Below are 72,089 nucleotides of genomic sequence, written 5' to 3' on the forward strand. Positions count from 1 at the left end.
GAGGATTTTATTCATCGGGCCCAAAGGGCTAGGCCGGCCTGATTGAGGAGATTAATGGGAGTCCGATCTCCAGACTGAGTGGTCTGGACTTGATGCATATGATGAGGCTTGAGGGCCTCTAGATGATGGGCTGGTGTCGTGGGCCTGGCCCCAGACCGAGGTGAGGAAATCCAGCGGTCATCAATTGCCCCTTTACCCTCTCGTCAGTTATTGTCCGGCTGATGAGGGGGTAAATTCCGAGAGTAATAATGACCGCGCAGCCTAAAGGACAAGTCTACTCAGAACATCTCTTCGTCTCATCACTGTTTCAAATTTCAAATTCTCTCTGTCTTCTCGAAACCTTTGCTCTCTTCTATCTTCTGCGCGATCGTCCTTCTGCTTCAGCCACTTTCAAGGTACGCTCTTCTCTTTGTCCTTCCATGGATAGCCCAAAACTTCCCGACGTTCTTAGAGTAGAGTCTACTGTCACTCCGTCTGCCCTAAAAAATTTCTTCTCTAGGGAATATTTAGATACCCCTCTCTTTCGTATTCGGGCCCCCTACCCGAACGAAAGGATCGTTCTTCCTGATCCTCCTCCCTCGGACCTAATCGATCCCTAAAAGGATCTTAGCCTGGTCTTTTTTGCTAAACAGAGGGAGTTTGGCTTAACCTTCCCCTTTTCTCCCTTCTTTACTGAGGTCTTCCGGTACTTCAGGATAACTCCTCGAATGCTAGTTTCCAATTCCATTCTGTTCATGTCCTCCTTTGAATCTGTATGTCTGAGCTGGGGGTTCACACCCACGTTGCATTTGTTTATTTCTTTCTTCCGATTAGTCAGAGCAATCCAGGGTTTTTATTATTTTTCCCCTCGGGGGGCTTTCAATCTTTTCGGGTCATAAAGACTCAATAAAGGGCTAGATGGAGGGCTTTGCAATAGTGGAGCTCAAGAAGGAGTTCGGGCTCATCTGGGACCTAGAACTCTCCTGGGAGGATGTTTCACTGAACTGCAATGACCTGCCCCAGCTGAGCCTTACTGAGCAGGTCGGGTATATTCGACTGACTTCTGTTGAAAAGAAGTATGATGTCGAGAAGTGTATGTTTGTGTCTAACCTTCGTGATATTAGAGACGCGGGTACTTTACTCCACTTAGCTGTGTTAGTTTTTGCTTACACGATCTTTGCTGAGAATTTTTCTGATTAGCTTTGATTTTTAATTTTGCAGCCTCCGAGGTGAAGATGGATCAGATTAAGCCTCCCAAGAATCTCATACTGTCCCGGGAGAGCATGGACGCTGCTCTGGATGCTCTCTTGGTTGGGCAATCTGTGAAGGAGGCTACTCAAAGAGTAGTCGAGACTATTTCTTCCAGGTCGGTTACTCGACCTCCTCCTCCCCCAGCATCTTCTCAGGCTCCCAGACCGAGTTCCCGATGTAGCAAGTCGTCTCGGCCCTCTAGTCGCAGCAGATCGAGCTCGGCTCACCAGTCTCCTCGAGCCCCCCGGCCTCGATGCTCTTCTACTGAGAGGACGGAAGAGGCTCTAAGAGTTATTTCTGAAGTGGCTGAGGAAACCGGGTTGGCGAGGACGGACCCTATCCTTCCTGCTGTGGATGCTTCTGCTGTGGGACTTGAGGTCTCCATTACTAAAGAGGAAGCTCCAGGAAAAAGAAAAGAGGTTATTCTTATAGACGAAGATGTTCAGGAGGCCCCCATCGGATATGCCCCTGCTCCTGATGAGGTTGGATCCGGCCTTGCTAGTGATGGAGGTGTCACAGAGAAGGCCGGGGACAAGCGTCCTACCCTCTCCGAAGTGCCGGTCCCAGCTCCTGCTCGGAAGAAATCCAGGGCTTCCAAGGGATCAGCTCCAGCTCTCCCTCCTCTTGAGAAGAAGAAGGATGTTCCTGTGATACCCCTGTTGTCTGCTCCTGACAATGACATTTTGAATGCAGAGGACATCACCCATCAATCTCCCGCAAGTGTTGTCGCTGAAATTATCAAGGAGCGAATGTTTGGTGGCATCACAGAGGCTTCAGACCCACGCTTGCTTGATCTCACTGGTCTTCTAGCTAGTTCTACCAGGGAGCAGGCAGCGTTCCGATCTCGACCTCGGAGGGAGCTGGGAGATACGATCAGGGAGATGCTCCTGATGGTAAGTCGTCCGTTCTGGTTTCTGCTCGTATTCTAATTTTCTTTGTTTCTTTGTTATGACAGCTTTTTCTTTTTGCGCTAGGTGATGGGCCTCTTCATGGAGGTGGACGCTCGTGACCACTCTTTCCGGGAGTCTATGGATCGCCGGGTTGAGGAGGCCCGTTTAGAGGAAAATCTGTCTGCCACCAGTGACGCCCGAGGTAATCTGGCCGCAGCCCATGAGCATGCCAAGTCCCTAGAGGCGGAGTTATCTCACGCCCGGAGGGTTCTAAAAGAGTCTGACGAGAGGGCAACTGCAGCAGAGGTCTGTTGTGAGGAAGTTCTGAAGCAGCTGTCCTCCATAGTGGATGCTCTGCGTGAGAGGGACGAGGCCGTGAGCCAGAAGGAGGAGGTCCAGCGCCAGCATGAGTAATTGAAGGTAAAATTTGATGCCGTGCTGGCTCAAAAGAGTGAAGCCGTAGCTCGGGTTGTGGTCCTGAAGCAGGAGCTGAGCAAGCAAGCTGATAGTGTTAAGGGCTTGACTTTGGCGGCAGAGGAGTCCAAACTTCAGAATCAGCAACTCTGCCAACAAGTCAAATCCCTGGAGACGAGGTGCTCAGCTCTGCTTGAAGAGGTCAAATTGGCTGAGGATAGGGTCCAGCTAGAGGTCGAGAAGTGTCTAAGGGAGTATAAGGAGTCCCCTGAGCTGAAGAAGGAGATCCAGCAGGCCTGTGAAGCTCACCTCCAGGATTATAAAAGTTCTTCTGAATTTAAAGCCAAGATAGCTGAGGCCTATGAGAAGCGACTTGCGGAATTCCAAGGCTCTGATGAAATGAAAACTGCCGTATGGAATAAGGGCTTCCGCATATTCGTCTTTGGGTACAATCGGGGCCTAAGGACAGCCAGATACGCCCCCTCTACCCCATTGGTTGAACTCCGAGCTGCAGAGGAAGACTCTGATGGCGAGGAGGTGCTTTATGGGGAGGATGACAAACCTTTGCCCAAAGGAGCTCCTCGTACTATAGCTGGGCCTTCTGAGGCAGGCGCTAAGCTGGGAGATGGAGATGCTGGGTCCCGGGGGCTGGAGGTCGTGCCTTTTGTGGGCATTGGGGGGTCTGAGCCAGAAGATGCTGGGCCTCCCATAGACAGTAATGTAAATAATGTAAATGTAGATAGTACAGAAGGTAATGTAGATGTTAATTCCCCTAGACATGTAAGTCCTTTAAGGACTGTTTTTCCTTCAGTAGAGTAGACTGTAAAGTAGGTTGTAATTACTTTTCCTTTTAATGAAATTTAATTTTTGTGTTGGTATTTTGAGTTATTTTGATTGTTATTTATTTCTCTGGCTTTATTCATATTTGAGTTGTTCTTACCTCCTCACCGGGCTACTTATTCTATCTAAACAGTCTAATTTATTTAATTTTAAAGATTGGCGAATAAAACATTTAGGAGGTGTTTAATAAATCTTGTAAGGAATTGACTACATTGTCTTTCATTTCTTGCCTCTCAGTTAATCAGGGCTGAAAACTTAGCAAGAGACTTAGTCTCTGACTTATTTATCTATTTTACTAAGGCATTCTTATCTGTAAGCTCTTTCAGTTACTATGAGCTCGGGCACACATCCTTTGCTTAATAACAATAAGTCAGATCATGTACCTTTAAAGGTGATGAGCAGGGCTGGCCTTTTTACTTTTTTAGTTCTGATTTGACAGGAACTGAAGCTAGGGTCTCATCTGCTCATGCCATTGGATTTCTCCTCGGATTTCTCCTCGGGTTGCCCCTTTACCTCCTCAGCATTTATTACATGAGTGGTGAGGGGGTAAATCTCTAGACTTCATTTGTAATTGCGCTTCTGCATTTTTGATGATTTTACCTTTCTTCCTGGTTATGAGCTCGGATATCTGGTCCCGCTTGAAGTAACCCTTTGTCATTAGGTGCGATCTGGGCTGTGTGCTCCACTGGGATGGGGAGTTCAGCTTTTTGTTGTTTTTCTCTCCCAGGGTCATGAGTGTTGGTTTACTGTGAGTTAATCCGAGCTGTGGGCAAGGTCTCTTGCTTTTGTCGTGAGTCCGTCTATTCAGCGGATTAAGGATCTCGGATTGTTGTTCTTTGCTTAGGCTTTTGCGCTACAGCTTTTGCGCTATCTGTGTGACGGGCTCAGGAGTTCGGAATTGCACCTTCCTCACTGTGAAGTCAATACTTAATTTCTTGCTTTCTTGATGAGCCTTGTATGGGTTATGTCTCAGTCTGACTATCCATTTGTTTGGCTTCAACTTTCCTTTTATAAACTTGTAGCCTCGTCTTAATTTGGTCTGCCTATTAGATTTACCGGTACCAAGCTCATTTTCTTAGATCGGCATGGTGCTTTGTTGCTTTGGCACCGCGAGCCTTGTATTGGCCGTTAGTAGATCGTTTTGCTACATGATACGGGCGTTGGGGCGCCTTAGTGTAATTTCATTATATGCTGTCCATTTTGCGAGATCTAGGTCTTATTAGCCTGAACCCGAACTCATTTAAGAGGTCGGATTCGAACTCTTTTATTCTAGCACCCTCTTGAGGTCAGTATGGCATTTTGGCGCTTTTGGCTATTGTGTGAGATCAAAGTCTCTTTACTTTATGACTCGAGCTCCTTTGGGGAGGTCGGAGTTTAGATTTTCATTTAGGGTCTCATGCCCCAGTCTTTTATGTGAGGTCGGAACTGTGTTCTTATGAGTTATTTTTTCGTGTTATCATTGTATACCGCTGTTTGATGTGAGCATACGACGCCGGAGAATTCTTTGGGTATCTCGGCCTTTGTTGCTCCGGGAGATCTTTGAGATCTTCGCCGGCCGTTTTTACTCCAGGAGATCTGACGGGATCCTGGCCGTTTTTGCTCTAGGAGATCTGACGGGATCCTGGCCGTTTTTGCTCCAGGAGATCTGACAAGATCCTGGCCGTTTTTGCTCCAGGAGATCTGAAGAGATCCTGGCCGTTTTTGCTCCAGAAGATCTTATGAGATCCTGGCCGTTTTTGCTCTAGGAGATCTTACGAGATCCTGGCCGTTTTTGCTCCAGGAGATCTTACGAGATCCTGGCCGTTTTTGCTCTAGGAGATCTTACGAGATTCTGGCCCTTTTTGCTCCGGGAAGATCTTGGGAGATCCCACCGGCCGTTTTTGCTCCAGGAGATCTGACGGGATCCTGGTCTTCTACCTCCAGGAGGTCTCTCTGTCTCAAGGAGGTCTTCTATTCTTTTCTTTTCCTGAGAGAGTTAATACTCACAATAATAGAGATAATCATTGCGTTATTATAAGACGGTGTTATTTCATGTTTTCACAGTACAAGAATTTCTTTTCACAAATATTCTAAGGAAAGTACCTCTTCAGATTGTTCAACCTTTTGTTCCTCTAATGATCATGTTGATGGTTCTACTGGACCCGTCATTCACTGGCCTTGCTCCCATCCTCTTGAGTGTCTGCCCTGCTGGGTTCGGCTGAGACCTTTGCTCTTCCGGTTTCTTTATAAAGTTCTTGAGGTGTCCCCTCTTTATCAGCCTCTCGATCTCAGCAATCAACTGAAAGCAGTTATTGGTGTCGTGGCCGTGCGTGCGATGGTACTGACAATATTTATCAGGGTCTCGCTGGTTTGCTTCCGTTTTCATCGGCCTAGGCCATTGGAGGAACTCCTTATCCTGGATGGCCATGAGCACTTCGGCTTTAGAGGCATTAAGAGGGGTTGGTTTCTCTGGAACCCACGGAGGGAGTGACCTCTGTTCTGAGACCCGAGGGGGGAGAGGTATTTGGTCCCTTCGCTCTCAGGGTTGTCTGGAAGGCTCAGGCTTTTTGCCGTGCCTTTTCTCGTGCTTCTCCGACCTCCCTTCCTCCGGTGCTTTCTCCTTATCTGTCGCTCCTCTGGCGAACCTGCTTGTCACTAAGGCGTCATCCTGCCTTATATATTTTTCAACTCGTTTCATCAGCTCGGCCAGTGAGGTCGGAGGCTTCCTGCTCAATGAGCCAAAGAACTCAGCAGAGGTCGTCCCCTTCTGCATGGCTTCCACCGCCCTTCCCTCGTCGAGCTCAGGAATTTGCAGGGCCTCCGTGTTGAAATGAGCGATGTACTCCCTGAGCGGTTCGTCTCTCTTCTACATGATCGTCTCCAGGTAACTCGTCTTCCTATCTGCGGGCACCCCGGCGATAAACCGACTGATGAAGCGGGTGGCCAGATCTCCAAAGCTGCTGATACTTCCGGCCTCAAGGCTATTGAACCACGCCTGTGCTGGCCCCGAGAGCGTCGTAGGGAATACCTTGCACATCAAGGCATCTGACAAAGTCTGCAGTTCCATGAAAGTCTTGTAGTTCAAGACATGCTCCCGGGGGTTTCCCGCTCCGTCGTATGCAGCCATAGGTGGCATCATAAATTTCTTCGGGACGGTCTCCTGCTGTACCCACGTTGAGAAGGGCGAGGAGGTGGGCAGGAGAGTCTGGTTCTGATCCCTCGTTCCCAGCTCGGCCAAGAGCTGTTCTCTCATCCTTTGCAGCTTTTGGTCTACACTCTCATCTTCCTGCCTGGGTTCCTTCTCCAGACGGTATTCCTCCTTTTCCGCTTCGCTTCTCGTCCACTTGGTTGTTTCGACAGAATAACTGTCGGCCCCATCGTTCTCAATCATCTCTCTCATTCTCCTTCCATGAACCCTGGCCTTCGGTTCTTCCTCTTCCCCAGCTCTTCTCTCCCTTTCTCCGGTTTTCGCGGCTAACTGTTTGGGGATGGTTGAGAATAGGTTGAGGTTCATTGGTCTGAGGCTCTTCTACCACTGGCAATATGTTTGCTGGGGTGCTAAGGCCCCGTTGCTGCATCATTTGCCCTAGCCAGTGGGCGGCATTTTGTAGTTGGAGGGCGATGGTTTGGAGGTCCTGGTTGGACAAGGTAGCGGCGGAAGCATTCCCTGCCAAGCTTGGTGAGGGGTTGAAAGGAATGGGTGGTTGATTGTTTGGTGTTGTAGGACTGGAAAAAGAGAACTGTTGTCTCTCCTGAGCGGAGCTCAGGTCATTAGGGGTATTGACAAGATTGTTTTTGTTGTGGTTAGCCATCGTGGATCTCAGTGGGTATTGTAAGAGTGGAACTCCGGTGATGAAAAGATCTGCTTCGTTCCCACAGACGGCGCCAATTGATGATCTGAAATCCAAAAAATAGGGTTTTACAATGGGTTCTGTAAAACTGGAGAGAAAACTTAGACCTAGAGGAGAGTATTTCTCCTTTTATATGTTTTCTTTTGTCTGCTAGTGACGTGTAACAGAATGTATGTCATTGGGCCACCTGTCCCTGTCACGTTGATATGGACGTACGAGGAAATCAGATCGCTGCCCTATGCGTAACGGCCCCTGATTCTCCCGGACGCGCGTACGGGTGAGGAAATCCAGCGGTCATCAAATACATTTGAGTAAATTTGAGAGGTCTCGAGTTCTGCTCCTCCAATTTTCAATATCCATTTCGAAAAAAAAAATAATTGATTACCATGAATTTCATAAAAGTTTTACATAATAATAATTTTTTTTTATTAATTTTTCTTTCTGATTTGGGGGCGTGTTTAGGGTTTATTTTATTCAAGATTCTTGAGAATGGTAATTAGAATTGTAATGCTGAATTCTTATTAGTATTTTTTTAATTCAATTTCAAATCAAATTAATTAATTTCAATTCTAAATACTAGATTAGGAATATTTAGTTCAAATTGAAAAAATTGATCGAATTGAATCAATTTAAAATTTTGATTTGATTTTTTTATTAATTTCGATTCAGTTTGATTTTTAATATTAAAAATTTCAATTATTTCGATTCGGTTTGATTTTGATAAAAAAATAGAAAAACGAACAGAACTGATTAATGATAATAGTATATTATTTTCAATAAAAAGAGATTAGAACATATTAAGATTAAAATATTTTAATTAAATTTTAAAATACTAAAATTAAAGTGTAAAAAATAAAAAATTTATTAAAAATTTAAATTGATCAAATCGAATCAAATTGAATCAGACTGAATCAGACTGATTTGATTCAATTTGATTTCTAATCAAAATCAATTCAGTTTGATTTTTATAAATACCAAAATTTTAAATTTTAATTTTAAATTTATTTAGTTTGGTTTGATTTTGAACCGAACTAATGAAATGATCATTTCTAATTAATACTATATTAATCTGATTAGGTTTTAGCAGAACTAGTCAAATATTCGCGTTATGTACGGATAATTATAAAAATCACATTGATAAATTATTTAATTGATATTTTAATAATAAAATAATTTTATTTTATGTTTTAATAAATTATATATTATTCAAAATCAAATATAAAGTGAAATTAAATATAAAATATATGAAAACAATTAAGTTGTACATGTGATATTTTTGTTAAATTTTACTATGTTTTAATCTAAACATGTTTTTTCCAATTTTATCATATTCTTTTAATTTGTTTAATTTTAATATGACTTACTGATATTAATAACCATTCTAAGTTATTTAATAAAGGGAAATGAAATATACATAAAAATTTTATGTAAATATATCAATTAGTAAAAAAAATTATTTTACTCATTTCGGTATTACTAAGCATCAATTAATTTATTTAATAATTAGAAAATATAATGTATTTATTTAAAAATAAAATAAAAAGATATTTATAATTATAGAAGAAAAATTTACAAAACGCATGTAGTATTGGTTTTATTGTTATTTATAATGAAGTTTTAAAAATTCTCTAATATTATAAAGTTAGATTTCAATTTCGATTGTTAATTTTAAACCTTAAAAAAATATATGTTGATTTAATAAAAGTAGAGAAAAATAAATAAAAAATTTAAAATAATAAAAGTAGAAAAAAATAAACTTTTAAAATTTCTTTAAAAATTTTAGATTCATATAAAATTAATATGTGGTATATTACATATAAAATTAATATCTAAAATGTATAAATTTTTAGGATAGCCGAATTATATGGACTATATCTCGAGTTTTACTAATAATTTTAAATTGATTCTTTTTCTATTATTTATTTCTATATTTCTTTTTTTTTTCTTGTAAAATTTTAAATTTTCTTGAATTAATTTAATATTTTTCCCGCAATTATTCATCTTGGAGCTAGAATATATTATAATCATTTATACATATTTTAGTAGGATAATTTTTATTCCTTTTTATTTTTTAATTTTTAATTTTTTTGGGTGTTTTTATCTTAGTCTTACAATGTTATTGTGTTTTTATTTTATAACACGAGTTGGATGAGACTAGAGTTCTCCTTTGCACTCCATGTTGGCCGAATTTCCCTCCTAAAGGATTACCTTTCTTTTTATTAATTTTTAGATCTAATTTTCTTTATTTTCCATGGTGAAATTTACTTTACTTTATTCATTAGCTTCCTTTTTGCTTTGATGTTATTATAGTAATTTTAATTTTCGCAATTAAGCACCCAAAGAGGAAGAGAAACTTGCTTACCTGAATTTTCCTTACATGGCCAATACCTCCCCTCTCTCCTTGTAATGACATTAGGGGTGAGCATTCGGTCGGTTCGGTTCAAAACCGAACCGAACCGAATAAACCGAAAGCCGAAATTTTAGTGTTTATGAAAACCGAACCGAACCGATTTTGGTTAGAAACCGAATCGAATCGAACCGGTTTGATTCGGTTCGACTCGATTCGGTTTGATCGGTTTCGATTTTTAATATTTTTTTATTTTTTACACTTTATTTTTAATATTTTAAAATTTAATTAAAATATTTTAATCTTTATATGATTTAATTTCTCTATATTATTGAAAAAACATATTATTATCACTAATCGGTTCGGTTCGGTTTTTTCAATTTTTTTTTTATCAAAACCGAACCGAACTGAAATAACCGAAATTTTTAAAATTAAAAATCGAACCGAATCGAAATGTATAAAAAACTGAATCAAATTTTCAAATCAATTTGATTCGATCGATTTTTTCGGTTTAAACCGAATACTGCTCCCCCTAAATGACATATCTTTGGTGGATCAATGAACTAGCCCAAGGAGGCAATGGTGTAGTCAATTTTTTTAAGTCCCAAAGGAACATTTTGAAGGCCCTTTACAAAAGGGTATGGGCCTAAAGGTCTTATAACAGTTTAGGATTTATTTTCAATTATTTTTTAAATATAATTAATTCTTTTTTCCTCCCTTTCTTCTTTAGTGGTAGGATTGGATTGCAATTTTTTCCTCTTCTTTTTTTTTTTTTTAATTTTTTTTTATTCTGACACTTTATCTTGAATATGCATGAAAAAAAATAACTTAAGAAATTTACTTGGTAATTATGTACCAAACTCAAATTTAAAAACGATGCAACCCACTTTTTGTATGCAAATAAACCATGGTATGAAACAAATTTAGCAACATGATTAATAAGGTAACATGGTAATCATCTCATCACTTAAAATAAAATAGATATTTCATATGTTTAGACTTATTGGATGCGCATGATCTAAGTGCTTGTTTGATTAATGTGTATGGTAAAATTAGTCGTACATTTCCTAAAAGAGATTTTCTATTAAATACACTAAGGTATAATATAAAAAATATGTGCAAGAGACTGACGCTCGTTTTAACCAGTAAATCCTTAGTTTTTATACTTTCGAGTGCATCACGTTTGAAAGTATGATATCAATTTTTTTAGAGCATTCTAAATTAGTTTTAAACCATTGAAGAAGTATTCTATACCATGAGGAAAATAAAATAAAAATTAAAAATATAAAAAATAAAATAAAAAATAAAAATAGAAAAAAATTAAAAATAAACCTAGATATAAAATGGTCTTTTTTTTTTTTTTTTTTTTTTGTATTTTTAGCCTTTCTTGTGGACCAAAGGACTACTTTTATCATAGGAATTATGGGCTAGACTTAAAAATTCAAGAGTGACGGAATGGGTCATAGAGGCTAAGACATGTACAAGGTGGCAATCTTTAAATTGTTGGATTTATGTGGAACTCACATGGCTGATAATTAATAGTTAACTTAAAAAAAAAAAAAGAATATCAACCGATTTTTAAGGCTATGCAAAGTGGAAGAGTGGGAGAGAGTTTTTCATGTATTCAAATACCTAATTTTAACTCTAACTCACTACCATATATTCATCTCTTTTAAAAACCTAATACAACAAAAAATTACCATTAGAAAGAGAGGAGAAGCTCGCCATCATCCCCACAACACCTCTGAATTTCTTTCTCTTCAATTAAACAATCAAGAAGTCACCTTGCAATCAAGCCTTGTCGCCGCTCCTTTTCTTTGCAAAGATAAGTTTTTTTTCCCTTCTTTTCATCATTCTTTGGTTATTATCTTCTTTTTAAATTAAAAAATGACATAATGTATTTCATCTACACATTCTTAATTGATTTTGATAATTTGAATATCCATTAAAGCATTCTAGATTGCAATCTTGAGAGCAAATACAATTTTGTGCATGTAAAAGATGAAAATCGCGTCTATTCAGAACTTGATTTTGAATGGAGTAGATATTATTCTACAAATATTTTTCTTGAATTATTCATAAAACTATATGCAAGTTTCATATATTATTTGTGTAATTTGAATTTTTCTTGAATTAATTATGAGTATCTAAAATCTAATTATGTAATCTAGAATTTTTTGGTGCTTCTACTAATGACTTGATTTTCGGGTGTCATATCTTGGCCTCCAATTTACCTTATTAAGTAATGCTTATGTCTAAAATGAATTTTAGAATGCATAATGAAATTTTGTATGTTTTGAAATTTTCGTGTTTGTTCCTCTAATATAGTGCAATATCTTATATTAAATTAGTACGCAGAATCTGACGAGTTCAGTATTTTCTCTATTGCGATGGATATATCTCAAAGTTGATTTATTCTTTTTAAATGATTCTTTCAAGTTTATTTCAATGGATTTCTTGAAAATGCCTCCATAAAATTTTATATTTTTATGAGTTTGTTTACTATTTTTCCTATAATTTTACTTTTTTTTGCCATAATCTATTATGAGCAAGTTTTATTTTTTTGGTTTGTGCAAGTTTGCTCATTTTGTGATCTTGATGTTTTTTTCATGATTTTTGTGTGTCTAATCCATATTTTTATATGACTAATATAAATATATATATATATATATATATATATATATATATATATATATATATATATATATATATATATATATATTTTAATGTTAGTACATGAGCAAAAAAATGGATAGGACTCCTCTTGAGATGCCTACCTTGGCCGAATTTTCATGCAAGATGGATACATATAAGATTGAGTTCTATTTTAAAATGAGTAGTTTAAATAGAGACATATCTTCCATTACGAATGGAAGGGATATCATAGCATGTGATTCATACCACATGTGCTTTTGATGGGAGTATAAGTAATGATTTTTGCTTGTTAATGTATGAGACCCTTAAGATTATAAGTAATCTTACTAATACTCTTGGGACTCTTATCTAGACTTAATTTAATATTTGTTGTCTTAGGATACTATCAGATAATTATAAATGATTCGATCTGACGAGATATTTCTAAAAAAGCAAATTGAATTAAAGTTGAGAGTATCGAGATATGAGGAAGATCATATGGAAGTATCACACTAGTTTTGTATTCATTGACCGATCAATTATATTTATATGTGGATAGAATATAATTATTGACATATAAGAAAATTAATTGAGATCATATAGATAATTCAATATGATAAATGATCTAGGGTATTACATACTACAACTACTTTGAATTTTACCATTCGAGCGGTTATATTGTCCTAACAGACATATAACATTTGAACTCTTGAAATATGTACAGGTCACATAATCTATTTGTTGAGTATGAAAATTACAGTGTACATATCATCCTGACCTATCATGTGTGAGTGAGAGATGAAAGAAATTATACACCCAAGATAGAGTCGAAATAAGATTCTGTATCTTATTTATAATAGATCATTTTTAATTTATTTTAAATAAATTAAAAAGAAAAGAAAAAGAGAAAAATGATTTAAATTAAATCTTTGGTAGTTACATGGCAAAAGGCCATGTAATTGCTCCTTTGTGAGTGGTGTACAGTAGGGGTGAGCATTCGGTCGGTTCGGTTCAAAATTGAACCGAACCGAAATAACCAAAAACCGAAATGTAGAATTTTACACAAATCGAACCGAACCGAATAAAAGGAATAACCGAATCAAATCAAACCGATTTGGTTCGGTTCAGTTCGGTCGAACCCGATCGATTGAACTGATTTTTAAACTTCTTAGGAGCCTTCGTTTTACTCTTCTTTTGTCTCGCAAACCAAGCAGAACCCACCAATCAAAACCACACCCTATAACTACATATCCACCTTCAAGTACTCCGTGGCCTTATCGTCTCTCTTCCAATTGGGACTCCTCCTCAGACCCAGCAAATGGTTTTGGACACTAGTAGCTGCTCTCCTGGATTCAGTGCCATAACAAGGCTCCTAAGAAGCCTCCTCCTACGACGGCATTTGATCCTTCTCTCTCCTCTTCCTTCTCCGTTTTACCATGCACTCACCCTCTTTGCAAGCCGAGAATTCCCGATTTTACCCTCCCTACTTCTTGCAACCAGAACCGTTTATGCCATTATTCTTACTTTTACGCTGAATCGCTGATGGTACCTTTGCCGAAGGCAGTCTCGTCAGAGAAAAATTCACATTTTCTAGTTCCCAAAGCACCCCTCTTCGGTTCGGTCCTAAGAACAACGCGGAGAGTCGATGGACTGGAAAGCGACGGTCGACGCCGACGATTGCGTGGAGAGAGAGACTAGAGAGCGACGGGAGGTGAGGAGGAGTCCGCGTTGCTAAGTCACGCATCCGCAACGTAGTCAAGAGCGACGACCCGGGTTAGCCGCAATGGTTAATCAGTCGATGCCGGGAGAAGAGTGGAGGTTGGATGGCGGACGGTGGACCCGCTGGAAGTGGTGGAGCTCAGTGCTCGGAGAAGAGGCACAGGCATTGTGTGTGACATGAGGGTGAGGCTGCTTGGAATGGAGATTAGCGTGAACTCTACTCAGTGGCACGACTTTTAGATTTAGGGCAAATAGGTATACATTTCAAAATGACGTAGTATAGGTGATTCGGTTCGGTTCGGTCTAATAAAAATTTTTGAATCTAAAACCGAACCGAACCGAAATCACCGATTTTTCAGAAAATTAAACCTGAATCGAACCGAATTAAAAATAAAACCGAACCAAATTTTTAAAATTAATCGGTTCGGTCGGTTATTTCGGTTTAAACCGAATACTGCTCACCCCTAGTGTACAGTCTTTTTCCCTCTATCCTATCGTTAACAAAAAAAATCTCTCTACTCCCTAAAAAAAAATTATCTGCTCTCTCTGCAAATGCTATCGATTATCAAAACAGTTTTTGGAGAATAAATTTTTTCTCTAGATTTATTTTTTCGTTGGGCTATTTTTTGTGGGTGTCGGACTGTCTCCTGTGTGCATCGGGTGACCTCCTGTATTCATTGGAATGAAAAGGGCATTGATCGTATAATCTATGGATATCTAAGTACATGAGTTCTTGTAGAAATACACTGCAAGTCCAAGTAACCCTTAAATTGTGATTTATATATATGATTCGTTGAAAATATGTGACTATGCATGGACTATGTGATACAAGGTGAATTTTAGTGTGTTTTTTATTTATTTTGATCCTTAAAATTTGATGAATTTTCCAACAACTTTAATTAAATGGGTAAGTAAGATAGTGAAGAGTTCCAAAATACCCTTGGTTCATCTATGATGGTCGAATTCCCAATATGCTTTGATGTGTAACCTTTGGTGGACACATGGATCCTATGGTAGAGGCCCAATAGAGATTTTTGAAGACCTTTTACAAAGGATGATAGGCTTTAAATCCTGTAATCATATAATTAGTTTAATTAATTATTTTATTTTATTTTAAGTATTTTTGGAGATGTAATTTTTTTCTCCTCCTTCCATTCTTATGGCCTTTTGGATTTAATGGTTTTAATTTTTATTCTCCTTCTTCTTTCTTTGTATAGATTTAATTTGCTTTTCTCACCAAATTTGCATGTAATTAAATTTAGTAGCTTAGGTTATTTAATTGGTAATGTTAAATATAACTTTACATGTTGGACACATAGTGTACATGCTTTAAGTATTGTTTACACATTTGATATGAAAGTGATTAAGTAGTAAAGATGATAAAGGACTAATTAGACTCCATCTAGAGTTTTTAATTAATGTTGTTTGGCTAAGACAATATAAAGAAAACGATAGGTTAGAAACTGAAAAGTCTTATTGAAATTCTTTCAAAGATTGAAAAATGAGTTCTAAATAGTTAAAAAAAGGCTATTTATAATAGAAAAAAAAAATCTTAATATGCAAAATTATAAAAATATCCAAAAAATAATTAAAATACAAAATTGACCTCTTAAACGGTTAATTTTTTGTCTCGAACTTTGTGACAAGCCTATGGTCTCAGTCATACTTTTAAAAGTCGTGCATCTCGAAATTCCCTTTCCGAAAAGCTATCGTGGATCTACATCGGACGTCGGCAGCAAAAGTTAGATACGGTTAAAGTCTGCCGTAAAATTCAAGACTAGTTGCTCCGTATCAAAAGACCTTTAGGAAAGTTAACTATAAAATAAGATTAATTACGCATGTTAGAAACTTATGAGACCCATCCTTATTGTGTTTGAACTTAACATAGACGCTTTGCATGTTAGGACCTCACTTTGGTGCTAATTGAATCATGAATTGAAAATAAACTTAGAAACATGTTAATTAGGGTAATTTAGTAATTTTTCCACCTTTAACTAAAGTAGATATTTGGCATGTTAAGCGGAAGGATGTGTGTCTTAAGTGTTTTGTATGCTCAGTGTATGAAATAAATATTTGTGTTTATCTAAATAAGGTTTCCTAATTAATACATTAAGATAGAATATAAAAATCAATATAGGGACTTAATACTGGTACTCACGTAAATCCAAATAAGAAGGGTATCCAACACTTTGCCTTTATCGTGCCCACTTACCGAACCTAGGTCGTGTCCTTCTAAACTTTTTCCTGTTCTCATCAGAGTGACGACTCTTTTCTTCCACTCTTCACGAGTGTAAAATATTTAGATATCTTGATAGTGTCATTGGGAAGACATCCTAATCTATCATAGAAAATTTGTACACTAACCTCTGGTAAGGGTAACTCACTCAAACTACATTCTTTACTTTGTTTCTATTCTCATCAAGACGGTGGCTCTTATTTTCCTCCACTCTTCACCAAACAAATAAGATATTTAGATCTCATTGTAATATTATAGAAAGATGAAATTGTAATTAATCTTAAAATGCGTGCACCCATAAAGCCCGAAGCACAACTGAAGAAACAAATTTTATTGAGAAAACTCTCACCATTCTACTTGTTACAGAAATTTAACATACTCTATAATTGCAATTTAAACTCTATTTATCCTAAAAATCAACAAAATAATAATTTAAGTTTCCTTATTTTTGGATTAAATCAAACAAGTCGAGAAGTTTATGAAAAATCATAAATTTGAGTTTCTTAATTTTTGATCCTAAGTCAATAAAAAAAATAGCCAAAAATTTTATTTTTAAGCTTAATTGAACTTAATTGAAATTTTATGGGCTAATTTAAATAAAAAAAAATATGAATGAAATAAATTAAACTTTTTCAATAAGAATAAAATTGAGCATTCAACTGTTACCCAATTTTTTTTTAAAAAAAAATGTTTGTTAGTTAAATTTAAGATTAAAAAAAAAAAAGTAACGATCAAATAGCTAAGCTTCTCTAGATACAATTACAAAAGAAACCTTTAAGGTTTATATTCAACATACTCGATACGATACTTTCTTAGAAATTTTTTCATTTACAAATTCTTCTCAGTAATAAAAATATGTACAAATCAATATACACGGCTACTTTCTTTCAATCTTCATTATTATTATTATTTGGGTATTCGCATTAAAAATCTAAATCTTTTTGCTTTTTGCGTTTTAATTCAAATCTTTTTTTTATATTAATTCAAATTTTAAAGACGATTTCCCATTTACCCAAATTTGAATTCGAGATGAGTGAGGTGTGTCGGGTTTTTTCATAGCACTTTCTAATGGGATCCACATGTAGGATTCCCATGGTGTCATAGCTGGTAACCAGAGTGGCTGAACCACCACCTCCTCCTTCTTCTTTGCTCATCTATTTTCTCTTTCTATTCTCTGTTTTCCCTTAAAAATTTACTTGGAAGACTTCATGGCTATGGCCACCTTAACATCAGTCGCCCAACCTTACAAACATCGATAGAAATCTCCATGATGTTTCCTTCTCTTCCTTCTTGAGCAACTCAGACGATACCTTCGTTCGGAAACTTGCAGAATCAAATCGGAACGTTAGTGCTCAGGATGTAGAGGAGCATCATTACTTAGGAATTAAGAAAAAAGATGGAGAAATTGGTATATTCGATGCTGAAAAATACTGTAATGGGTGCATGGATGAGGACAGTCCAAGACTTACCAGTATAATCCCGAAACACCTGCAGCCTAAGAAGGATGAACAATTAAATGATCATATGGTTCCTATGAAACCCAACGTTCATCTTGAAACTCCGAGTATTAATTCTGAATTCACTTGGAACAGCCAGATTGCATTGCTGCAAAGCATTCAGAGAAAGACTTCTGAAGCAAAGACAAATAAGGTGCATGGAAAGATTGGAAAGAATTTTCTTGCTGTTCTTGGCTGCAAATGCTCTTGTTCTGATAAGGATTCTATTGATGTCGATGATGATGATGAACATATTGGTGAGATCAGTTTTAAAAGAAGTTCTAATGCTCCCATGCTTCAAGGTAAGGTAATTTCAGAAGAATTCACAAAGGATAGTCTTGATCTGGATGATAAACCACCCTCAGGGTCATGGGTCGAGGAGGAGGACATCAATTGTCAGAATATGGAGAAGTTGGGAATTAGAATGAAAAAGGAAACCTATTTTAGTTTCCCAACTTCAAATTCTAAGGCAGGAAACCTTCCCAATAAATTGATTTTTCGATAAGAGGAGGTAAAGCAAAGGAAATTATCAGAGGTCTTTGGCTCCCCGGTACATGACAAGAGAAGTAAATCTTTCAGAATTGGGTGGAAGCTGTCCATGTTCTCTTGGAAAGAAGTTCCAAGAATGGAGGAAATCAATTATTCCGCTATATCAGGCGGAGTTTATAATGATAATGAGAGTGATGCAAGTTCAGACTTATTCGAGATCGAGAGCCACATTGGAAAATTCACTCAATTTCTTGCAAGACAAGGATCAAACGCCACCTCTGACTGTCCCAGCCCAACAACTGGCTATGCACTAAGCGAGGCTAGCATAAAATGGAGCGTTGTCACTGCCAGTACTGCTGATTTCTCTGTAATGTCCGACTATGAAGAGTTAAAGCCACCCATAACGCTACCAAATCCAATCAAAACGTTTCATACAACTGTAAATGCAAAATTTGAGACCAGCAAAGAAACCCCAAGGCACCGTTCCAGCATTTCGTTTGGTTGTAATAGCTACAAGGCTATAAGAGTTGCAGGAGATGCTTACAAAACAAAATTTTCATGGATTTAAAGAGGGGTATTATTTGGTGGAGGGAGAGAGAGGGATAGTGACAGTGGCCGGAGATATTAAAGGGAAAACAGAGAATAAAAAGAGAAGATAGATGAGCAAAGAAGAAAGAGTAAGATAGATGAGCAAAGAAGAAAAAGAAGGAGGTGGTTCAGTCACCCAACGATACACTCACCCATATCGAATTCAAATTTGGATAAATTTTCAAAATTCGGATTATTATGCCAAGAAAAAAAAGTTTGGATTAAAAATGCAAAAAGGCGGAAAAATTTGAATTTTTAATGCCAATACCATATTATTTCTTATTGATTGCAATGTTACATGTGATTAATGAAGGGGAATAGTATAGGATTTTGAAATGATTATTGTAGACTATACATTGGGCTAACTAATTTTCTTGATCTTTTCAAATACAAGCATTTCCTATATCTAATGAGATTTGAACTACATGAAACTGGATGTGTCAATGAATGCCAGCTTTGATTCACAAGCTTTAGGATTTAGATGTTCGATGTGCTTTCTACATGCTTGTTTCCAGAGTCGTTTACAATCTGATTACTCTCAGTTAAGGGTGATCCGGTATAAGAAGCACTCCACACTTGTGTGCTCTGAAAAGGATTAGTATCCGTAATCTTACCCTTGTTTTGTAGAGAGGCTGTTCCTGTCTGATTTCCCTCAGTTCTGGGGTAAATATTTTCCCCTCTTGCTGCTTCAGGGCCTTCAGGTGCACAGAAACTCTCTCGAACGGAGCCCATCGCACGACTGTCATGAGTCCGCCCATGCCCAGCCAACAAGCAGTTGCAAGCATGGGTATCGAAGGACTGCATGGCATATGGAGAGCGGATAGCTGAGCTGAACAAGGGTTGCATCATTCGCTTTTTATCAGGACATTCTCGCAATGATATTCGACAAACAGGGCAAGTAGAATGCTGTAGCAACCATATGTCTATGCAGGTCATATGGAAGAAGTGCCCACAATATGGGAGTATGCGCACGATATCTTCATGGCGGTATTCTGTAAGGCAAACCGGGCATCTGCCGCATACAGCAACTCATTCTTTATTAACAAGAATTTGAGAAATAGAAAAGCAAAGCAAAGTTGTTCTGATGAGAAAACAAAACCGATCACAAAGAATGGATTATGGGCAGAGTGCATACAAAACTCTATTATCTGTTGTGTTTATACAGTGTGATGTCAAATCCCAATTTCCAGTTTCAGATGCTTATGAGCAAGCAGGTTGTCCAGGTTCATCTATACCATCACATGTAATTAACACATACAAGAAATACAACTCTACAAAGAAATTGATACGAATAGTTAGTCATACTAAGAAATATTGTTATCAGATCGATATGAGTAATCAGGCAGTGACTCTTGAAACCTCTTATTAATGTGGCATAAGTGGTTTGTGAATTAGAGAAAAGATGTATGACCAGAAGCTTGAAGCTCCATGACTAGCCTAAATCATTCCGATTGCATATCCAGAGATATATTCTCTTGTCAGGCAGGGATCATTGAGGGCTACCCTCTAATTTCTAGAACTAACCAAATGGACCAAAAGAAAGTGACCAAATAGGCTATTAACACCCAAGTTGAAATGGCAACTTGTACATTAAAATGATTAAATTTTTCTCTAACTGCCCCCGTAGACACATTGCAGATAACTATCAATAAATCAATCATACACTGTATGCTTGGGTTTGCAATATAAAAATTAAAGTTAACCCTCTATACCAATAGACATTAGATGACTCGGCTTTGGGTCTGAGAACTAACTAAATCTTGAACCAGTTTCCTAATATTCCAAAGATTTGTGTATCTTGGAAGGTTTTAGAAGTTTGAATTTCTGCTCAATCAAACCAAAATGACATTTAACTAAGAGTTTAAGGAAATTTCACCAAGATTGATAATGTAAACATATCATACTTAAGGATGCCTGCTATAATATAATTGACCTACAACAAGCCAGATATCCTTTTACAATCAAAGTTTAACTTCCTCTTGATGAGCAATTTGAACTTTTGGATTCAATTACCTCTGGGCGTTAGAGAGAGAGAGAGAGAGAGAGAGAGAGAGAGAGGAAGTATATCTACTTGCTCACCAACAATGGCTAAAAAGTTTTCAACCTTGCCACTACCTCCACTCTCCCCCGCCGCCCTTCTGTATTCTCCAAACATTAAGAAGAATAGATATGTTAAAATATTAGAACAGAAACAGGTGTCTGTGGATCCAGTAATGTTAAGGAAAAATGCATTGGAAAAAAACAGGTGGGACTACCCAATAAGATGTGGATATGAATCTGACACCATTAGCTAAGTATGACCAACATGGAGAGTGACAGCATAAGCTAATATAGTTGAAAACAATACACAATATTTTAAAAAAAGAAATTCTTATCATCTTGTCTGTGCATTTGAAGAGGAACAAACCTTTATCAATAGATAAATAAATAAGCAAAAAGCATCACACTTATGAGAGAGCTTGCAATTTTAATATTTTACTATCTCTAGAAAACCAAATCTGCATATATTATTGAACTCATAGCATGTAATCCAGAGTTAAAAATAAATACATAAAGTAGGAGAAACAGAACATACTGCGCATCTTCTGAAGCCAAGAAAAGTTCATCTCCATACTTCTTCAATGGAAAGTTGGCTACAACCACAGGCTCAAGGCCATGTAATCCTCGTTCCAGCTGCAATGTTAAAAAATACCAGTGAAGCTCTTAGGCAACTGTACGTATTTTGCAGGAAAAATTATTCTCATGGTGCAGTAAATAATACAAAACCCAAATTTTAAACCAAATATATATGAGACTAAAATGGAAATAAATATAAATTTAGAACATACATGGTTGGCAAATAAAAAGGAATATAATTCCTGGAATAAGATACAAAATTCTTGGTTTACAGGAAAACACCATTTTTTTAATAATATTTCTATATTTGACTAATCTGAATTCAAGTGAAAACGGAATCTAATTCTCTGAGATTGATTAGTTTACAAGATTATTAAAATATATTTAATTACATGAAAAAAACATGGTATGAGACTCCTTGAATATGAGAAGCCCATTTGCATTTCTATTCCATTCCTAAAGCTGTGATGACTTAGAAGCATCATGATAACTTCAGAAACAAAAGTCCAAGATAAAGTCTACCCGTAAAATTACAGGAAGTAGAACTTTACCCATATAATTAGAAAAAAAAATCATCAAAACCCAATCAATTTTCATAGAACTTGTAAATTGCTGCCCTTGGTTCATTTGAAGATGTGGGTAGGACCCAAACAAAAAGATAGAGAAAGGTAAAAAGAAGAAGACGTAACACCACCAATATACACCACAGCTCAACTTCCACCTACCCAGAAGCAAGAAAAAACAAAAGGAAGCCAATAGGCACCCCAGCTCAACTTCCACCAACCCAGAAGAAAGAAAAGAAAGGAAAATCAACAAATAAATAAAATAAGGTGAATTGAGAAATTTTGAATTGAAAGAAATGCTTACAATGCTAAGATCAGATCTGGAAGTAATAGGAAATGAGCGTCTCGATAAGTTGAGCTGAATCCGAGCGCAAATTAGACGTGTGCAGATGAAAACTATAAACGTAGTACTCACAGCAAATCCTATCACTGTCATCACCAAATTTATCCCTGAACCTATCATTTTCCTTCTGCTTTATCCCCTACTCCTATCTCTCTTCACCACTGGGTTTCTACTCCTGCTGCTATTGCCAAAAAAAGGCAAAAGGTACTGGAGGCCAGAAATTCAAGAACTCAAGAAATCAATATTCAATCCCATATTATTGATCCACTCCTTCACTTGCAACGACAAACAGCAGCTTAAAATGAAGAATTACCTCTCATTTTCAAATGGGAAATAGATAAAAATGTATTTGCATGAGAAAAAGTACTAACGACTGTTTCATTTCCCAGAAAGTAACCATCCAGAAAAGGATGCAAAGAAAGCAAAGCAAAATATCCGGGGAGATTTAGAGCAGTCAAGGTTGAGGAATGGTGCAGAGCCAGGAAGAGAGAGAAAAGCTCACGGTTTTGCTCTAATTTTTCTGAATACCAGAGGGAGAGAGAAAGCAATGGCTGCGTTAATTTATTAGGAAGCGAGATTATAAGTGTGATCAAGGAATCTAACCAATATATCGCAGATGGGATTGACCTAGAAAATCCAAATGGATTGACTTTAAATTTATTGTTAAATTACAATTTTTTATATTATAATTAAATTACTATTAAGCCTTTATATTTAGAAAAAGTTAATAATTTAATTTTTATTAATCAATTAAATTAAAATCTCATTATATTTTTGTAAAATCAACGTTTTTAAATAAAAAAAATGTTTTAATATAATTTGTTAAATTATAAAAACTATATAGCGTGAATATTTAAAATATAGAAATAAAATGATATAGTATTTTAAAATTTAACATTTTTTAATAATAACTAAAAAATTAATTAATTAGTAAATATTTTATTTTTTAGAAAAGATCCTGTAATTAAACTATAGTTATTTGCCTTTAAATTTATTTCCTTTCCATCTTTCGTTTATTTTATTTTAAAATAATTTTAATATATATGCATATTTTACCCGATAAATTAATCTATTTAATACAAATGAAAAAAATTGTATTAATTGGATTCGATCTTATTTAAAAATATTTTAAATGTATTTATCTTAAATATCACATCAATATATTGAAATACATTATTAAAATTTGCTAGAAATGAAAGTTAATTTTAGTAAATACAACTATTTTTAAAGTTACCATTATTACACATAAACAAATATAGGCATGAGAAATTTTAAAATTATTTCAGTTTAGAAATGAAAGGGAATTTTCAATTTTCAATTTGTAATTTAAAGTATTTTGGGGTTCGGTTTACTAATTGGATGGAATTAATAGCCGGTAGACATTTAATTAGTTAAATTAAAATGTTTAGTAACTTTCATATATACTAGAAGATAATTGATAAGTAGCTAATTAATTATATTTCTGAAATCAAATTGGTGATATGGTTGAAATAAAGCTATATTGTGATTAGTCAAATGGAGCTGTGATGTGATTGGTCCACCTGCAAGACAGATAACGTGAGATGGTGCCTACAGCAGCCACTTCGATGGTTAAGTCAGTAAGTTGAAGATAAGAGTGAGTACAATGTTTAGAATTTAAGAGTAGTTGTATGAGAGAATAGCGTGCCTTTATCTTTATAATCACTTGCTTTTATACTATAAGAGGGGTTAATTATAGCTTTTTCTGATAATCCAACAATGATGTGGTTAGCTAATTGACGAGGGGTCTTACCAGCTAATCAGTCGGGGATCCTGGTGTAATAGAATCTACTAAATTACCTCTAACGGTAACCTAATGTAAAGACTCAGCCTGCTCTGGAATTGACGAGTCTTGATGAAGAGCTGGACATATCGGTCGTCCGGGCCTTCTGTTCTTCGGGTGAGACTACACATCCGATTATCAGACTCTTGCCACTGGTCATGTCTTATGGTGACAGCTCATGGCCTACTTTCGCCGGTTCTTATATAACATCAGAGGTCCCCGCGTTGGTCTTTGATTTTTCAGATTCGAATGAGACAGTTGTCTTCATGATCTGGGGCATGTGGCTTATTTTAGGTTGGCCTTTCATACTCGCATCCCTTTGCCTGCTTCTGCCCATAAATGATCATTCTCCTGTGGCTACAATAAACCGAACTTAACATGTAGTTACAATAACGACTTAAAAATTTTATTTATTAGGCTTGACCCATAGTCGTTAGCCTATACCCTCCCGGTGACCTGATCAAGAAATGTGTCATAGTCCTAGAGTATAAGTCACACTGACTGTCAAGAGTGTAGTCTTTACTTTAGCCCCTTGTCCAGTGGCTAGTCAAAATTGATCCGAGCAATATAGTAATGCTTTGGCGAGTTTTTCGGCTTTCTCGTCCCAATGGCCCTAGTGATTTTCCGTGCACTTTCCAGTCCTGCTAAGCTTACGGGCATTCTCTAACCCTATTGAGCTTATGGGTATTCTTTAGCCCTATCAAGCTTCTGGTAAGTCTCTAGCTCTAACTATCTTTCGATTATTTTCTCGCCCTGTCGAGCTTTTGGGCATTTTCTAGTATTAACTAGCTTTCGAGCATTTTCTTGCCCTAACTAGCTCTGACGAGCTTCTGGTCATTTTGTAGCCTAACGTGCTTCCGGGCATTTTCTAGTACTGACTAGTTTTCGAAGATTTTCTCGCCCCGACCAACCCCTGACGAGCTTCTGGTTATTTTGTAGCCTAACAAGCTTCTGGGCATTTTCTAGTATTGACTAGCTTCCAAGAATTTTCTCGCCCTGACCAGTCTTGACGATCTTCTGGTTATTTTGTAGCCTAGCGAGTTTTCGGGCATTCTCTACCCTAACTATCTTCCGAGCATTTTCTTGACTTGTTGAGCTTTTCGGGTATTCTGACTAGATTTTGGGCATTTTCTAGCCCTTATGAGCTCCACTTGTTCGCTTAGCAGTTCGTCTTTGCCAACCGTCAAAAAATCTCTGTCCGCCTACAATGGGCCTTCTTCCTTTACAAAAAATTTGAATTTTCGAGAGTGATCGTAAGATTAGTGTCAAATGCCTTGGAGACTTCTTGTGAAGTGGGACTATCACTCGGTTGGTTGGCCTAGCGTATACCCGCCTTGTGACCTTGCATCAATGCCTTAGAAATATGAAGCCGACTAACATCTAATTTGGCCTGGTGAATACCCACCTTGTGGTCTTGCATCCAATGCCTTGGTTAGTGGGTCTAACGCCTGAATCTTCTGGCGGGTTTCCACTTTGAAACTTTTGTTTAATGGGTCCAACACCCGATCTTCTAGACTGATAGATTTTTGACTTATGGTCTTGTTTTAGTGGGTCCAACGTCCGGTCTTTTGGCTTGATAGATTCTTGACTTATGACCTTATTTTGGTGGTTCCAATGCCTGGTTTTCTGGCCTGATGGATTCCCGACCTATGGCCTAAAAGCTTCTGTTTATATGGGTCTGACGCTCGATCTTCTAGCTTGACGGATTTCCAACTTATGGGCTAGAAACTTTTGTTTATATGGGTTCGACGCCCGGTCTTTTGGCCTGACAAATTCCCAACTGATGGATTGCCGACTTATGGCCTAGAAGCTTTTGTTTATATAGGTTCGACGCCTAGTTTTTTGGCGGATTCCTGCCTTGAAACTTTTGTTTAGTGGGCCCAATCTTCTATTGGGTTTCCATCTTGAATCTTTTATTTAGTGGGTCCAATGCCCGTCTTCTGGTAGGTTGTCGCCTTGAGACTTTTATTTAGTGGATCCAACACTCGGTCTTCTAGCGGGTTCTTACCTTAAAACTTTTAGTGGGTCCAACCCGAATGGCTTTGTGGCCTTTTATGAGTTTATTTATGTTTCCACGGTCCAACGCTCGAATTATGACCTGGTTGAAGTTGCCTTGTGGCCTGACATGAGATATTTTATTATGCGGGACCAACGTCCGGATGTCCTTATAGCCTTTTAGTAGGACTGATACTCGGATGGTCTGGTAGAATTCGCTTTGTGACCTTTGTTCTTGTCTCTACATTTTCATCCATCTAACGTTTCTGATTTTTTTATCAAAAAAAAAGTTTGAAGAATGCATCTTAGTTTTATAACATTTCCATAAATCACAAAAAATTTTCTAAGGTTAAAACAAAAGACTCAGTCGTCTCTCTTGATCAATAATTTCAAAACCCGGAGTTTAACCCAAGAGCTGAACATCTGTGATATTCTCCTTATTGTCAACCCTATTAACACTCGGTCCTCCTGCAATTATATGAATAACTCCCAGAGGTTCGCCGTCAGGGGTGATTTTGGGGGTTGTTACCTCGGGCTTGGGCCTCCTATCTCTTCTACTCTTTCTGATGAACTTTCAAAGTGTGTCGTTTCTTATTAACCTCTCAATCTCGTCTTTCAGATATCGGCACTCCTCCGTTGTATATCCTGGTCTTCATGAAAACGATAGTACTTGATTTTATCTCGCCTTTCAACTTTCTTAGGTTTGAGTTTAGGAGGCCATCTAACTTTCTTGTCATTTTTCATGATCCACACTAAAATATGTGTCCATGAGTCATTCAATGGAGTATAATACTTATATTTACCTCAGTCGTCCTTTCCTTAGGAGACTGAGTAATTGTTGTGATCTCCTTCATATCTTTGATTCTTCAGCTTTTGGTCTTGCTTTAAGCTTGTCTTTTTATCCTCTTCATGTCCTCCCTAGTACCTTGGAGCAGCTTGTACTAGCTTCCTGCCGACATCCTTTGGAGCATCGTTTGATGACTCATCTTCCTCGAACTTGTCCTTCCCTTTGGATTGCATTTGGATTGCCCCTGTCTGATGCCTTGACGTATCAACGAAGACTTCATTTCTTCTCCTGGAGTCATGAGCGATGCCTCCTTCCAAACTTTGCATTGCTCGAAAGTAATCTGCAACTTTCTAACGTACTGGAGCATTTGCTTAATACTCAAATTATTGAGATCTGCTTCATTGATTATTGAGGGTGTGTTTTGTCCACTGCCAGGGGTGGAAGAAATGATAGTGTCCTCATCAATAATAACCTTAGCAGTAGCCTGAGAATTTTTGGCCATGTCGAAAGAGAAAGGTGAGATTTCTTTTTAAGAGAAAAGGGGATAAGAGACCGATTTTAATCCAAACGAATAAAGAGAATTCAATGTATCTCTTGACAGCGAAACCAAATAATATTGCTGAAACTAAATTGATAATGTGGCCGAAATGGAGCTATGCTGCGATTGGTCGAACTAAGCTGTACTGTGATTGGTCCACCTTCAAGATAGAGAACGTGAGGTGGTTGGCGCCGACTGCAGCCACTCCAATTCTTAAGTCAGTAAGTTGAAGAGAATGACGAGTATAATGTTTAGAACTCGAGTAGTTGTGTGAGAGAATAATATACTTTTATCACTGTAATCACTCGCTTTTATACTGTAAGAGGGAGTTAATTATAGTTTTTTCTGATAATCCGACAATGATGTAGTCGGCTAATTAATGAGAAGTCTTGTCGGCTAATCGGTCAAGGATCCCGCAATTACAGGCGTAAGAGAATCTATTAGATTACCTCTAACAATAATTTAATGTGAAAATTCAGTCAACTCTAGAATGGACGGTGTTTTGATGAAGAGCTGGACATCTCGATCGTCCGACTCTTTCGTTCTTCTAGTGAAACCGTGCATTCAATTATCATATTCTTATTACGTGACGTTTTCTTATGGTGACAACTTATAATCTACTTTAATAGATTCTCGTGGAATATAATTTCGATTCAACTCTAAAAATTTTAATTTCATTTTCTATTTAGATCATATTACTATTTTTAAAATTTATTAATTATAATTTTCTAAAATTAAAATTTTTTACTTTAATAAAATTTTTTAAAATTATACCACATAAATATATTAAAAATACTTACATAATAATTAAATTAGTTACCATATTTATTACTATATGATAAAAAAATATTTATTTGCAAAAAAATAATTATTATATAGTGTAGCGGAACTATATAAAAGCCAAGAGGGCCAAGGGTCTTGAAATTTTGTTGAGTTATTCAGGAGTATTTTGATAATTTTATTAATTTTTTAAATAAATAAAAAAATACTATTAAAATCCCTTAAATTTTTAAGAAATTCATTACTTCATCCCAATTCAAAAATTATCTAACTAAAAGTCTTTTTTATTTAAAATTAATAATTTTTACAATAATTTAATTCAATTTATTCCTTTTTATAATTTTTTAAATAAAAAAATTAATCCTTTTTAATTCACAAACTTTCATTTTAAAAAAAATGAAACAAAAAATTATTTAATAAAAATTTATTTTAATTCTTTTTTACAAAATAAATAATACTAAATGAGTAATTTATATTTTATAAAATTAAATTCTTTAATCATATTATTTCTTTTTTTTTCCTCTGTTAAACCTCGCTTACTGATTGGCAGGTTTGCCAAGGTTACGTTACATTTGGAAGAACCGGTCGCTAAGAAAGTCAACCATCATTTTCTTAGGGATAAGATCGTAAACGCTCATAAAAAAAAATGAACTTGTATCTGAAAAGCACTTTGTTAATAAATATTAAGATAAATTACTATAAATTCTTAATTTTAGGGATATTAACTAATTATTCTTTATCTTTTTGGTTTATATCTCTTTTCTTAACTGACAAAATTTCTAATATAATGACTAAATTATTACATTTTAAAATAATAAATTTTCTTTTAATTAATTTTAAAAATTATAAAAACTAACTAATTAATTTTTTTAAAATTCAGAGACTTTATAATTTACCTTAAATATTAAGATTTAATTTGTATAAAATATTAAATTCAAGTGATATAATATTAATTTTAACATAATTTAAAAGTGAAAACTAGTATTTCTCAGATAATTAGCTTCTAAATGGATGCATATATATACATATTTATTAATATAATTCAACAACTAAAACTAATTTATCGTTTATATATTTATCAACCCTCGTAAGCCTTTCACTGCATTTACCTTGCAAGTGGTCGAGTTAGAATTACTTAAAATGGGATTTTTCTATTTATATCAATTATAATTAATTTCATCATGCTCATTTATATATATATTTTAAAAAAATAGAGTTTTTCATATTCATGAAATGATTTTTTAAGATATTGATGACCGCTGGACTTCTTTTATCATAGATAAGACTTGACTTTAGAGAAGGATATGGGCCGAAAACTCATTGAATTGCACACGGGTAGGTCGGTCTAATATCACGTGATCCAGCCCTGTGATGAGAAGTGAATCGGATTGACTATGTGCACAGGCATGAAAAGTCTAATCCGATGATGTGACATAAGATAAGGGAAGCGAGTCTAGTCGTTTTCGCCGTCCTGCTAGCATGCACGCAGAGAATTAAATGATTGCTTGGTATGAAGAGATGCATTTACCCGTATGTACATATAGATTGGGTGATAAAGACAGGTGATGTTATATTATAAAAATGGTTATACGTCACTAAAAAATAAAAAGAAAAGGAATAAAGGGAGAAAGAGGTGATTTTTCCTAACAAATCTTACACATGTAAAATCCTATTTTTTGAATTTCAGAATATAAGATATAAATATTTATATAAAATATTTTTCCAGAGTACTTAAATAAATAAATACTCATTATTAAGCTGTTAGTAATAAACTTTTAATTTTTGAATTCACTATGACTAATTTTAGATATCCGTAGATAAATTTTTATATTTAATTAGTAATATTTATAATTACTAATATTAATATTACAATTATGACATAATTAAGTAATAATAGTAACATTAAAAATACTATAATTTAGTTTATAAAATAATAAAATTTTATACTATTGAACAGAATTTTTTTTATTATTTTTGAAATTAGTATGAAAATTGAGAAATAAGAACAAAAATATTAGACTATTTTCATCACATCTATGAACTAATCCAAAAAAGGAAAAATTTGCAATAGAAGGTCAATGGTTGATATCATCAAACCCAGTAAAATATTATTCTTACAATTTTTTTTTTTTTTTTAGAGATTGGAGATGTCATAATAGAAAGAGATTGTGCTAACTAATATTGTTGATAATCTATATAGCATGTCATGGATGACATAGCCACACATAACAACGACATTATTTCTTACATAAATTATACACAACTATACTATTTCAACATATTTCCAAGTAGCATCAGCTAGTGATGACCTTGCCCAATGAAGAAGCCACTGTGTAGCTGCCTGATTCCTCAGCTTCACCATCTTCCTTTCTAACACAGCTTGCAGATAAGGAACTATAGGAACAATAGAAGCAAGCAGCTCTAAAGAAGCATCAAGAATAGCATAAAGCAGGTTTCAGTCATGGCACATGAAAAACATTATGAATGCTGACTTCAAGAGGCAATTGTGACCTACAGGACACCATCCCAATCTTCTCAATAATTATAAAAGGGTCATTGTACTTTTTACTCAGTTTATGGCTAGTGTGTGGAATAGATTGCTGCATAAAAGGTGATGAGTTGTAGATAGATGCAAGGAAACTTCCTGAAGCTTAAAGAATTCTTACTGAAATTGACTAGTGAAAACATGATCCTTATGGCTTTCTATAGTCTCAAGCAACCCATGTAATTTATACAAATTATCTAAGAAGCATTGAGCGACATGATTGGCCGTATAAAGATGTGCTAAGGCAACAAAGTGAGCATATTTTGTAAGTCTATTCACTGTTACTAATATAACAGATTTATCTAGAAATTTTAGTAGTCCTTTAATAAAGTCTATAGTGATATGAGTGAGCGAATGTTATAATAAAGATTATAAATTACTTGATAAAACTACTATCGATCTCTATTTTTATATTAAAGTATATATATTTCTAAATTAATGAATATTCGATGATGAGAATCACATTATGATTTTAATATATTTAAAATTAATTTTTAGATTTACAGATAAGTGTTTCATACCATGAAAAATATTATAAAATGAAATAAAAATATAAAATATAAAAATAAAAATAATTTATTAGTAATAAAATTAATTAAATAATTCAAAAATTGAATTAAAAAGAAGCAAAAAGAAGAGAGAAAAAAGAATGAATAAGAAAATAAAAAAATAGAAGAGATAGAAAAAGAATGAATAAAATAATAATAATAATAATAAAGAAAAAAAAAGAAAAAGGAGACATGATTTATTATGTCTCCTTTTTCTTTTTTTTTTCTTTATTATTATTATTATTATTATTATTTTCTTTCTTTTTTATTTGCATACCTATTTAAACTTTTTTTTTCTTTTAAAAAACTCTATCCATTATTTTCTTTCAACCCTTCCTTTTGGCAATTACACTTACCCTCAACTCTTTAAATTCTTTTAATTTTACTCCAATATTTTTTTAAAAAAAATGTTTCCCATGCCAAGTTTGAAGTCACACACCTTTAAATTTCTCTTCTTTCTTCTTTTTCTTTTTTTTTTTTTATTTTTACTTTCAAGGTAATATATTAAAATAAATAATTATATAGTATAAAAATATTTCTTTTTTTATACTTGTGAATTAATATAAAAGTATTTCTTTTTCATGTTCGTGAATTGATATAAAAATATTTCTTTTTCATGGTTGTGAATTGATTTAAATGTGTTGGACACCTGTCATTTTAATTTTGATATAAAATTTGAGAGCAACACAAATTCTGTATATGAAACTATATGAATAATCTAATCTTTTGGGTTCTCTATATTGATTAGGAAAGATTATGGTTTTCTAAATACTTTTATTATATTATTTACGAAATAACCTTTAATTTTTATGTATTAATATGAAATTTTAGTCGGTTATAGTGCAATACTCGAAACTTCAATGACTAATCACATAATCTTCAAATAACCAAATAAGATGAATCTTGAATCTAGAATTAAGTTTGAGAAGTACACTATACTTTTTATATTTTAAATTTTTTACATTTCTCTCTCTAATATAGCATCATATTGAAATAAAATTGACACGTAGATTATAACCTAGACTATGATAGCCTACTTACAATAGGAATTGTTGAGAATTGAATAATTACATAATCTACAAATAAGCATGAAAGAAAATTAACATACAGATTTAATGTGGTTCACCAATTTGGTTACGTCCATAGCGGTTAGAATTTTCTTATTTGTCTGTGAGTTTTGGAACATAATATATTAGGAGAATATTACATATTTATATGCTCAGGAAAAATACAAAAAGACAAAATAGCCTTAAGAAAAATTCGCTTTAGGGGCTCCCACCCCCCACACCTCCCGGCCAACTCAGCACGGTGGTGGAGCATGGTGTATAGTCCATAATATATTATTAGAATTCATATCTTAATAATTCTCCCATTTGGAGACTAATCAGTCAACCCAACCATTTTCATTCTCTATGCTAATATATCCAACAAAGAAACATAGTCGCAAATATCTTCCATATTACTGTAGAAGACCAATTGAGACCTTGCACAACCCCAGCTTTCCAGCATCAACACCTTTAGTCAACATGTCTGCTAAATTTTTAGTACCTTCAATTTCTTCAAACACATCTCACCTTCTTCCACTAAACTACGAGTGAAATGGTACCTACGTCAGATGTGTTTTGTTCTGAAGTGATACAGTGAATTCTTCACCAACTGTATGGCACTCTGACTATCAGTGAAAAGAACCTTATCAAGCTGATTCTTACCCAACTCTTCCAAGTAATCAGTCAACCATATTATCTCATTACCAGCTTCAGTAATTGCAACATATTCAGCCTTTGTAGATGACATAGAGACACACTTCTGAAGTTTAGACATCTAACTCACTGTTGTCCCATCTATAATGTAGACATACCCAGATGTGCTTTTGCTTGTATCCATATCTCTACTAAAATCAGCATCAACAAAACCTTCTATTACTAGCTTGCCATTCTCATAACAAAGTGATATACTAGCTGTTCCTTTCAAGTATCTCAGAAGCCACTTTACAGCTTTCCAGTGCTCTTTCCTTGGATCTGACATATCTCTGCTCACAACTCCCACTGCATGTGCTATATCAGGTCTAGTGCAGACCATATCAATACATCAAACTCCTAACTGCAGAAGTATAAGGTACTTTTGCCATGTGATCACGCTCCATAGTTATCTTGGGTGATTGCTCCTTCGATAATTTGAGATGATTAGTGAAAGGCGTGCTCCTAGACTTAGCATTATGAACTTTAAACCTGGATAACACCTTCTGAATGTATTGCTCCTAGGATAAATTTAGAATTCCAGCAAACCTGTCTCGAAAAATCCTCATACCTAGAATCTACTTTGTTGCACCCAAATCTTTCATCTCAAACTCTAATGACAGTCTCCTTTTAAGATTATTGATCTTCTCCATACTTGACTCTGCAATTAACATATCATCCACATATAAGAGTAAAATAACAAAGTTAGTAGACTTTTTAATATAATAACACTGATCCTTTTCACTCCTGTGAAAACCATTTATGCACATGAAAGAGTCAAATTTTTTTATACCACTATTTTGGAGCCTGCTTCAACCCATACAAACTCCTCTTGAGCTTGCACACCATGTGTTCTTTACTAGGAACCTCATATTCCTGTGGTTGCTGCATGTAGATCTCTTCCTCCAGATCCCCATATAAAAATGATATTTTTACATCCATCTACTTAAGGTGCAAGTTTTTTGGTGCAAGTTTTTTGCTGCAACAATACTTAGCAAAATTCTGATTGTGGTTAGCTTAACAACAGGAGAGAATATTTCAGTGTAGTCAATACATTTTCTTTGTGAATACCCCTTGACCACCAATCGAGCCTTGAACCTAATTTTACCATTAGTTTCATTCTTGATCCTGTAAACCCACTTGATCAACAAAGTTTTTTTCCCTGCAGGCAACTCAGTTAATTCCCAAGTGTCATTCTTCTCAAGTGACATATCTCATCATCCATGACTTGCTCCCACTTGATTGAATCCTTCACCTGCAAAGCCTCATCAAAGGATTCTGGTTCCCCTGCATCAATCATCAGCAAATAATACAAGAAAGGTGAATACATTTCTGGTGACTTGGTAGTCCTGGTAGATCTCCTCAACACTGGTGCAGGTGTGACTGGCTGCTGTTCTAGTTCTGCAACAGTGTTTTTTGGATTCTCCTGTGGTCTTACTGCAACATCCATAGGTGAAATTTCCTACAACTCAACCTCAACTCCCACTTCTTCTGCATCTTTAGATTGCACCCCAGATTTGTCCTTATACAAGACATTCTTATCAAATGTTCATCACAGTGTCTCAAGATCTTTCTGTTTTTGTCATCCTAAAATCTGTATCCAAACTGATCCGAACCATACCCAGTGAAATAACACTTCAAAGCCTTTGCATTAAGCTTGCCTCTCTTTTCTAGATCAATGTGAACATAGGCAGCACACCTAAAAGTCCACAGATGAGTAAACTGGATCAATATTGTCTGGAACAGATTTCCTAATAAATACCTAAAGATAGGATTTAAGAATTAATGTAGGGGGCTAAAATCTAGGTGAGAATGATATCTAACACCTTTCCTTTCTCGTACCCACTATCTCAGATCTTGACCATTAGGTTATAGATTAATAAGGATAGTGGGCCCCTGCCAAAGGTAGATCGCACAATCACGTCCTTCTATTTATTTTCTACTTTCATTAAGGAGACGACTCTTTTCCTCCGTTCTTTAACGAACGCTAAAATATCTAGGTCCTATGGTAGTCAATGAGAAGATGAGACTCTAACTAGTTATAGAGAATTAATGCACCCACAGATACCATATCATATTTATTTTGCTTGCAAACACAACAATTCCTTATATATTCTTTGACCATTCTCCACATTCCCTTCCAATATAGAATTAATTCCAATCTCCTACTAATTACTGAGACCCCAGAATATCGATCTACTCCAGAATCATGGTATAGCTTCATTAGCTTATTTCTTAGCCATGTGAATTGCCAATCTAATTTCCCTTTTCTTCTTAATTGGTCTTGCCATTAGGTATACTTGGGATGTCTCTCAAGATTAGCTTATAGCTCATTAATCAATGCTGATAAGGAAGTATTAGACTACCAATTACTTTCGGTAGCTACGATTAACTAATCTGTAGTACTTGAAAAATAATTAACATAATAGATCTTGAGGACAATCTGGATAATGCATCTGCAACTCTATTCTCATACCCTTGTTTATACTCGATCACATAATCAAATGGTTGTAACTTTGATAGCTGCACATGTTGTGCTGAGGTACTCACTCTTTTCTCCAGAAGATACTTAAGACTTCTATGATAAGTTTTGATGATAAAGTGCCTAGATAGCAAATAATGCTCCCAATGCTTGATTGCAAACATAATTGCAAGCATTTCTCTTTCATAAGTAGACATATTTCTATTTTCTAGCAAAAAAAGAAAAAAAGATTTGCTTTATAAGCAACTGGATGCCCCTCTTGCATGAACACTACCCCAATTCCCTGTCTAGAGGCATTAGTCTCCATCACAAAGGTCTTAGAGTAATTAGGCAAAGTAAGGACAAGAGTTGTAATCATAACTTCCTTCAACAACTGAAATTCCTTTCTTAGCATCTGCATTCCAATAAAAATTTCCTTTTTTAAAATTTTCAGTAAGTGGCTTGGCTAGTTGTGTAACGGCCAGCTGTCTACTTTCGGTGCGAAAGCCACCCCACATCGGAAGATGATGGAAAATTGAAATTGTATATAATAGCAAGCACGAAACTACTAAATAAGTTTGGTTAACCATTTTAGACCGAGTGGAAAGTGGGCCTAAAAGTTATTTGGGCCAGTTTGGGCCGGGCTGTTTCAATTGGTATTAGAGCCACCTTGGGTCAGACAAATTGTGCGGAGCTAGCGGGTCTGCGAGGAAAGGGCTACCCGTGAGAGACGAGGTGGAGCCGCCCGAGGTACTAGCAAACCACAATACCCAAGGGTTCGGTCTTGGTTAGTAATTGTAACCGATATAGTTGCGACGAGGACGTCGCAAATTTAGCGGGACTAAGTGTAACGGCCTGCTTTCGGTGCGGAAGCCGTCCCACATCGGAAGATGATGGAAAACTGGAATTGTATAAAATAATTAGTACGAAACTACTAAATAACTTGGGTTAACCATTTTGGGGTAAGTAGAAAGTGGGCCCAAAAATTATTTGGGCCAGTTTGGACCGGGCTGTTTCAAGTTGCCTATAACGCTTTACAAATCTTCTGTAGTAGCTAGTGAGGCCCAAGAAGCTCCTAAGTTGCTTGACTATTTGTGCTATAGGCCAAGCTTGTACTACTAGTATCTTCCTAGGAATAGTTTTAACTCTAGTAGCAAAAATGACATACCCATATACTCTACTGAAGTCTCAGCAAAATGACACTTGGCTTAACATACAATTGATTGAGTCTAATCACTTTAACACATTTTTAAATATTGCAAGTGCTCTTGTTCACTCTTGTTATTATTAAAATATCATAAAAAAAAAATACCAAAAATACATTTCCTGAGATAAGGCTTGAATATAGCATTCATAAGTGACTGAAAAGTTGAAGTGGCATTAGTAAGAGCAAATGGCATTACCATAAATTCATAATGGCCTTCATGAGTTTTGAATGTTGTTTTCTGCACACCCTCAAGTCTCATCCTAACTTGCTAGCATTTTGCTCTTAAATCCAACTTTGAAAAAAATTGTAGAGCCACCTAACTCTTCTGGCAGTTCTTCTATTAGAGGAACAAGAAAGTTATCTTTGATGGTGATAGCATTGAGCTCTCTTAATCTACACACATCCTCCAGGAGTTGTCCTTTTTTTTTTTACCAAGACCATAAGGCTTGCATAATCACTATAATTGTGTTGAATGACTGCAGCTTTACGCATTTCTTATATTATAATTTTAATAACAGCTTTCTATTTTGCTACATAGCTGTAGGGTCTGTAGTTTATAAGATGGGATCGAACATAGGATCCTTAAGGATCATGAATAACAAATTACCACTAAGCCACATACTTGAGAACAATAAATTATAAATTCAATTTATACATAATCATTTTAGTTCGGTTAATTCAATTTTTCAAGTTTCAAAACTGAACTGAATCAATTTAATAGATTTTTTAAAAATTTCAAATTAAATCGAATTAAATTTCTTAACAAACCAAATTAAAATTATAATTCGGTTCGATTTGCTCGGTTGTTTCAGTTTGAACCAAATTCTGTTCACCCCTACTTGAGACCATGAATGTTCGGTGAGTCACACTCCCATAGGCAATTGAGAGGTTTAAAGCTCTACTGTGCTGCCTCCTTCTATGGTTGTTTTTTCTTCCAAGTTTCTTTGACCTAGCTAAGAGCCTTTTCTTTCTTTTCTTGCATGTCTTCTATTCTTGTGGTTCTTATGTCCTCTGTTTCTGCCAAAAAGTTAGATTGGTCGCTGTTGTATTTTGGTTGTTCTTTTTTTTTTTTTTTTCTATTTGCTTTTTAGTACTCTTGACAGTTGAACAATGATTTAGTGGTTGTGTTAGTCTGAGACAATTGGTGTGACAGGCGAGTAGTAGTGGGATGTAGACTGAGCTTATGTTTTCTTTCATATTTGGATTGTGGTTTAGATTTAGGTTATAAATTTGGTTAAGGTTGGTTTGATGTGTTTGTTAGACCTCTTAGTTGGACAGGTATGTATCTTATTCCTCATTAGCTTTATAGAAACCTATTTGGCCATAAATGCAATATACTACTTGCACTCTTAAAAAACAATGTCAACTTTACTGTAGTTGTCAAGTTATAAATATAAGAGAGGTCCCATCTGGTAGGGTGTGAAGTATTCGGTTAAACTGAAAAAATAGACCGAATTAAATTAATTTAAAAATTCGGTTCACTTTTTTTATTCAATTTAGTTTGGTTCGATTTTAATTTTTAAAACTTTCAGTTATTTTGATTCGGTTCGATTTTAATAAAAAATAAAAATAAAAACGAATTGAATCGATTAGTGACAATAGTATATTATTTTTTATAATGTAGGGAGATTAGACCATAATTAAAATTGAAATATTTCAATTAAATTTTAAAATACTAAAAATAAAATGTAAAAAATAAAAAATTAATTAAAAAACTAACTGATTAAACTGAATTAAATTAAACCGAATCAAACTGATTTAATTTAAATCAATTTCTACTTAAATTCTACTCAATTTTTATAAATACTAAAATTTTAATTTTCAATTTATTCAATTTAATTTAATTTTAAAGCGAAACCTGAATGTTCACCCGACAAAGTTAAAGTTTTGACTTATTATTTTTTGAAAGTATTTTTTTCCCTCAAAATAAAGCATCTAATGACTAATTGTTCCTAGCCTACCATGCATTACTTAAAATGAAAGCTCAACCATATTGTTCCAATTTTTATTTTTATTTTTATTTAATAATTTGAAATACATTCCCTTGCATCACACGTAATTAATTTTATTTCATATATGCTATTTTAGTTAATTAATTATTTTATTTTATTTTATTTTATTTTTTTATCAAATTTGAAAATTGATAACACCCATATATAGTTCGTGGAAGTCAAAATTAGAATCTAGACTAATTATTTAAATATAACGGTTAAGTGGCGATAATAAGAAAAAAAAAATTTTCTTATGATTTAGTTCATATAGTTTAATTAAATAATTATTTTATTATTTTATTCAAATCATATTAGTTAGTTTATATCTTTCAATAACTATTTAATTTCTCTCTTTTATTTAAGCCTTAATAATTAATATATAAAATGAATAAGGAATTTTTATTCCTAATCCATCAATGTAATTCCTCAATATAATGAACCATTTAAATTTAGCTTATTTCAAGTATTTGTCAAAGTTGAAAATGATTATAAGTAAGGGGAAGAGTATTCGGTTTAAACTGAAAAATTGATCGAATCGAATTAATTTAAAAATTCAGTTTAGTTTTTTATTTATTTCGATTCGGTTCAGTTTATAATTTCAAAAATTTTGATTATTTCAGTTTGATTCGATTTTGATAAAAAAAAAATTGAAAAAATTGATCCGAACCGATTAGTGATAATAGTATATTATTTTCAATAATATAGAGAGATTAGATTATATTAAGATTAAAATATTTCAATTAAATTTTAACATACTAAAAATAAAGTGTAAAAAATAAAAAATTTCTTAAAAATTTAAATCGTTCAAATCGATAAAATCGAATTAAATTGAATCGAATCGAATCAGACTAATTTGATTTGATTTAATTTCTAATCAAAATCGATTCGATTTGATTTTTATAATATCAAAATTTTGATTTTTGATTTATTCAATTCGGTTCGATTTTGGAGTGAAGTTACTTCAAAATTGGCAAATTCGATTGGAAGCAAAGTTTATCATTTTGAATTGCTAATTATATTTTGCATAGAATCTGTAATATGATATTTTTATAGATAGCATCAACCATAAAATACTATTAGTAGAGGAGAACTCTTATAAAATACACTCAGAAATATTCCCTAATTCCAACTTGTAAAGTTTAATTTCAAAAAACTAAGACACAATAATAGGTGGACAAATTGTTGTCATTCTGTTAACACATAAAAGTAGGTTGGCTTGTTTGAGTGTGAAATACACTATTTTAAATTAATATTTAAAATAAATTCTATATAAAAATTTAATTCAATTTTTTTTTATTTAAAATAAAAAAATATTTTATTTTTTTAAGAATAAAAATATATAAAATTGAATAAGATTTTTTTTTAATTTTTTTAAATGAATTATTTCAAAAGAGAGTTAAATTCATATTTTTTTGACTGGTTATTGATATATTTAAAAAATGAACGTCTACTGCGATTGACTAAATTTATAAGAAAAAGGGTGGGGTCAATGGTAGCCGCGCTCAAATTAGTATATTAAACAATAGGACGAATGTAAGAAATTATTTAGAATTGAAATACTCTAAAAATATATATATATATATATTTTTACCTTTTTTATCTTTCTTCTTTCATATTATAAGAAGATAAAAATAAAAATAGAATGTTTTGATAATCTAGCAATGATGTAGCCGACTATTTGATAAGGGATATTGTTAGTTAATAGGCCGGTGATCCCGTGATTATAGACGTAATGAAAATATATTGATTGGTGTCTAATAACAATAATTTTGTGTCAATACTCGACTTATACAGAAGGCGAATCTTGATGGCGAATCTTGATGGTGAATTAGGCGTTAAGTATCCGATTTTTCTTTTTCTCATTTTAATTCACCTATCATATTTATCCCTTTAATATAATTAATTTTTTTATTATCCCTTTAATATAATTTATTTTTAAAAAAAAAAAATAAATTATTATAAAATTATATATATTAAATTTTTATAAAATTTTTAATTTCAAACATAGAATAATAACATTTATAAGAGGCTTATGGTGACCATTTTCTATATTTTCTCCCTAACTTGATGGTGTTAGGCAGAGTAACACATCAAATTTCCTTTCTTTTTATTGGAAGAAATTTAAGCATATTAGAGTCTTTGACTGTATCTGCTATAATTATCAATTCATTAACTTTTTAATATGATTATTAATTAATATCATTTCCAATTTTGATATATCACACCAAATTTATATCTTTTTTTTTTTTTAAATCGTTTATATAATAGATAAATTCACTCTTCTTCTGTTATGCTGTATTCATTTATCTTAGCCAATAATTAAAACGATTTTTTTGAATAAAATAATTAAAATGATTTAGATAATATTTAGTTTGAAAAAGCAATATTGTGCTTATTTTAAGAATTACAACATTCAATTCGGTTCAAAATTGAAAAAATCAATCCAATCTAATTAATTTAAAATTTTAGTTTGATTTTTTTATTCATTTCGGTTTGATTTAATTTTTAATTTTAAAAATTTTAATTATTTTAATTCGATTCGGTTTTAATCAGAAAAAATTAAAAAATCGAATCGAATCGATTAGTGATAATAATATATTATTTTCAATAATATAGTGAGATTAGATGATTCAATTAAATTTTAAAATATTAAAAATAAAGTGTGAAAAATAAAAAATTTATTAAAAATTCAAATTGATAAAATCAAATTAGACCGGTTCGGTTTCATTCAGTTTTTGATCAAAATCAGTTCGGTTTGATTTTTATAAATACTAAAATTCTAATTTTCAGCTTATTTAGTTAATTTCAATTTTAAATGAAACCGACCGAATACTCTCCCTATTTTTTATTATTTTAATAAATTAATTTCATTTTAAATAACTTTAAATATACACATAAATTACTTCAAAATTACTTATAAGTAACATTAAAAAAGATTAACTTGCTTATTTTTAAAATTAGTTTATAAATTAAAAAACATATTTTAAATTAAAAGTTAAAAGTAATCAAATCAAACATGATCTTATCAAATTTAAAGATAAACATTGAAGTCGTAAAAGATATGTGGTCAAGAAGCAACACTAACTTCCTTTATTTTTTAAAATTAAAAGATAAAACTTCCCTTCTTGTTTTAGGAAGAGATTTAAGCAATGTACATTACAAGAAAAATCTTTTTTAGCAAATAGAAATTCCGTTGAAAAATAATTTTTCGTCACTAAAATTAAATAGCAATCAATAATATTTCATTGCATATTATTATTGTAATAAATTTCACCGTTAAAAATTTTATAGGATGAATAAAAAAAGATGGATCGCAATTGAGTTTTACGAAAAAATAATATTATGTAAACTTCAATTACATAGTATTTTAAAAATAATGTGAAAATAAAAAATATATTAATTTATAATTACGTCTAAAAAAATCTAGTCGCTATAACATATCATTTTAGGATTTTTCTCTCATTTCTCCAAAAGCCTCTAATTGCAGAAGCAGGTAACACTATAAAAATCCATTCAGAAGGAATAAAGTAAAATTTAACCAACTTTAGACTTTACTGACATTTGGAAATCCACACACAAGGAGAGAGAATAGAGATACTAACACCAACCATCTGTGCATGCATATGAGTATGTGCATGTGTGTATATGGGTAAAGCAAATTACTTATCTGAGATATAAATCTTGGCAGAAGCTAAACTGTGAAGAGCAACAGTAACCTCAAAAGTGTTATGTCTACATGAAGCTCACATGTATTGATACCATCATCAAGACACTCCAGAAAACATGTTTCTAAAGGGAAGTCATAAGCTGTATTAGTCCTTCATTAACTAAGAGACACATGAAGAAATTCAAAACAAAGTACATTAACAAGTTGAATTCATCTCCCAACCTCTATAAGGAAATAGAAGACTAGACTTAATGAAATGGTAATGAGAAAAAGAAATGGAATGCTGGAGAGAAGCTACACAAGTAAAAAGACCAATGTCCCTAGCTATTTGATTATTCGTTAGTATATATTGTTTGCAGAAAATAAGTTGTATTTAGAAAATATTTTTTTTAAAAATGTTTTATGTCAAAAGAAAAAAAGTCATTTTTCTTAAAATAACTTATGTTTTTTTTTTAATTAAAAAATATTTTTCACTTACTAAATTTTCTAAGTAGTTCAAACACGAAAAATATTTTTCGTGAAACACATAGAATCTAATTAAATTTAAATAAAATCAAAATAAATCGATTTATTTAAGTTCAATTAGGTTTATGTATTTGATAAAACCTATTACATAATCTCATTGTATTGTTTTAACATTCCCTAAAAAATTCAATATTCAATAATAAAGAGAAAATAAAAACTTAATATTCAAACTATATATTAATTTCAGTAATCAATCATAATTTTAATAAGTCTATTGATGGATCGACCTTCCTAATAGGAACAACTTGATTTAGGAATAAATAGTGTACAATTCTTGAAGAATCAATCAAGCTTTAACAATTGATTCATGTGGGTCTTTGATAATCCAGCTTCAACAGTTGGAGCTTCGGCAGTCGATTCATGCGCAATAGAGCTTCAGGCCTTTCATAATTGATTCACGTAGGTTTTCAACCATTAAAACTTCAATAATCAGGGCTTCAAGCCTTTAATAATCATGTGGTCTTTAACAATTAGTTTATCTTCAAAAATCAGACTTGACAAATCACATGCAAGACGATGCTTTTGAGCCAACTTCATGAGAGTGAGTATTGGTGCTGCAGATATAAGTCTCGGCATTTGATTTGCGGCTTTACGAGCATGTAGGTCTCGGCATGCGAGATGAGGGGCAAAGAAAAAGGGATGGTTCTCTAAAATTTTAAGGAAGAGTGACAAAAAGAAATAAGAAGGAAAAAAAAATGGCAAAAGAGAACAAAAATAAATTTAAAGAATTTGATTATATCATATATGGTATATAAAGGGTTTATTATCTTTTATACTGTTTGAATTTCTCTGTTTCAATGAAAATAACTAAACCAAATAATTAAAATTAAATTCAACATCAATCAATCTGAAGTTTCAATTTTATTGTTTAAATTGAAAGTGAAAAACCCTATTTGTAAAAACACCCTAAAGTTTCAACCAATCAAACCAACAATCAGACTCAAGCAGTCAATTATCCTATAAGTATATAGTTTTTCGGCATTCTTAATTCTAAGTAAAATCACCATTGAAATTAAAAATTTCGGACCAGAGATATTTAATAGGTTAAAGTTATGGACTTTATTTTAGTATTTGATTTATTTTAGGATTAAATTGCTTTATCCTTTATTTTAGGATTAAAGTGTTTTATCTTATTTATTAGTTTTTATATTCCGTAAGAGTCGTATTGTAGAATTGTGGTAAACAGTAATACTATTTCTTATATATATTGCTGCAAAATTAAAAATAAAACAAGTAGATTTATTTCATCTAAATTGAGATATGAGCTTTCTCTCAATGAGTTCAAAAGATTAGAGCTCCCTTTATTGAGCTCACAACAATAACAATTGGGCAAGAAAAGAATCAAAGAAAACCAATGGCTTCAACCTTGAATACTGATTTTACTGTAAACAAATTTGTGATGTGATTCTTATCCAGGAGACATAACAAATTGGTATTAGAGCCTGCTGATATGGGTGACCCAAACTCAAAAGGAGAACCACGAATTACTCTATAGAAAGCTCAAGCCATAGCGGAAGCACGAGTAGCTCAAGCTGAATAGCAGATGGAGGCCCGAATCCTCCAAACGGAGTCTAAGATGAATTCCCAATTTCAATTGTTATCCTGACAATTGTAGGAACTCCTCGAATTCACTAACAGGCGAAGCGGAAAGGAATTAGAAGGGACTTCAAGCACTAATACTAGGCATAATAGCGTGGGAAGCAGGCTAGAAGAAAGAATAGAGATGCGATTGGGAATGGGAGTCGTACCAAGGTACACTAAACTAGATTTTTTAATGGCACCGAAGATCCTTTAATATGGCGATACAGATGTGAGCAGTTCTTTAAGAAGATAAAGTTCACCTTGTAGCCTTCCACTTGTTGGGACAAGCACAATTGTGGTTTTATAAACTTGAACAAGAAGAACCAAGACTCACCTGGAAGGCCTTCAAAGGCTATTGCAATTTAAGGTTTTGGACCCCCACTTTGAAGCAACTCTTTGGGAGAGCTAGTCAACTTAAACAAACTGGTTATTAGACGAGTACCAACACCAATTCCAAAATATCCTTGCTCATGCCTCAACCGTAAAAGGGGACCAACAAGTTGATTTATTTATTGCAGGATTGACAGATGCCATCAGATTGGATGTGGAATCCATCCAATATGAGCTTAATATCAGATTGGCACAATGGAAAATAAAATAATTTTAAGCTATAAGAACAAACAAGAATCGATGCATGCAACAATAGTATTAAAGTTGCAAGAGTTATCTTTGCTAAATTGTTTGCAAAACTAAATCAAAATAAACGAATCAAAATCACCTTTTTTATCTCCTCTCCAGCAGCAAAATGTGACCTAAGGGATTGCTCAATAACGACTCCCCTTTACAATTTCACACACTGAAATTCTCGGTCAAAGGAAGTGTGCTAGCACCTTAAATGTTTGTCTCTTCCTTTCTGTTTTGTGAATTCGGCTTAGGATTTTATTAGGTTTGTCACAAATTAGGATTTTATTTTCTCTTTTATAGTCACTCAAATTCGGCCTCAATGAGAAGAAAACCTAGAGAGAAAGTTTGATTTAATTTGAATTTGAATTTGAATCTAATTAGATATTGGTATTTAATTTAAAATAAACTTCCTTAAAACAAGTATTAATTCTATTAGGACTCTCTCTCTCTTTTAGCTAATTAATTAAACTTTTTAATTAACTAATTATATCATACTTTAAGTCACATTAAGTGGGAAGATTGTTTGTTTATATGACATTCCTAAGACTATTACTTCTGACAGATATTTGAAATTTCTAGCTCACTTTTGGGTGACTTTATGGAAGCGTTTTGGGACTAAACTTCAATATAGTAGTACTGTCCATCCTTAAATTGATGGCCAAACTAAAGTGGTGAACCGCACTATTGGCAATCTTCTGCGTTGCATCAGTAGTGATAAGAAAACTGCTTGGGATCTTGTTCTTGCCCAAGCAGAATTTGCTTACAACAATTCTATCTATAGCTCTACAAAGATATCACCATTTGTAGTTATATACAGAAAAATTTCTGCGCATACAGTTGATCTTATTGTCCTTCCTATAGATTTTTATAGCAATATTGCAGCAATCAATTTGGCAAATCAGTATATGGACATTTTCAAACAGATATAACAATGCCTTACGAAAGCTAATGACAAGTATAAAGCTGCGGCTGATAAACATAGACGTTTCAAGTTCAATATTCATGATCAAGTTATGGTGTATTTGTGCAAGGAACGCGGTGAAGGACAGAAAAAGTTTGACCCAAAGTAGATTGGTCCATTCCGGATCATTCAGAAGATTAATAACAAATGCATATGTTATTGACCTTTCAGATGATATGAAAATTTCCAAGAAGTTTAATGTGGTGGATCTATTTTAATATTACCCTACTGAAGACAACTCGAGGTCGAGGTCGAGGTCGAGTTCTTTACAAGTCGAAGGGAATGACGTGGAGCAATTAATTTTGGATTTTACGGCAAATTTAGACCAAACTTAACTTTAGCTGCCAATGTCTGTTGGAGGTCTATAATAGCTTTTCAGAAAGGAAATTTTGAGGTACACAACTTTCAAAAATGTGACAAGAGCCACAGGCTTGTCACAAAATTCGAGACGAAAATTTCATCGTTCAAATTTTTTTTATAAATTTACATTTATATTCCAGCCTTTTTAGTTTGTTAGACAAAATAATCCAAACCTTTTCACATATACATGATTATATCTCAAACTTTCAAATGGTGAGTATATAATTATCAAAGCATCTAAAAAATCGTCTTGGCTAAGGTATCGGCATAAGAGAAAAGTCCAATTGATCGGTGGCTTTCTTTATAATTCTGACTGTAAAGAAGATGATGGAATCTAAACGAATAGAATGCAATCAAGAAAGAAATAATAAATAAGGAATGCTAATTTGGAAAAGAAAATAATCATTTCTCTTTTTAATTTTTTTTTTCTAACTAGTCTGTTTTGCCTTATTGTTTCTTTTTTCATCGCCATTCGTTTATATTTTATCATCTCTATTATTATCAGAGCTGCAAACAAGCTACTGATTAATTTAGCTTTTTTCTTCTTTGTTAGTGAGAACAGGACCACCGATTTTTTGGATGTCTTATATACACATGAATACACAAAAAGATTTTTTATTATTTTATTTAATAAATTAAAAAATAATAAAAATACCCAGTAAAATAATAAGAGTAATTTTAGATTTTAGTTAAAATTAATTTTACTTTTTATTAAAATTATAATGAATTTTAAAAATTTGATTTAACTATTTAAAATTAAAAATTAAAAAAATAAATGTAAATCGAGAAAAACGTTTATATTATATTAAATATTACTTTCCAATTTAGCTGTTGAAAGCTATAAAAGGGGACATAATTATATTGATTTAAAAGAAATCAGAAATTCCTATAGAATAGCTTAAAAATTTTCATCTAAAAAGGAGAAAAATAACTAATTAAAATATTTATGTAAAATCAACTAATATACATATACATACGCACACAAATATAAATATAATATTATTTTTTTTCTTTAAAAAACTAAAAATTCCACAGAATTTCATAATATATATATATATATAATTTTAATTTTTGTTCATTTTAATTTTTTATTTATATTTAAAAAATAATATTTTTATTAATTTTTAATTGTACTTATTTTAAAAGTATTATATTTTATTAAATATCTTAAAATATTTTTTAAAGATAAATAAAATAAAATTATAATAACTAATTTATATATTATTATAATTTTAAAATAATTAATAAAAAAATAAATAAAAATTATGAGAAAGAATATAATATTAAATAAGTAAATTTGGCTGGCGGAGTCCTAAAATTTTGAATTTTCCATTAATCTAAAAGATGATGAACAAGAAAAATAATTTTGAGCCATGTATTGAATCGAATAATTTTTTACACAAATACATGAAAACTATTAAAAAAATTACTGAGATTTTCCTGAATTTTGCCGCACTGAACAAGCCACCATTCGAGCCCACTGCTTCAACCTCGTCTTAACAGTCTCAGGATCATCACCTATCAAAAACATAATACAAGACCTCGTCACATTCAAATTTGTTTATCGTACACAAAATAATCCAATCCAACCGCTAAAAGTTCTGAGACTCGTACCTGGATCGAAGATGGAGGAACAGCTACTTGTATCGCTATCACAATCCGATAAAATCGACGTCGACGACGACGATCTCGAAAAGCCATTACTATACTGCTTATTAACAGCGCAATAAAACCTCAAGGCAGGTAAAGCATCTGACAGTTTCGGGTCTAATTCAGGCGAGTCTGGTCCGAAACCAAATCCTAATTCAATACACGCTTTAAGCTCTTCAAGATCTTCGTCTGTAACACTCTCGTTGCGCCGTCCCATTCTGTGAATCGACTTACGCCGAAGCCACAACTCCTCCTTCTCAGTGTCCGGCGACCAGGAGCGCTGCTTGTATAGCAGCTTTGGGGCTTGGAAATTCGTCATGGGAAAAGCTCCGACGGAATCGGATGCAATCGGCGGATTAGAAGAGTGGTCGGTGGTGTATGTCTGCATAGAGGGAGAAAGAGAGGGTTTTTATAAGAGGCGGGATGCGAAACGAAAAATTGAGTTCGACGGTTTCTGATAGACGATGCGTTGGCGAGCTGTGAACGGGAGCCTTTGGTGGTGGGGTCGATAGCCAGTGGCTATTTGGTTTTGCTTTGTTGTATTGCCATATGTATATTAAGAAAAAATAATAATAATATTTCAAATTTTGAATAGGAAAAAAGTAATGATTTTACCATGGTTCCGGTTTAACCGTGAACCGATCCATGATCCATCCGATTTGATTTGAGTTATAAACCTTCTATTTATTATAACGGATAATCTGATGCGAATTAGCCGAATTTTATTGATATTTAATTAATAAAATGTTTCAATTAAATTATAATTTTTTTATTTTTCATTAGTCGAAATATATTCATAATATTTTATTATTAATATTTATATTTTCACATGCTTATGAAAACAAAAAAATTCAATTTAGTATCACTTAAGATAAATATTATATATAACTATAAATGGAAAAAATAATATTATTGAAATAGTTTAATAACTTAATACAATGTTTATTATTAATTTTTTTCTAAATTTAAATAATTTAACTCATTACCCTTAAAACTATATTAATTAATATTTAAAATATGATTTTTTAAAAAAAATTTAATAGCCTAACCTATCAACCATAAAAATAATATTTTATCTATATTTAAGATTTTCTTTTATATTTGAATAATATAACCTATTACTTATTAAACTCATCTTTTAAATTTTAAATAATTTAAATATTACATTGATAACCTCATGAATACCTTTTTTTATTCATTTTTTTTTATTTTCTAGTAACGCATAATTATTTTTACTATCATATTATTTATTTTTATCACTCAAATTTATATATACGGACGTACCAATATATTCCTCTTCGTTGGTCATTTAATTTTTTTTAGCGGGCATGATAGAAATGCGAAATGACTGAATTTGCTATTCTACCTTTTATCACATCACTGGACTACACTATCTTTTTATGAATATGCGCATGTAATCAGTCCGACCTGCTTCATGTCACTAGATTGAAACATGCAATATTGAATTGATATGCTTAAAAACGATCTAATGAGTTTTCCCGCGTTCAATCTCACTCAAAAGTATAAAAAATTCAACATTCATCACTCATAAAACTCTATTTTCTAAAATTTTACCATAAACAAATGGAATAATTTTCCTGGATAACCAATCGAAAAATCAATTAAAATGAATAATACTTGGGGGCCAAGCTATGCTCTAATTGTTGATTTCTGGTGTGGAGATACCTAGATAGCTAAATTAACAGCAGAAACTGGTTGGCGATTCAGAATAATTACGACTCAGAAGTCAACTTGATACCTTCCTTGTCTCCTGCCACATCAGCTTGACATATGGCTAATTGTTTTTGTACCTTCATTCCAGATAACAACTATACCCCATTGGTGTCCTGCAGAGTTGGCAGCTAGTGGTTAATTTGCCAAGGAAGCATAGGTGCTGTTAGAGATATCCACAAAACGGGAGAAAAAGCTCATGCTTTCTAAACTACGTGGCTTGGATATGGACATCAATTTCTGATGTATATCTCTATCAAACTTGTGAACTTTTTTAAATAAAAAATATAAAAATTTAAAATGAAATTTAAATACATATATTTTCTGTACATTGTCATATAAAATAAAATAAATTAAAAAATATAAAAATTATAATAATAATTAAGTCTAAGGTGATAATTATACAAAATATAATTAAATAAGAAATATTTGATAAAAAAATTTTAGATATTTATGATAATTTATATTTATATTATCGATAAATTCAAATCTTTTCTATAATGGCATAATTAAATATAAAAAAGTTAATAAAAAATTATAATATAATTCTTAAATTTTTATATATTAATAAAACATATAATTTTTTAATTTAAATTTTATATTAAAATTAAGTATTTTTTTATTTATTTTGTGCAATATTAAATATATTATATCAAATAAATATTTATTATAAATAAAATTTTATTATATAAAATATCACACATATATTTTACTGATATTTATACACAATATTATAAAGTATACATATATTTTTTATATTTGAAAAACTTTATTTACTAGTAATAATATTTTAAATAAAATAAAATATTATGTTTCTATAAAATTTTATTTTTTTATATTTTAAATTTTTATTAATATCTACACTATTATGTAAAAGTAAAAAAAGTAAATTAATAAAAAATGACGTAATAAAAATATTTATTTAAAAATTATTTTATTATTCAAATAAAACTTTACACAAATTCAATTTAATTCTTTAACTATAATTATAACAAATTAAAAAAAATATAATTTCATCATTCAAAATTTAAAATATTAAATATAAATATAAATTATTGTAAATGTTTAAATTTTTTAATTCAATTATTTTTATCTAAATATATACTCTTCATCTCCATATTCATCTCCAGAGAAAAGAATGTTCTACTAATAATCACTTGAGTGCTTGAATGTAAAAGTATCGAACTCATATTTACAAATATGATATTATATCCCGTAAATATATATATATCAACAGTAAATAAAAGCTTCATCCACAGTAATGTCAAAAAGATGTTTTTTATTAGCCTCGTGCTACTAATTGTTTGGCAAAATTTCCCTAGTGATGAAAAGAAAGGCAGTTGGGTACTTTGTTGTTATTTTCGTTTTGACAGCAGCTCACTCTGGAGTCCAGAATCTGGAGCTCCAGCGGCTGCTAAAGCAATGAGAGATAGAGGAACCCTTCAAGAAAACCAAAACTCAACAGCCAAATTAGTTCACCAAGGTCAGTTCCAATGATTTAAGTCATGATCTGTCACCAATAGTCGCCACAGGAGCAGTGTCCATCCCTAAAGTGATGAAAACGGTTTGAATCCCTCACGATGATTTCCCTCTCGGTAATTCTAGCTATAAATTTAGTTGCAGTGTGGCAATCACCACAAACTCGCAAATTTTTAAATATTCTAATGGGGCTTTTAGGGGGAGTGCTGATAATTCCATAAGCAATGGCCAACCTCTCACTATGGCCCATGAGGATATATTCTTTCTCATCCTCCTCAACATCTTGCAACACAAAGCTAAAGTCTGGAACGTAACCGAGGGTCTTCATTTTTGCATTCAAATCCCTCAACTCTCTGAATATCTCCTCATATTTTGGATGAGTTTTCACTCCGGTATAGAAGACATCAACCTTATTGTTCATTTCAATAGAGCTCCACCCAGGAGTCTTCCTCAGTCCCCTGTCCCTAGCCAATGATCTCACCTTATCTGCGCCCTCCCATTTCCCTACAGTAGCATAAATGTTTGATAACAAAACATAGTAGCCAACATTTTCTGAATCAACTTCGAACAAGCGAGCTGAAGCGTATTTACCCAACTCGGTATGTCCATGAATTCTACATGCACCAAGAAGAGCACCCCACATAGAAGCATCAGGCTGTATTGGCATATTTTTTATAAACGTGTATGCCATTTCCAGATCCCCAGCCCTACCAAATAAATCTACCATGCAGCCATAGTGCTTCAAAGTAGGCTTAATCCCATACTCCTGCATCACCTGAAAACACTGTTGACCATCGCTGACTAGACCTGAATGGCTACAAGCCGATAATAAAGACACAAAAGTGACAGGATCAGGCTTTACTCCTTCAGCTATCATGTCCCTGTAGAGCTTAAGAGCTTTCTCACCATCCCCATGAACTCCAAGACAAGAGATCATGGCATTCCATGGGACTGAATTCTTTCTTGGCACGTCATGAAATAATGACATTGCATCATCCAATTTTCCACATTTTCCATACATGTCAATGAGGCAGGTGCCCACAAAAACATCCAGGAATTGAGAATTTTTAATAACCTGCCCATGAATTTTCATGCCTTGCTGCAAGGCTCCTAAATGAGAATAGGCTGGTAGAATACTAACCCAAGTCCCTTGGGTTGGAATAATATCTTTGCATTCTTTCATCACGTGATACACTTCAACTGCCTCGCTGGCAAGACCATTTTGAGTGTAGCCAGTTATCAAAGTATTCCACGAAATCACATCTCTAGCAGGAAGTCTTTCAAATACCATACGGGCAAAATCTGTCATGCCCAATTTAGCATACATGTCCACAACTGCATTCCCAATAACAGTATCTTCAAACCAGCATTTCCTAGAGATAAATCCATGAACAGCCCTGCTGTTTAGATGATCATTCAACTGAGCAACGATTGAAGCCAAACTAACAAGTGTCAACAAATCAGGCTGGATGCCAACTTGTTGCATCTTGTCAAAGTATGAACGAGCCATAATTGCATCATCATTTTGCTCATAAGCAGCAATTATTGAATTCCATGACACAATATCTCTAGTCATCATCTGATCAAAAATTTTCTGTGCTTGGCTCAAGCTACCAAATTTGGCATACATGTTAATTAATGCATTGGAGACAAAAAGTTTGAATTCTAATCCATGCTTTATAACCAACAAATGAATCAACTTCCCACTTACAATATCATCCATTTGTGCACAAACAGGAAGAATACTGGCAACAGTAAAAGCATCCATAGGTAATCCTTCCAATCTCATCTCATCTGCAACATCCAATGCCTTTGCAAAATTCCCATTCTGACAATACCCAGAAATCATTGCATTCCATGAACCTCTATCTCGTGATGGCATAACATCAAACAGTTTTCGGGCAGCATGTACCAATCTAAATCGCGAATACATGTGTATCAAGGAGGCAGCTACAAAAACATCCCACTCAAAACCCAGCTTTAAAATTATGCAATGTATTTTTTCCCCATCAAGTAGATTTTGGCAAGCTTTAACCACAGGAGGAAAAGTGTAAAAATCAGGTTGAAAGCCAGATGTCAACAAGAACTGATAGAAACAGCATAGAGCTTCATTGAAACGGCCATGACGAACATAAGTAGAGATCATACAATTCCAGGTATAGACATTTTTCTTAGGAATCTGATCAAAAGTGCAACGAGATAATAAGACTTCACCAAGGTAGGAATAAAGATTGACAAGTTTTGTAGAGACCAAGATATTTTGAGCTTGTCCTGACACCAGAAGAACGTTGTGAAGACACTTGGCATGGGGAAGCTTGGTGCAGGACTGGAAACAAAGATCCAAATCAGTATATTTTTTTTCATTTTCAAGGTGATCAGAGGTAACTTGCCAAGAATCTGTGGCTGCTGAAAAGAATGGGCTATAGGCTTGAAGCGATGAAAGAAGCTTGGAAATATTTAATCCTTTGCAGTTGCAGGTCTGCACCAATCTGGGTAGCCAAAGATACAACAAAATATGAAGCACAAATGATCAAGTACCCAATGAACTCTTTACATATGCTCTAGTATAAGAAATAGGAAAAAGATATTGATGGCATAAATTCAGTAAGTGAACATCAAATAGAGAGTGTCATTTATAATGCTTTAACAAAAGCATCTATGGATGAAATTTAGACATTTATCATACTTGGATACCAAATAATTCCATTATTCATCACTACAAGTTCCAGCCTCAACATTTAAAATGTCAGAGATGAGATAATGTGGTTTTAAATAACAACCTTTATACTACATAATGGTCATCCTGGGGGTTAAGGAAAAGGGGTGAGCTACTAGAGCCCAATGAGCAGAATAGTAAAACAGTATATTAAAACACATGCTTTCATGGAATGCAACACATCACAAACAAATCACATCAAGGATGGACTTGTCGCCAATAGCCCTCTACACATTCCAATGGTGCCAGGGGCATAGAATGGGTCTCACTGGTCTTTCTCTTAACATAACATATCATAACATTCCAATGTGTCAGGGGCGTAGAATGGGTCTCGCTGGTCTTTCTCTTACATCGTGTCAGGGGCGTAGAATGGGTCTCGCTGGTCTTTCTCTTACATCGTGTCAGGGGCGTAGAATGGGCCTCACTGGACTTCCATACCGTATCATCGTCATCATATCATATCGAGGACTAATTGGTCATCCAAGGTATTGCAAGCTCCTGTTACCGTTATATCTCTTAAATAATAGCAAGGAAAAAAAATACAGGTCCAATGACTGTTATTGTATGATATAAAGCCTTGTGTACCAAAGAATAAAATGGAATTCTATTCCATTTCCAAAGAGAACCAAAGCAAAAGAAAGAAAGAAATCAGATTTTCTATTGACTTATTTGCTAATTCTAAGGATATGATTTGATTTTACTAGGATCATTAATTATTTCTGTAATTATTATTTGATTATTTGCTTCCTGTTTAGTTATAATTTTGTGTATAAATAGTCATGTAAATCACTTGTAAAGATCAAGAGTGAAATACAAGAATACTCTAAAATTTTCCAAAATTATTCATTTTCTTATACAACTAAATTCACAATGTTGAGAACTGTTCCACATTAAACATGATATAATCACCATTCACCAACAATCAAAGCAAAAATAGTCATCAGAGAGTTACTAACAATCAAAGGGCAGCAGCAGAATGTCAACCAGAAGAAATGATCATCATATATATAGCTAATGCCAAACAGACGGCAAAAGTGGTTTCAAAAGAGGAAAAAAGGTGATAGGGCATGTACCTGCCAATTGGGTGTAGCAATGAGGGCATGTTCTGGCCGAATCGGTGTAGCAACGTCAGTTAATCAGTGGTCCTGATGCTGCGTTGACCTACTTGTCAATAGAGCTCCCTACTTGATGAACCAAAGTCTCATTATCAGTTCAATTATTTATTAATTTATTATGTATTTGTTTTCAAAGAGCTTTTATTATTTACAAATCTACCAAAAATTTGGGAGAGTCCCCTCTAGATCCAACAATTCCCATTTTCAACACAACACAATTTGCACATAAAAACATTACTCCTATCCTGAACATCTGCATCTAAATTCACCCACATTGAAATCATATATTCCTATTCATAGCACCACTGCAGAGTATAAGCAACACAGTAAAATTGACACCAAAAAAATGAAAGAAAAAGAAAACACATCAAACCAACAATCAAATAACAGATATGAATATTTTATCCACCCTCCACAGGTTCAGTCAATATATCTCAAAAATCAGAAACATTCAAGATCCAATCGGGAAATATTTTGCATCCACTAACAAAACAGGAAATAAAATGAATAATTAACAAAACAATAAATAAATAAATTATGAGAATACCCCAAATCCTTGGCCCGAGAATCTGACGTTGAAGCAGGTAAAAGGAAAGTGGTCTCCGGTCAAGTGTGAATCTACTGTCTGGAAGCAAACTAGTGTTCTGTCTCAGTAGACAAGGAATGCTGGCACCTCCTCTGAACCACGGCGTAGTACTAGGCTTGCTCCGTCCTGTTCACGCAAAGACAAGGTGTCGCAGCGTCAATGCTTCTAGGGGAGCCGAATTTGGAGAGTATGCCCAAAGCCTTGGTGCGAGAAACTGATAGTGAAGCCGGTAGAATGGGTCTCTGCCTCTAACAATGAGCTGCCGTCCCGTCTCAATGGAGGCGGACGCTGCATCAGCTGATAAAGGGCTCTATTGGTCTGAGCCTTTCTGGTTCCACGGGTGTTGCCGCTATTGCAATGAATCGGGAGGCTGGGTATCAATGGAGATGGCACCAGGGTTTCGTGGGGACTTCTGGTCGCTTCGGTGGAGAGAAGGAACGGAGGTGATAAAGCGAATGAGGATGTTGAAAGGGGGAACTGGCGACTTCGGAGGAAAGGAAACGGGAAAAGGTGCTGATGGGGGCCTGTGGGTATGGTGGATATAGTGACTAAAGGAGACAGAGGTTCAGGGAGGACGATGGAGGAGGAGGAGGAGCTGGTTTCGGGGATAAAAGGGAGCTGGTCTCTTCCCCTGTGAATCCCGTGGGAGGAAACGGGTGTGAGAATTACAGTGGGTCTCAGTGAGGAATTGGTCTTAGAGTGTGGAGGACAGGAGAGCTCATATGCGTTTTGTGTGAGTGAGGTCTCGGTGGAGGTGGAGGTGAAGCTGTCGAAAGAGATGGGGATTGGTGAAACGACAGGCCTATGGGCGTTTCGATTTTCAGAGAAAGAGATTTTCTTCTGGCCTGAGAAACTTTCAGATTGATCCCTCATATGGCCTTTTGCCCAATCAGTGGTTTAAAAAAAAAAAAAAAAACAATTTCCTTAATTCTGGTTCAGAATAAACTTTTTTCACGAATTACAATAACATGATCGACCACTTCAGTAATCCCCATAATGTCGATACATATTCATAAAATCAAAGTGATATTAATCCTTTTTAAGTTGACTATATACGAAAAAAAACAAAATTGTATATATTATTATCATTTTAATATATATACTCACTTTTTTTTTTGAATCAATAATATATATACTCACTGTAACTATTTATATATATATAAATATATTCAAATTTCAAATTTTATAATATAGTTATTTGTTATTTGTTATTTTTTATTTTTGGTGGAATATTATTTTTTTATGAAGGTTTTATAAAAATGTTTTTGAATTTAAAGTGTGAATATTTAAAATTATATAAATAAAATTATATGTATAGTTAAATTTAAAGAAATTGCATAATATAAATATTTAAGAACTGTAATAATTTATTTGGTCAATAGACTAAATATTTTAACTTTAGAAAATATATAGATGTGAATGATTTTAAAATAGAAATGAAATAAGTAATTTTTTAAAAATTTAGGATATAATAGTAATTTTTTTGTAAAGGTATTTTTAAATATCAATTTTGTTATACAGTTGCTTTTCTTTTAAGTTTCTTTTCTTGTTTTTTGTATAATATTTAGTATACGATACTCTACTTACTATTTTATAGGGACGATTTTATACACCTTTGAATACCGCCCTATCATGTTTTTGACACCATTGCCAGGAATTGGCAATACGAATATCAAAATAGTAAATTCTTGGCATTTTATTTTATTTTTACTTTATTAATTTTTTTTATATTTTTGGCTAGTAATGTATGAGAAATAAAGGTGTTACAAAACCTTTATAGCATGATCTAAAAATCAAATGCACTTATCGTTAGAACAGAAAGAAAGTCAGAGAAAGAAAGAGTGCTATTACAATAGAAACTGAATTGAAAGCTGAATTAAGGATGGTGAAGACATAGTAACTGTTAGAGGTGGTGATGGAAACATTAACAATGCAGTAGTTGCAAAAAATCACAAAATAATTTGAGGTTATGTCAGATCTGATGTCAATAAATTTAGGTCAAGCATTGTTTAACCTGGAGTATAAGTCAAAAAATTTTGAGCTTAAACCTCCATTGGTACAAATGTTTTAGAATGTATTTCAATTTAGTAGACTACCTACCGAGAATCCAAGCAATCACTTGGATTAATTTTGTGGAGCTTACAAGCTTTGTGATGATTGTAAGCAAAATGGTGTATTAAATAAAGCTATCAGATTGAGGTTGTTCCCTTTTATACTAAAGGGTAAAGCCAAGAAGTGGTTTCAGAATCTTCCACCTATATCAATTAATACTCACTATAAGAAAAATGCTTTTTAACGAGAGAAAAATTTCTCGTTATAAGTTAAAAAGTGGTCGCTTGAAACAGGAACGATTGATACTTCATCTAAGAGTTTTAACCAATAGCATTTGATTAAGATGAAATTCAGAAATGCTAGAGTCAGAATTTCTTATAGAATTCTTGAAAATTCAAAAGTGCTCCAAACAGCCAAGAAAATAACTATTTATAATAGTAAAAAACCTTAATGCGAAAATTCACGAAAAAATTTAAAAATAATTAAAATGCAAAATTGACTTCCTAAACGATAGAATTTGGGCCTCGGACTTTGCAATAGGCCTATGGCCCTGTGTCATATTTCTGAAAGTCATCCGTTTCAAAATTCCCTTTTCGAAAAGTTATTGTGGGCCTCTAATGGACGTCGTAAGCAGAAATTAAGCCTTTTTCTTCATCATTTAAGTCTGGTCCAAGTCTTTCATAAAATCCAAGACTAATAGCTCCGTGTCATTCCCTTCCACTTGTAAAGAATTTGATCTCAAGTTGTCATCAATAGTATAGTACTGAAATAGATTTGCCACATTAAACATTATTGAAATTTTTATATAATCTGGGAGGTCAAGAACATAGGCATTATCATTAATCTTCTGAACAATCTGAAATAGACCAATCTTTTTTGGGTCAAGCTTTTTCTATTCTCCATCACGTTATTTGCGCAAATATATCATAACTTGAACACTGACATTGAAGGACTTGAAACGTCTATGTTTATCAGCTTCAGTTTTATGCTTGTCATTGGCTTCTGTAAGACATTATTATACCTGTTTAAAAACATTCACATGCTGATTTATCAAATTGTTTACTGCAATACTGTTATGTAAAACCTATAGGAAGGGCAATAAGATCAACTGTATGTATTGAAATTTTCATGTACATAACTGCAAATGATGACATTTTTATAGAGCTGTGGACAGAACTGTTATAAGCAAATTCTGCTTGAACAATAGCAAGATTCCAAGCAGTTTTCTTATCACTGCAAATGCAACGTAGAAGATTGCTTAAAGTAAGATTCACCACTTCAGTTTGGCCATCAGTTTGAGGATGAGTAGCACTGTTATATCGAAGTTCAGTCCCAAAACGCTTCCATAAAATTACCTAAAAGTGAGCTAGAAACTTTATATCTCTGTCAGAAGTAATAGTCTTAGGAATGTCATGTAAACGAACAATCTCCTGGAAAAACAATTTGGCAATATGAGAAGCATCATTAGTCTTATTGCAAGGAAAGAAATGCGCCATTTTGGAGAGTCTGTCAACGATAATAAAAATAGAATTAGATCCACATTGAGTACGTGGAAGACCAAGAATAAAATCCATAGACAAGTCCTCCCAAGAGTATTCTAAAATAGATAATAGAGTGTATAAGCCTGAATTTTGCGAATAACCCTTTTGAGTTTGACAAACTAGGCACTTCTGTACCATTCGACCTATATCTTTTTTCAATTGTGGCCAATAAAAATGCTCCTTTAAACCAGTAATGATCATATCACACCCCAAATGACCACTCAAACCTCCACCATGGACCTCTCGAATCAATTTTTGCCGCATAGAAGAATAAGGAATGCATAACTGTTCTCCTTAAAAATAAATTCATCTTGTTTTAAAAACCTATCAGCAGGTTGATGAGTCTGGACCTTTGCCCATATATCAGCAAAATCATCATCTGCCATATATAAATGCTTTAGAAATTCAAAATCCATGATCTCTTGACTAACTGTAATCAACAAAGCAGCCCTCCTACTCAAAGCGTCTACTACTTTGTTACTATGGCCAACCTTATATTTTATGACATAATGAAAAGCTCTAAAATAAGCTTTCAATCAAGCATGCATCTTATTCACATATTTTTGAGTCTTGAAATGAATCAAAGATTGATGATTTATGTAAATAATAAATTATTGCGCCATCAGATAATGTTCCCAAGTCTTAAAGGCCCGGAACATTACATACAATTCCTACTCATAAGTAAACCACTTCTTCCTAGCATTATTCAATTTTTTATTAAAGAAGGCAATAGGCCTACTAGACTGCGATAACACACCATCAATCCCAACTCCACAAACATCACATTCAACCTCAAACAGCTTATCAAAATCAGGTAGAGCAAGAATAGGGCAGAAGTAAGCTTATTGTAATACCCGGCTGGAGTCCAGCATCGAAATTCTGCGTTCTGGTGGAATCCGGGATGTCGGAAGTCTCTAGAAGGGTTTGCTTTATGTTTTCTTAAGTATTATGGTTGTTTTAAGGTTTTCAAGTTGCCATGAGATGTGTGTTGAAGAGAAAGAAAAGTCTAAGGTAAGTTTGCCAAGTTCGGCCGCCGAAGGTAAGTTCGGCCGCCGAAAGTGCTCAAGGTTCGGCTTCCAAAGTTTAAGATCGGCCCCCGAATGTTGCATGAGTTTGCATGCGATTGGGCAGCCGACGCTGAGGTGGCCAGTCAGCTGAGTCATGGATTTTGATAGATGTTGGCCTCAGATTCTTGCCATGGAATAGGCCACGTCTCTCATGACTCATCTGCACATGTTTTGGTTGATTATACAGAAGGTTGAGGTGTTTGCAAAGGTGTTGAACGTTGAGAGAACTCAAGCTACGTTTTTGAGGTTTTGAGCGTTTGAAGAGAAGTTGCTTTGTTTCCCTTGTTCAGTACGTGTATCTTCCTGTTTACAGAGGTAAGGGAAGATCTAGAACCTGTTTATATGTTTTCTGAAGGTTTTATGGGGTAAAGGAAAGAGATGCATGCTTAGGTTAGTCATGGTAGGTTTGATGATTTTTGCATGTATACATGTTTATGTGTTATGGTTGATTTGTTGTTTGGGGTTATTAGATAGTTTTGGACCCCTGTGAACATATACTTGCGTATATGTGTGTGGAATAGTGGTAGTCTGCATGTTTGGAGATGTTGAAGGGAAGGAGGAGCTTGGTTTGCCGTCGGGCTGAGTTCTGGATGAACTCAGGTTCGGCAGCCGAAGGTTCATTCGGCCGCCGAACCTCTTGCATGATGGCTTAGGCTGCCACAGCTTGCCCCCGCAAGCTTTGTATGTTCGGCTCTGTTTGGGGACTTCGGCCGCCGAAGGTGCCGCCGAAGGTGCTTGAGTTTCGTCTCTGGATAGGACTTTCGGCCGCCGAACCTGCCGCCGAAAGTGTTCTGTCCAGCCTTCTTTTGCATGTTTTGCATGAATAGTTGAGTGAGGTTAAAGGGATTCTTGGAGAGTTTATAGAGTTATGCTTATGATAGTTTGGTCCCTCATATGGAGTCTTTATGTGCTTATACAGACCAGAGGAACCAGAGAGAGCAGCAGTGAGTACTGCTCCAGGGTGTACAGAACCTGCAGAGTCAGTCCAGAGCCAGAGGTGAGTGGAACTAAACTGATTACTTGATTTAATTCAGACAATAACTGCTTTTAGCATATATCATGCATCATATTTATACCATAGGGTGATTGCATTAGAATGCACAAAGATGTTGCATTGCATAGCTTCATTTTTGGTGTGGGTAAATGCTGAATGATCCAGTAGTTCCAGACAGGAAGTCCAGGACCCCATTCTACGGCCTGGCAGGTATAGGAAGTCCAGGACCCCATTCTACGGCCTGGCGGGGATAGACAAATGGTCTATTATGGCAAATGGTAAGTTCAGGTGTTATACACACATATACATATATGGTACAGGAAGACCAGGACCCCAGTCTACGGCCTGGTACGATTTACTGGGACTATGTGGTGACAGGTTTACTCTTGTTGTGGACTATCTGTGTTGTGATGCATTCCATCAGATCATATTTTATTGAAATGTTTTCGTATTCTACTCACTGGGCTATAGAGCTCATCCCACTCCCTTAACCCCAGTCTTGCAGGTTCAGTGTACAGTGTACAGGGGATGTTCAGAAGAGGTCAGAAAAAGAGAAGAGACTTGTAATAGCTTAGAGTGGACATGTAATCTTAAAGAGATGTGCTTGTTGTATATTCAGTTAGATATGTGCTTGACTTAGTGGTTTGTGTTGTAAATCTTTGATTGTGTAAATGATCTGTCTATGTATATGTGTTTTACTAAGTATGTGAAAAACCAGGCTTAACAGGTATGTGACAACCCATCTAGAGCAAGCTCTAGTCAGGGGTACAGAGTACAGGGTACAGAGCTAGTGCATGCACAGGTTAAGCCCTGGTACAGAGAAAAGAGTTTTATTTTCACAGCTTATGTTTGCTCATGCATGAGATTTACAGGTACACAGAGAGTATAGCAGGCTTGCTACGGGTTCTGGCGGCCTTAAGCCGACCTGAATCCTAGCGCCGGTGGCGGTCCATTTTGGGGTCGTTACACTTATCTTTAATCTCCTAAAAGCTTTTGTTGCCAGTTTCAGTCCAAGTAAATTTTTGCACTCTGTCTTTCTTCAAATAAACTGTGATAGGGGCAATGATGCTGCTGAATTTTTTGATCAACCGCTGATAGAAAGTTGCAAGTCCATGAAAACTGCAAATTTCTGAAATATTTTTGGGACTAAGCCAGTTTTGAATTGCTTTTACCTTCTTCTCATCAACATGTATCCCTTTTGCACTAACAACATATCCAAGAAGTAGAATGTGCTCCGTCATATAAATGCATTTTTTAAAGTAATAACCAACTCATTTTTTTGTAAGGCTGTCATGACTTGACGGAGGTATTGTAAATGTTCTTCTTCACTGCGACTAAAAATCAAAATATCATCAAAATAAACAACCACGAATTTGAGTAAGAAAAGGGGCAAAACCTGATTTATAAGTCGCATAAATGTGCTAGGTGCATTTGTCAAACGAAACGGCATAACCAGCCACTCGTACATACCTTCCTTAATTTTAAAGGTTGTCTTCCATTCATTTCCCTCTTTAATTCAAACTTGATGGTAGCCACTTTTAATGTCAATCTTGGAGAAGACTTTAGACCCTAATAACTGATCCAGCATGTCATCCAGGCAAGGAATAGGAAATTGATACTAAACCATAATCTTATTGATGGCTTTACTATCCATACATATTCTCCAAATTTCATCTTTCTTTGGAATCAATAATGCAAGGACTCCATAAGAACTAATACTCTCTCGAATGTACTCTTTCTTCAATAACCTTTGGGCTCATCTTGTAATGAGGCAGATTCGGTAATTTGGATTAAGGAATGAGATCAATCTGATGTGGAATATCCTGTAAATGTAGAAGCTCTGAAGGCTCCTCCACTATCCTAAAAGCCTCCTCTTGTTAGTGTCTTTGCCCTAAACTATTCTCTTGGACCTTTTTATATGTCATTTTGTTTATTAATAAAAGAGATTTTATTATCATTATTATTTGTTTACATGTTACATAATAATGATTAACATCCTTTGTTACTTATTATTATGGTGATAATAATAAAATATAACTAGTATGATTATTGATTGATAATCATGAGATTATTATGTGTATGTTAATATAATTCAATAATCATAGATACTTGTTAGAGAACAAAGTATTGGATGAACCCACATTGAGATCACTACATGGGTTATTATCATAAGTGAATTTCAAGATAGTTATGTTTTAATCCTTTAACTTGATATTGTCATAGTTTTCAACATAAAGACTGTTATGTTTTGACATAAACAAACATTGTCTTTAATCGGATAATCATAAAGGTTATAATTAAGCAGAGGATATTGAATAAGATAGAATTTGTTTCTCTCTTTGAGAGAGATATCTTTTGGGCTCCTCGATAAGTGAGACTTGTGTGATCAATATCACTTGGTTTTATCAGTCTACTTAGAGATCAAAAAATCATAAGTTTGAACATTATAAGTTTGAAATTGACCATGACTTATGTTTAAACTAGATATCGTATGACAAAAGGATTAATACATGTTCTGTTTATTAGGCTTTATCGGACTATCGATCCTCATATTAATTGGGTAGTCATAATGTCTTATTAGAGGCCGCTTATGATTTATGAGTCTTGTATGACTCGGCCTATTTTCAATTAATGTGAGTCTATTGGGTCACACACAAAAGAACGTCGTTAATGTGCTATGTCATATTAATGAGCTAAAAGCCCATTAGTATAATTAATAATAATAAAGATATTATTATTAATATTAATTATTTATTATTATAAGATAATAATATTTAAAAGAACTGCAGTCTATCTGTAACTATTACAGATAAAAAAATTTTCCATTTTTCTTTTTAAAAAAGACTTATCACATAGATATTTGAGTATCTGCGATATTGTGATAGTTGGTTATAAACACAACTCTTTTTCGAAAAGAAGTGTGAGAAAACGAGAAGACTGAAAAACAAATAAAAGACCTTCTTTGAATCGTAGGAGCAAGGTTTTTTGGGAGTGATTTTTTTTTTTGGGTTGCAGATTGGAGAGCACATAGCTTATCCATCTGTTGAGAGAGCTAGCACTCTAGACGAAAACGTTTGTGTGGATACCATTGAGGGTGTTCGTTTTAGAAGAAGCACCATCAGTCTCGAACTGTCTCTTTTCGATAAGATTAAAAGGTTAATCTCTTATCATTCCCTTCGAAATAAACGAAGCACTCAGATCCTGAAAGGGAAACGAAGATTTTTATTTTTTACTGCGTGTTTTGGGTTGCAGTAATCTTTGGATTTCCTAACAGGGTAATCTCAGGGTTTTTTAACAGTGATATCAGAGCCTGGTTATGCTTTTCGTTTAAGTATAATATGCCATGATTAATGTGCTACATGTGATATATGTTTATTTGAATGGCATGGTAATTAAATTGTACAATTCGTTTTATATATGATGTTAAAAACGACAGATTTATATATGATATGAATCCATGATATTTGTAGGTTTTATGTGAAAATCATTTTCATACAGTATACACACGTTTTTCTATTAATTGAATTAATAAAATATTATTTTGATTATAAGTGCTAATATGTTTAACAGGTTATTCGATTAAGGGTTTCAGAAATATGTTAATGGTGATTAACACATAAGCGTTACTGTTGTTTGTTAATATGATTAATAAACGATGGTATCGTTTTCTGTATAGTCAATGATTGTTTGATATGATCAAATAATTATTGATCAAATCAGTAAAATCATTTTGACTGATATGCAAAATAGGGGAATTGAGCAGATTAATGTTAATGCAATTAATGGTTTTGTTTAGCTTTGAAGGGCGTTGCCCTCAACCCCGCCCAGGGGCGCTGCCCCTTCGGAATTCCGCCTACTAATCTGCTAGTGGGACCGCCATATGCATAACGCCTTAGGTATCGTTCCCGCAATAAATAAACTTTAAGCTAATAAGTTTATAACTTGTTTATATGAAATATGTTGTGATTACGTGAAGTCTTGGTATGGTGCATAGCATGACCTTATTAACTTATGAGATTGGATCTTTATATGGGATGTAATTTTTAAATACGGCCTGTGTGTTGTTTATTTTAATGTAATAGTATAGGTTTTCTTTTATTTTGTAAATGGAGATCCACAAGATGGAGGAGAGAAGACTTGTGCTTCTATGGTGATGGTGGAGTTGCCTCCAATGACGAGTAGATTCCATGATTATGAATACAATTCTTTTTCAAAAAGAAGTGTGGAAAAATGAGAAGACTGAAAAAATGAATAAAAGACCTTCTTTAAATCGCGGGAGCAAGGTTTTTTGGGAGTGATCATTTTTCTGGGTTGCAGATTGAGGAGCACGTAGCTTATCCATCCATTGAGAGACCTAGCACTCTAGACGGAAATGTTTGTGTGGATACCATTGAGGGTGTTCGTTTCAGAAGCATCATCATCAGTCCGGAACTGTCTCTTTTCATCAAAATTAAAAGGTTAGTCTCTTATCATTCCTTTCGAAATAAATGAAGCACTCGGATCCTGAAAGGGAAACAGAGATTTTTATTTTTCATTGTGTGTTTTGGGTTGCAGTAATCTCTGGGTTTCTTAACACCTCCAACAGCTCTTTGACGGTGGTGGTAAAGATAGTGCATCCTTCACTTCACATTTTGCTCTCAGCAATAAAGCCAGTGTGCCTATAGACTTCTTAAATACGCCTGATAACCTTTGTACTCCCATGAAAATAGCAACATTAGTTTTTCCCTTGTACTTTAGAATGTTTCGCAGAATTAGAAGGCAAAATAGTAATTTTCTTCCTATTCCATATAGATATGTAAGGATTCTCCTTCCCCTTATGCAAAGCATCAACATTAAATTGTCAAGGATGAACTAACAAAATTCCACAACAAACCATATCCACAACGTCACAATTAACAAATTTAGTGTAAAATTTACTGATAGAAATAAGCACGCTGCAGGTTCTATTGACTTTAATTGTCGAATCTTCTTTAATCCACCCAACTTTGTATAGCAAAGGGTGAGGCTGTGTAGGCAACTGTAGTTTCTTCACTAATTTCTTAGCCATCAGATTCTTACAACTGCAACTATTTATAGTTAACCTACAAATCGCATCTCCCACTCGATACTTCACTTGAAAAATCTTTCTCTTTTGCGTCTCATCCTCCTGTTTCATCGAGCATAAAATTTTCTTCACCACATAGGTGACTTCCCCATCTTTAAAACTAGCATGAGACTCATCATCTTCATCCACTTACTTCTCAGGTTCAACCACCTCCTCAACCACATTAATCTGTCGATGATCATTATTAACTCCTATGAATTTTGGACAATTATTCGATTGATGGCCAAGTTGCTTGCAGTGATAATATATGTCTCTGATTAGTTTTGATAAGGATTGATTTTGCCTCCTTTGTCTGTTATATTGATGATTGTTTTTCCCTTACTGTCTCTTCTTTCTTCCATAGTAGTCTGTTGATTGCCAAAATTTATGGTCCTAGAAGGTTGTTTGCTATAATTATCTCTATATTGTTGATTTCTTGTTGAACCAGAATTTTTATAATTAAAATTTTGATTATATTGATATCGAGGCTACTCCCATCATAGAGCGAATTTCATGATTCAATCCCCTCTGATAATGAGCAACCTGCTAGACTTTATTCTCACAGTTATTACACCTTGCTTGCTACCTTAAAAACTCCTCTATATATTCATCCACCCTTCAACTTCCTTGAATACAGTTATGGTACCGGTTATACAAAACCTAGGCGTGATCACTAGGTAAAAACTGCTATTTAATCATCTATTTCATCGACATTCTGTTTCGTATAGGTTCAAAACTCCTATGATAGCATTCATTTTGAACAAAATTCTATCATGTTGTTGCACCACCATTTAATTTATAAGTCATAATTGGAACCTTTCAATCCTCTTCCACATTCATAACTTCAAAAAATCGATCTACCTGCTAACCAATGAAGGACAGATTCTACATCCAACAAACCAGAAAAATTTTGAAATTCTATCTTTATCTTATAAACTTTATGATAATCTTGTTGGGGATTTGCGACCACAAGATTTGGAATTGGCTATAGGCATTCGGCTACAGTGGGTTGGTTGTTACTCCATTGTAGTGTTAGCTTTCCAATCATCTTCCTTAATTCTACCAAGGATATCTCAATTGTAGCAAGTCGCACCTCTTGGTTATAGGCCACAGATGAACATTGCTTTGATACCAACTAAATCAGGACTATTTAGATTCCGTTAGGAGTTTTAACCAATATCGTTTGATTAAAATGATATTTAGAAAGGCTAAAAACCGAAATATCTTATTGAATTTTTGAAAATTGAAAAGTATCAAAACCAAACAAGAAAAGAAATATTTAGACTCCATTAGGAGTTTTAACCAATATCGTTTGATTAAGACAAAATTTAGAAAGGCTAGAAACTGAAATATCTTATTTAATTTTTGAAAATTGAAAAGTGTTACAAACAATCAAGAAAAGAACTATTTATAATAGCAAAAAAAATCCAAATATAATAAAAATGCAAAATTGACCCCTAAATGATGGAATTTAGGTCTCGAACTTTGTAACAGGTTTATAGCTGTCGTCACATTTTTAAAAGTCGCCTGTCTCGAAATTTCCTTTCCGAAAAGCTATTATGGCACTCCAACAGACATCGTAAACAGAAGTTAGGCCTGGTCCAAGTCTTCTATAAAATCCAAATCTAATTACTCCGCTTCAATATGAGTGATAAAACTATTTAGTATAATATGCCCAACAATTGTTCACAATCGAGAATATTTTTTTGGATCTAATTTATCTAGACATACTATCACATCTTTTTATCTTCAGGGATTAGTATGACATACTAATAAAAATAAAATAGTGAGTCTCATGCCATATAACATGTGATATCTAGATAGATAATGAGCACTTATACAGATAAGTAGGTCAAACATATTGTAACGACCCGGAAACCGGACCGCTGCCGGCGCTAGGATTCAGATCGACTTAAGGTCGCCGAAATCCATAGCAAGCCTAACATACAACCTGTCATACCTGATAGAATCCCGTACATGATCACACATTAACATAAAAACTTAAACTTTCCATAAAACCAAGTCCATCCGTGATGTGAATTGTTTGTGTTGTGATGCATTTTATGAAAGCATATGTTTAATTAAATTGTTTCTACTGTTCTGCTCACTGGGCTTTAGTAGCTCACCCCTTTCCCCTAACCCCCAGATTTGCAGGATCAGAGATAGATCGGGGAAGTCACCAAGGTTGATAGTGTTATACCCGGCTAGACCCCGACATCGAAATTCTTACCTTCCGGCGGAATCTCCGTTGGAATCCAGAATTCTCGGATGTCGGAGCCTTCTAGAAGGGTAAAATAAAGGTTTTCTAAAATGTTTTTATATGTTTTTATGGTTTTAATGAAAAAAGAAATTGAGTTTTGAAAGAAAAAGCCACGGAGGAAAAACCCAGGTTCGGCCGCCGAACCTCAAGTTCGGCCGCCGAACATGGGGAGCTTGCGGAAGCTCTTTTGGCCCCCGAAGGTGGTCTGGCCAGCCACCTATAAAAGGCCCCTTGTCCGAAAATAGGCGAGTTTTCTCTCTCTATTTTCGGGCATAGGTGAGATTTTGCCCTCCCATCGTTGATTTTGTGTTTTCCTTCTTTTCCTTCAAGTTTTGATGAGTTTTCACCTTTGTTTTGAAGATTTTAAGCTAAGATCAAAGTTTTGAAGCTTGGAGACCCTCGGAGCTCGATTTCTCCCAATATCCAAGTTTGGATCACCTCTCCTCTCGATCTTCAAGAGGTAAGCGTAGATCCTCACCTTCTTTTATGTTTTAAGTAAGCTTTGAGGGTTTTTAAGGGTGTTTAATGCATGTTTAGAGTAGATGTAAAATGTTAGGGTTTATGTTAGTTTAATGAAAAATGTGATGTTAAGTGTGATGTTTGTTGGGGTGTAGGCTGGTTTTATGCCCCTGTTTGCTTCAATATGTGTTTATGCATGCTTTTGAGTGTTGAGTTTGAGTTTGGAGGGTTTTGGGAGGCTAGATGTGGGATGGCAGAATCGGGTTCTGCCACCCAGGAGGATCCAGGTTCGGCCGCCGAACCTGCCAGGGGAGGTAGTTTTGGCCGCCTAAACTCGCTCCCGAAAGTTGGGACTTTCGGGTCTGGAGGGGAGTTTCGGCTGCCGAACCTGCCCCCGAAGGTTGTGACTTTCGGATCTGTGGAGGACTTTCGGCCGCCGAACCTTGCCCCCGAAAGTGCCTGACTTTCGGATCTGTAGGGACCTTCGGCCGCTGAACCTGCCGCCGAAAGTCCCCTGCCCAGCCTTCCTTTGCTTGTTTTTCCATGCATGTTTTATGGTATTTTAAAGGGTTTTTGGAGAGTTATTTAGAGTCATGTTAGAGTATGTTTGGTCCCTCATTTGAGTCCACTTGTGTAGGATCGGACCCGAGGAACCGAGGAGGCTAGCAATGTTAGCTGTTTCAGAGTCAGCCAGAGGTGAGTAGAACACAACTCTTTTTATTTCAAAGCAATTAAACTTTTAAGCATGTTCATGCATCATGAATGCCATGTATGTAATAGGTTGTATTGCATTAGAATTCACGAATATGACGCATTGCACAATATGATGTTGATGTGGATGGATGTTGGATGACCCATTGGCCCTTGATATGATATGATATGATATGATATGGTATGAAAGTCTAGGTCGAGACCCATTCTACGCCCCTGGAACAGATGGATATGTTATGTTATGATATGTTAAGCGAAAGTCCTGAGGAGCTCTCGTTGTGGGCCGGGCACATTGGATTATGTAGAGGGCCATTGGTGACAAGTCCATCCTTGATGTGAATTGTTTGTGAAGTGATGCATTTCATAATGGTATATGTTTAATGAACTATTTTTAATGTTCCGCTCACTGGGCTTTTGTAGCTCACCCCTTCCCCTAACCCCCAGGTTTGCAGGGTCAGAGATAGCAGGAAGTCAGTAAGGGTAATGGCTATGTCATGTAATAGAGTTGTAGTGGACATGTAATGTAATGAGGATTAGTATTGTGCTTAGCCCTAATGTTGGTTGTAAATCCCCTTTTGTACATGATCTTTATGAAATGTTTTTAATGATGATATATGTTGAACCAAGCTTGATGTATGAAATGTTGACCCAACTAGAGCATTTGATGAGGGCTCCAGTAAGGGGTTTTATATTTGCAGTTATGATACATGCACAGGTCAAGCTTGGTATATGAAAAGTTTAAAGTTTTCATGAAAATGTATGATCATGTATGGGATTTTATCAGATGTACAGGATGTATGTTAGGCTTGCTACGGGTTCCGGCGACCTTAAGTCGATCTGAATCCTAGCGCCAGTAGCAGTCCAATTTTCGGATCGTTACAGAGTGGTATCAGAGCCCTAGGTTCATATGGTCGGACGTAGAGAGTGTTAGACTCATAGATGTCATAGTAGGGCAAGCACAATAGGAAAAATCATGTCCGCTAGGATAGGATATAGAGTCCTGTCTTGATGATGATGTGAAATGCCATGATTATATGCATGTGCATTAATGATATGCTATGTATGATGCGGGTTCATGTGTTTCCACATGAACCATATGATTCTAATGTTTTGTGTGATGTGATGTTTTCAAAAGCAGGATGCGAGGCTCATGTCGATCCGCTAGATTGAGAGGAGCTCCACTTGAGAATGAGGGCATGGATGCCCATCCCCCTGCTCTGCTAAGGGCAAGGTCTTGTAGAACAAGTAGAGAAGGAACATCAAGGGACCCTAGAAGGTCTTTTGATGTGAACCGGAGGAGATCAGTTCAGGGTGGAATGTCAACTGATATAAGGGAATCAGAGGAGGATGAACAGAGAAGAGATGGTAGCTTGGACATGAGTATGTCAGAAGAGGGTATGGGAGAGTCTCAAGGAGGCGCTCAGGTGTAATACCCGGCTAGACTCCGGTATCGGAATTCCTACCGTCCGGTGGAATCTCGGATGTCGGAGACCTCTAGAAGGGGAAAACCATGTTTTCATAAAATGTTTTAATGTATTTGATGATTTTAAATAAAAAGGAAAATGAGTTTTGTATGAAAATAACCTTGGAGGAAAACCCAGGTTCGGCCGCTGAACATGGCATGCATGCGGAGGCACGTTCGGCCCCCGAACGTGGCATGGCCAGCCACTATAAAAGGGTCCCTTAGCCGAAAACGGGCGAGCTTTTCTCTCCATTGTCGGCCAAGGTGAGCTCTCCGCTGTTCCTCACCAATCTTTGAGTTTTTCCTTCAGATCTTTCAAGTTTTTCACTAGTTTTCACTTTATTTTGAAGATTTTAGAGTTTAAAGCGAGTTTTGGAGCTTTGAGGTTCAAGAACTCAAATCTCTCCCATCTCCGAGCTAGGGTCGTCTTCCTCTCGATCTACAAGAGGTAAGGGTCGATCTTGAGCTCACTACATGTTTTTAACAAGTTTTAAGTTGATTCTTGAAGTAGAAATGCATGTGTAGGGTTTTATGAGTTTTTGGGTTTATGTTGGTTTATGGACAATGTATGTTGGATTTGTGTTGTTTGATATGTTGTAGAATAGGATTGTGCATGTTCATGAGGTTTGGGAGGCATGGGAGGCAAGAGGAGCCAAGTTTCTGCCCTTTGACAGAAACCAGGTTCGGCAGCCGAAGGACTTTCGGCCGCCGAACATGGCTGGGGAGGCAAGCCTTTCGGCTGCCGAAGCCTGCCCCCGAAAAGAGACTTTCATCTCTGTCTGGGACTTTCGGCCGCCGAAGGTGCCGCCGAACCTGCCCTGTTCAGCCTTCCTTTGCATGT

At 34.5% G+C, this 72,089-nt stretch overlaps 3 protein-coding genes and 1 pseudogene across 5 annotated transcripts; 1 reads left to right on the forward strand and 3 right to left on the reverse strand.

Moving 5' to 3' along the window:
• The first annotated feature begins 13,830 nt into the window (after window positions 1–13,830).
• Window positions 13,831–19,064, forward strand: LOC110624159 (annotated as a pseudogene).
• An 87-nt stretch (window positions 19,065–19,151) lies between these two features.
• LOC110624543 (RING-H2 finger protein ATL67) lies at window positions 19,152–22,803 on the reverse strand. The gene is made up of 4 exons (XM_021769737.2): window positions 22,549–22,803; window positions 22,197–22,442; window positions 21,289–21,386; window positions 19,152–19,725 (listed from the first exon to the last, which is right to left on the reverse strand). Exons 2-4 carry the CDS (start codon window positions 22,353–22,355, stop codon window positions 19,191–19,193), a joined length of 792 nt encoding a protein of 263 aa, XP_021625429.1. The 5' UTR covers window positions 22,356–22,442; window positions 22,549–22,803; the 3' UTR covers window positions 19,152–19,190.
• Window positions 22,804–47,690: 24,887 nt separating this feature from the next.
• Window positions 47,691–48,524, reverse strand: LOC110625229. Its single transcript, XM_021770827.2, has 2 exons — window positions 47,957–48,524; window positions 47,691–47,860 (listed from the first exon to the last, which is right to left on the reverse strand). Exons 1-2 carry the CDS (start codon window positions 48,378–48,380, stop codon window positions 47,769–47,771), a joined length of 516 nt encoding a protein of 171 aa, XP_021626519.1. The 5' UTR covers window positions 48,381–48,524; the 3' UTR covers window positions 47,691–47,768.
• Window positions 48,525–50,953: 2,429 nt separating this feature from the next.
• Window positions 50,954–56,499, reverse strand: LOC110625084 (pentatricopeptide repeat-containing protein At4g33990). Of its 3 annotated transcripts, none has more exons than XM_021770610.2 (3): window positions 55,581–56,499; window positions 54,992–55,099; window positions 50,954–53,691 (listed from the first exon to the last, which is right to left on the reverse strand). In XM_021770610.2, the coding sequence occupies exons 2-3, from the start codon at window positions 55,018–55,020 to the stop codon at window positions 51,237–51,239; spliced, it is 2,484 nt and encodes an 827-aa protein (XP_021626302.1). In that variant the 5' UTR covers window positions 55,021–55,099; window positions 55,581–56,499; the 3' UTR covers window positions 50,954–51,236. The 3 variants fall into 3 exon arrangements, 2 of the variants coding, with proteins under 2 accessions (XP_021626302.1, XP_021626301.1); XM_021770609.2 differs by having other exon boundaries at window positions 54,992–55,102; XR_002489512.2 differs by lacking the exon at window positions 50,954–53,691 and adding an exon at window positions 53,864–54,416 and having other exon boundaries at window positions 55,581–56,493.
• Between the last annotated feature and the right edge of the window lie 15,590 nt (window positions 56,500–72,089).

The sequence above is a fragment of the Manihot esculenta genome, chromosome 10, assembly GCF_001659605.2.
Source record: "Manihot esculenta cultivar AM560-2 chromosome 10, M.esculenta_v8, whole genome shotgun sequence".
Lineage (NCBI taxonomy): Eukaryota > Viridiplantae > Streptophyta > Magnoliopsida > Malpighiales > Euphorbiaceae > Manihot > Manihot esculenta.

Bases quoted from the DNA above. Each gene is read 5' to 3' on its own strand.
- LOC110624543 (XM_021769737.2), bottom strand. From the start codon at position 22,355: ATGATAGGTTCAGGGATAAATTTGGTGATGACAGTGATAGGATTTGCT. The intron at 21,387-22,196 runs GTAAGCATTTCT...TTAACATTGCAG, and splicing joins CCAGATCTGATCTTAGCATT to CTGGAACGAGGATTACATGG. The intron at 19,726-21,288 runs GTATGTTCTGTT...TGTATGCGGCAG, and splicing joins TTGGCTTCAGAAGATGCGCA to ATGCCCGGTTTGCCTTACAG.
- LOC110625229 (XM_021770827.2), bottom strand. From the start codon at position 48,380: ATGCAGACATACACCACCGACCACTCTTCTAATCCGCCGATTGCATCC. The intron at 47,861-47,956 runs GTACGAGTCTCA...TGTTTTTGATAG, and splicing joins TTCCTCCATCTTCGATCCAG to GTGATGATCCTGAGACTGTT.
- LOC110625084 (XM_021770610.2), bottom strand. From the start codon at position 55,020: ATGCCCTCATTGCTACACCCAATTGGCAG. The intron at 53,692-54,991 runs GTACATGCCCTA...TTGGCTACCCAG, and splicing joins TTGCTACACCCAATTGGCAG to ATTGGTGCAGACCTGCAACT.